The sequence below is a fragment of the Dendropsophus ebraccatus genome, chromosome 10, assembly GCF_027789765.1.
Source record: "Dendropsophus ebraccatus isolate aDenEbr1 chromosome 10, aDenEbr1.pat, whole genome shotgun sequence".
In the NCBI taxonomy this organism is placed as follows: domain Eukaryota; kingdom Metazoa; phylum Chordata; class Amphibia; order Anura; family Hylidae; genus Dendropsophus; species Dendropsophus ebraccatus.
In genome coordinates this window covers 46,764,623-46,836,711 of record NC_091463.1, presented here as the reverse complement: position 1 = coordinate 46,836,711, position 72,089 = coordinate 46,764,623, and the positions used below count along the sequence as shown (strand labels likewise).

The window sequence follows — 72,089 nt, the reverse complement described above, 5'->3', positions numbered from 1 at the left end:
CTGGTGCACACATTGATAAATCTCCCATTTATATAGATAGAATAAAAATATACAGTACTTGCATAAGTAAATGTAAAAGAACTAGCTTTATTTCTGGGAAAGCTGGAATAATCTACTTATAATGGGTGTATTTTAATCTGCACTTTTCATCTGTATTTGTATGGGAGAACTAGCAGAGGAACAAAAACTCCAAAGTAGTGTTAATATTCCATTGTAGTTTTTTCTATACAAGTCACTTTCTTACAAATTCTGATCCAAAATACTACAGTGTGATGGTGGCCTAAGTAGCACCTCACAAACAGTTTTTCCGTTAGCACTTCATTTTTTTAGACTCCTGAGAAGTGATGACCGAATAGTATTTGATCAAATAGCTATTTGATTGAATAGTACGCTATTCGACTGCGTTCAAATATTCGAATGAAAACGCAGTAAAAAATTCTATTGGCTGGATAAACTACGTCACCTCCTGAATCTTGATTAGTGATTTCAGATTCGTGTCACTTGCTGGTTGGAGCTAGAGAGGGACAGACTGTATACCAGGGAGAGAAAGCTTTTAGGTGAAGTTAGGTAGGAAGGGACCCCCAAAGTATAAAAACCATATATTTAGAAGCTATTGTGAAACAGCCAGTGTGTTCAGACATCTACTGATGTCTAACTGACTGTATGTTGCTACTACTGATTTGCGCAGTCTGCGTCCTGTAAAGGCGTTGACCAGCCCTTTAATTTTATTGTTGTAAAAACAATTATATATCCAGTATATGGCTGTATACTGTGCGTGTGGGATAATACCTGCTATCTTGCTACTACTGATCTGTAGTTATCGTTAATTTTCGTTATTACGTATTTTCCACTGCACCTGACCTAACACGTACACAAGTGCGTACTGCTAGACCGAAACGTACGCTTCTACTTTACATACATAATTTGTTTGTGAATCTTCAGCGTACACTTTGGAAAATTGGGATGTTGGCTCATGACTAGTTTTAGATGCAGCCAGGCATGCTTCCCCTGCTGTCCTATATGCATCTAGAGGTGTTGGCATCATTTCCTGAGGTGTCAAAGTATTTTTCTCCCATAGACTGTAATTGGATTCGATATTCGTTCGATTATATGAATATCGTGAGCTATATAAATCGAATATTTCACTATTCATTCATCTCTACTCCTAATTAGTAAAGCTGTCTATCTATATATAATATTGATGATATGTAGCAGTACCTTTTAACCCCTTAACGACACAGGGCTTATATTTACACCCTGTGGCCGCCTCGGGGAGTTCAGAGGGGCGCCGCGCGGTGACCCCACTCTGAACCGCCGCGGTCCCGGGTGCAGCATGTAGCCCGGGACCGCGGCTATTAGTGGGCACAGTCCGATCACTGTGCACGCTAATAAAGTAATCAGATGCAGCTGTCAAAGTTGTCAGCTGCATCTGATTACTTATGCAGCCCGATCCCTGGTGGTCTAGTGGCGGAGGTCGCCCCCCCGGGACGTCGTCCGGGAGGAGTGATCTCCGTGTCTGCTGCTGGCCGGGGTCCGCGCCGTAATGGCGCTGATCCCGGCTTGTCACTCGGTTGCTTCCGGCTGCAGCAGAGGAAAGCAATCGAGTACCTATCTCATTGGTCTATGCTGTATTACTATACACAGCATAAATCAATGAGAGATCAGAGTGCATATACTAGAAGTCCCCCAGAAAGTGTAAAAGAAAAAAAAGTGTAAATATTAGTAAAAAAAAAACCCTCCCTTAATAAAAGTTATTCCCATTTCTCATGTTATAAATAAAAATAAATAAACATGTTTGGTATTGCAGCGTGCGTAATCGCCCGAACTATTAATTTATCACATTCCTGATCTCGCACATTAAAGAGGACCTTTCACCCCCCGTGCCGGGGTGACAGGCTCCCGACCCCCCATTACAGCCCCCTATATTAACCTGATCCCGCCGGGTCCCGCTTCCTGATCCCGCCGGGTCACGGAGATATGAGCGCCCGAAGCCCGACGCGCGCGCTCACAGGAGAGTCCGCTGCCCATAGAGAATGACGGAGTATCGGACATAAGCGCAAAAAAAATCCCAAAGTGCAAATTTGTGCATTTTTTGGTCGCATCAAATCGAGAAAAATTGTAATAAAAAGCGATCAAAAAGTCCCATATGCGCAATTAAAAAGAACACATCATGGCGCAAAAAATGACACCTCAAACTGCCCCATAGACCAAAGGATAAAAGCGCTATAAGCCTGGGAATAGAGCGATTTTAAGGAACATATATTTAACAATGGTTTGAATTTTTTCACAAACCATCACATAATATAAAAGTTATACATGTTACATATCATTTTAATCATATCGACTTGAGGAACATATATAACAAGTCAGTTTTACCCAAGGGCCAACGGCGCAAAAACACATACCCCCCAAATAAACAAAATGTGTTGTTGTTTTTTTCAATTTCACCACACATTGAATTTTTTGGGGGGGTTTTGCAGTGTACTTTATGAAAATTTTCAGTCTGTCATTGCAAAGTACAATTAGTGGCACAAAAAATAAAAGCTCATGTGTGTCTCTAGGTGAAAAAATGCAAGTGCTATGGCCTTTTAAGCACAAGAGGAAAAAAACTGAAGTGCAAAAATGCAAGTTGGCCCGGTCCTTAAGGGGTTGAAGATTTATAAACAAAACACACTGATTGGCAAAGTGCCCACACCCAGCATAGGCAGCGATCAGCTGTTCGGTGCCTCTACTGCACAGACAACAGAGTTTGCCTCCATTCACTCTGTAGTGGTGACAATGTGCAAATGCAGCTTAGCTCGAGTCCATTTTGTCCAGCAAAAAATGTTTGTTTTTTTTCTTTTCTCAAATCAACTGGTTTTAGAAAGTTATATAGATTTAAAATTTGCTTCTATTTTAAAATCTCGAGTCTTCCCATACTTATCAGCTGCTGTATGTCCTGTCAGAAGTGGTGTTTTCTTTGCAGTCTGACACAGTGCTCTCTGCTGACATCTCTGTTCGAGACAGGAACTGTCCAGAGCTGTACCAAATCCCCATAGAAAACCTTTCCTGCTCTGGACAGTTCCTGTCTCAGACAGAGATGTCAGCAGAGAGCACTGTGTCAGACTGAAAAGAAAACACCAGTTCATGTAAGTATGGAAAGACTTAACATTTTTTATTAAAAGTCTATATACTGTAGCTTTCTCAAATCAGTGGATTTTGAAGAAAAAGATTTTCGCTAGATAACCCCTTTAAGTTGACCTGTTCGTTCTGCCACACGAACGGTTAGTAATTACTGTGTTGTACTGTATATGGAATATCCTGATGTGAATATTTTCTGGTATTTGGGACTTCTAGGCCCCTTCATAGAAATGCTAATTGTCTGGACGAGCTATCTTCTTCACTGTGATTGCTGTGGTTATACAGTGTGTATATCATATCTCTTTTGTAATTGATCATATATGAAGTCAATTTTTTCTTTTAATTTCAGTGTGTGCTAAAATGGTTAGGCTGCAGTGATCAAGAAAAATGTTCAACCCATTTGGGAGCTATAAAGAAGGTTGAAAGCTTAATTAAAGTGACTCTGTACCCACAATCTGACCCCCCAAACCGCTTGTACCTTCAGATAGCTGCTTTTAATCCAAGATCTGTCCTGGGGTCCGTTCGGCAGGTGATGCAGTTATTGTCCTAAAAACAACTTTTAACCCCTTAAGGTCAAAGCCAATTTTCGTTTTTGCACTTTTGCTTTTTCCACTTTATGTTTAAAAGTCCATAGCGCTTGCATTTTTTCACCTAGAGAGGTATATGAGCACCTATTTTTTGCGAAACCAATTGTACTTTGCAATGACAGGCATTATTTTTCCATAACATATGCTGCGAAACCGGAAAAAAATCATTGGCGCTGTCAAATTGAAAAAAAAAAGGAATTTGTTTTGATTTCGGGGCGTTTTGCATTTACGTCATTCGCTCTATGGTAAAACTGACTGGTTATACATATTCCTCAAGTTGTTACGATTACAACGATATATAACATGTATAACTTTTATATTATCTGATGGCTTGTAAAAAATTCAAACCATTGTTAACAAATATATGTTCCTTAAAATCGCTCTATTCCCAGGCTTATAGCGCTTTTATCCTTTAGTCTATGGGGCTGTGTGAGGTGTCATTTTTTGCGCCATGATGCTTTCTTTCTATCTGTACCTTAATTGCACATATACGACTTTTTGATCACTTTTTATTACATTTTTTCTGCAAATTTTGCACTTTGGAATTTTTTGGCGCTTACGCCGTTTACCTAGCGAGATCAGAAATGTGATAAATTTATACTTCGGGCGATTACGCGCGCGGCGATACCAAACATGTTTGTTTATTTGTTTATTTATATTTATAAAATGGGAAAAGGGGGGTGATTTGGGCTTTTAATAGGGGAGGGGATTTTTTATTAATAAAAAAACGTTTTTACTTTTTTTTTTACTGTAACTTGAAGTCCCCCTGGGGGACTTGTATATAAACAGCAATGATCTCTCATACAGATCAATGCTGTGTATATACACAGCAAAGATCGATGAGATCGGTCATAGATTGCTATGGCCTGCTGCAGGCCATAGCAATCTATTGCCGAGCCGGGATCAGCGTCATTCCGACGCTGAGGCCCGACACGGGCAGAAGAACTCGGGGGGGAGATCCGTCCCACTAGACACCAGGGACGTGAGGTCTGAAGCCTCTAAGTGCAGCTGTCAGGTTTGACAGCTGCACTTAGAGGCTTAATTAGCCGGCGAGGCAACGGGACCCGCGCCGGCTAATAGAGGCACTGCCTGGCTGCACATGTCAGCCGGGATCAGCGCCGTTCAGAGCGGGGTCCCGGCGGGACCCCGCTCTGAACACCCCCCACGGCACCATGACGTATCAGATACGTCATGGGTCGCTAAGGGGTTAATCCTGCAGCGCTGTGTCTAACGGCCGGGGCTTACATTTGTATATGTATTAGGCTGGCACAACCTCTCCTTTCCTCCTCCCCGCCCTCCTCAGCATTAGGAATGATCCAGGAACATTAACTGCTGTTTGAGCTTTGCACAGGTGTCTTAACGATCCAGCCCATGTTCATTATGCACACAGGTGGGGAATAGGAAGCAATCTGCCTGGAGCATTCCTAATCATGAGGAGAGCAGGGAGGAGGGACAGAGAGGTGGTGCCAGCCTAATGCATATACTAATGTAAGCCCCGGCCGTTAGACACAGCGCTGCCAGATTAAAAGTCATTTTTAAAACAATAACTGCATCACCTGCCGAACGGACCCCAGGACAGATCTTGGATTAAAAGCAGCTATCCGAAGGTACAAGTGGTTTGGGGGGACAGATTGTGGGTACAGAGTCGCTTTAACAATCATTGGTACAGTGGTACCTTTAAGAGTAACTTGGTTTAATAGCGTTTTGGTTTAAGAGCTCACAGTTTTCAAAATTGTGACTTGGTTTAAGAGAATTGCTTTGGTTTAAGAGCTCCCTGTACTGGGTGGGAGCGCGAGTGGGGGAAGGGCATGGTCTGCATAATGGGGTTTACAGCACTGTACTCTGACGCAAGAAGTGTCCCTTACCTTCCAAATTATGGCAGATCCCAGGCTGGGGCTTACATCAGGGGACAGGACTGTGGAGATAATCTCTTCATAGCTGTAACCCCCCTCTCTCCCCGGACAGAGAATGCTGCTATACTGTGCCCACATCTGCCCTGCTCATTCCTTCATGCTCCCTGCAGTCTCTGTCAGCCCTTGTGTTTCCCATCCTCTCCATAACTGTGCAGTAACTTTTTTTTTTATCCTCCCTTCCCCATCATCCAAGCAAACAAGCAGGGCTTACTTTGTAAAAAAAAAAAAAAAAGGTGCATTTTTCACAAAGTAAACCTGGGTGCTCATTAATTAATCCCCCTCAATGAGCAGATTTTGTGCAAATTCAAACCAATATGTCTATAACAGGTCTGTCTTATATGTATAAAAATAGTATAGGCTCTCTGACTTCTGCTAACTAGAATAGAGGAGGTTTAAGGGGTTATGTAGTTTTAAAATTTGATGGCCTATCTTTTCTTCAGGATAAGTCATCAAAAAGGGATGCAAAAGGGGTCATTTTTTTCTCTGCCCCTTTAAGAGATATGAGCGAAACTGAAGCTGATCCAAGATGCCCAGGGGGCATCTCATCCAACCCGCACTGAGTTTCATTCCTAGCACCTAGGGGCAAAAACGTCTTATTTCACTGCTCAGAGGAGATTTCTGCATTCCCATAGAAGATAACTAATATCTCAAGGCCCCCATGTGAGCACTGCAGTCTCTTCAATGTTACCAAGTGCTCATACTTGCAGTCATATAATTGGTAGAGATTGGTGTAGCATACTGCGGTGTTGTCCAGATCCCTTCTACATTGTGGTCTCTTAAAATGGTCGATTATGGTGGTTCTGGGATTTGGTTATGACAGTTATGATTATAGCCTGGCCTGGGTCACTAATTTATAAAGCCATAGATAACCCCTTTATGGCTCTCTTCTTAGCACTACGCCCTTTCAACTCACATTGGCTTAGCTTCCCAGACCCCTGTAGATATGGAGTGAGGGAGATATGGAGCGAATTATGCTCGTAATCCAAGGCACCACTGTATATCTGTGAGACAGTTAATTTTGTAGTGGGGGGCACCTTGAGCAATCTGTTAAGACTAGAGATGAGCGAACCTTGAGCATGCTCGAGTCGATCCGAACCCGAACTTTCAGCATTTGCTTAGTGGTGGCTGCTGAAGTTGGATAAAGCCCTAAGGCTATGTGGAAATCATGGATATAGTCATTGGCTCTATCCATGTTTTCCAGACAACCTTAGAGCTTTATCCAAGTCCAGCAGCCCCACCTAATCAAATACCGAACGTTCGGGGTCGGATCAACTCGAAGCTAAACCCTGTTTGCTCATCTCTAGTTAAGACACAACATTTATTATACCTTCCTTAAATGTATCATTATAATAGGTATTACATAATCTTTGCAGAATCTTACCTTGACGACTCTGCATTGTTTTGATGTTAGTAGTATATACTGTACATTTGACTAGCAATTTCTATAATTGTCTTGCCAAATCAAGCTTACATGTGAACATCATTGCTTCACTTCTCTCTTTTGACACTAGAGGGTGCTCAAGAAATATACAGTATTAACCCTTTTATATCGTCACAGGGAACAATGCAAAGGCTATATTTTAGCTATTTATCGATGTAGTAAAACTATTTGTCTTCTTTATTACTCACTATGTATTTGGTTTAAAAAAAAAAAAAATATATATATATATATATATATTTAAAAGAAATAATAGATGAAGAATTGTAATGCATAATGTACAAGAAATATATTAAAGGTTGTAATGAAGGTATAAAGAAGCCAATCTGTAAGTCAGCTGATCACCATAGATTTGACTTGAGTATGCTAGAGTATTGTATGGCTTATAAAATCTCAAAAGATTTCAATAAAACTAAATGTTCTTAAAACTTTTATCCTTTGGTCTATGGGGCTGTGTGAGGTGTAATTTTTTGCGCCATGATTTGTACTTTCTATCGGTACCTTACTTGCATAAATGCGATTTTTTTGTTCGCTTTTATCACAATTTTTCTGAATATGATTCAACCAAAAATGAACAAATTTGCACTTTGGGATTTTTTTGCGCTTACGCCGTTTACCGAGCGAGATCAGGAATGTGAAAATTTAATATTTCGGGCGATTACTAGAGATGAGCGAACCTGCCGGAGTTCTGGTTCGTACGAACCAGAAATCTCGGCATCTGACTCCCACTGTCCGCCAGCTCCGTGCAGCGGGTGGATACAGCATAAGGACAGCCTAAAAAACTGGGGTACAGCCTATGGCATAGGCTGTATCCCAGTTTTCCAGGCGTTCCTTAGGCTGCACGGAGCCGGCAGACAGCGGGAGTCAGATGCTGAGATTTTTGGTTCGTACAAACCAGAAATCCGCCAGGTTCGCTCATCTCTAGCGATTACGCACGCGGCGATGTCAAATATGTTTGATTATTTATTTATTTATATTTATTAAATGGCAAAAGGGGGGTGATTTAAACTTTTAGTAGGTGAGGGGATTTTTTTATTATTAAAAACACTTTTTTTTTTACTAGCAGTAATTAGAAGCCCCCTGTGGAACTTCTATATACACAGCACTGATCTCCCATTGAGATCAATGCTGTGTATATAATAGACCATCTAAATGGATTGCCAAGCCGGGATCAGCGTCATTCCGACGCTGAGCCCCGGTCGGCTCAGTACACCGGATCTCTCCCCTGTGATCCGGCCACTAGACACCAGGGAGAGGGGCATACAGGACTGTTAGAGGCAGCTGTCATATTTGACAGCTGCATCTAACTGGCCTAATTAGCAGGTGCGGCCAATCCGTGGCACCCGCTAAAAGCCTCGGTCCCGTGATATAGTAAGCAGCCGGATCGCGGCTCTGAGCGGGGCTGCGGCGCGGCCCCTCTCTGAACCTTCCCACCCCCCGCAGGACGTGACGCTACGTCCTGCGGAGGGAAGAGGTTAATGAGGACCCTACACAACCACTGAACTGGAGACAAATAGAGCGATAACTCAGGGGTGCTAGGTGCTATTTGCAAGGGTATTTGCAGTACTGCCCAGACAGTGCATTTTGCTCTTGAGAGACCCTTTTTGTCAGCGTTTCCCTTTAAAGGACAACTCCAGTCAAAACATACTTTTTAATATGTTATTACTTATGGAAAGTTAGACAAATTACTAATGTACATCAGTTATGGGAAATGCACACGTATCGCTATTTCCCTTAATTTCGTAGATCAGGCAGGGTTTAGATTCTGTAAAAAAAAACGTGACTTCACAAATGAGTTGTAATTCCTAAGAAGTGTCCAGCAGGGGGCACACTATCTATTAAAGTCTATAGCACTCTATTGTGTCTATGGAAGTGTATGTAAAGTAAAGTAATGTAATGTACACTAAGCTTTATTGATTGAATGCATTTATGGAATACTTAGGGGAGCAAGTATTCCATAAATGTATTCAATCAATACATTTGGAAAACATCAAGCAAGGAGGGAGAGAGGTGCCTGTGCATCTAACTAACTACCCCCTCCCTCCCTGCTCGGTGCTGGACACATATACAATGTACTAGTACCAGGGCCATATCCAACACCATATCCCAAATGTCACCCGAGCTGCCGGCAAGATGCAGGGGTGGCGGTGAGTTTGGCAGTCCACGGCAGGGGATGTGAACTGCAGTGCATTAGCAGCACCAGCAGTGGTGGCGGTAGCAGGGGTTGCTGGTCATGGGGATATCCCTGGTACTACTCCCCCATCATCTGCTCGTACTATGAGCAGATGATGGGAGTAGTAGTGCCATGCATACGTGGCGGCAGCGGGAGAGGGGGTTGTTGATGGGGATGGCTCTTATTACTCCCCCATCATCTGCTCATGCTATGAGCAGATGATGGGAGTAGTAGTACAGTGTGTCCAGTAGTACATATGTGTCCAGCACCGAGCAGTGAGGGAGGGGGGAGGTAGTTAAATGCACAGGCACCTCTCTTCCTCCCTGCTCAGTGCCCTCCAAATGTATTGATTGAATACATTTATGGAATACTTTGGGGAGCAAGGACACAACCATTGCTCAGGAGCACTGTTCTGCAAGATTTGCTACATCAGCACTGTGGCCGCTTAACTCACTAGACTGGTGGGGATAATGCACAGATCAGAAAATCATGCTATTTCTTAGAAATATACCATTACTTTCTAAGATGATTAAAAAATAATTACTTTCTGTGTCTATTCCTCAATGCAGGGGTGTAGCTAGGATTCACAGGGCCCCAACCCTACACGCAACACAAAGCATTGCATATATATATATATATATATATATATATACACACACACACTCTGTGATGTGGCCAAAAAATTAATTCTCTTGTGGCCAGAGGCAGAATCCTGGCTGCAGCCACAAGAGTGACTGGCAGAGCAGAGAGCCAATAGCTGCTTGCTCTTTCAGTCCCCTGTTTTTAACATTAGGAGCCCTTATGGTTAAATACATGGTGCAGGAGCAGACTACATTTTGCTTAACCCCTTATTTTACTTCAGTGTGTAAGTGACCCCATGTTCAGAAGACAAGGAGACATCTGCTTTACTGCTGGTGCACTGATGACCCCTGACCTCTGCATGGAGTTTTGCACATTTTCTGGAGAACAGAGGTCAGAGTTTATCAGAGCACTGAAGCAGAGATCTCTTTGTCTTTTGCTTGTTAACCCTTTTTTGTGTTGTAAGTAAACATTGGGTCAATTACACACTGGAGTACATAAGGGGTTAAGCAAAAGGACACAGGACATCTGCTGCCTACCCTGCCTCTATGGTAGTTACGCCACTGTCTCAATGAATGAAGCAGTGCTATTCTTCATCCTATATGGTTAGTTCATTATGGGAACATTTATCAAGGGCTTTGCGCCTCTTTTAGGTAAATAGTTGGATTTTTCACCCATTTTGGTCTAATTTCTATTTGTTTTATAGATGCAACTTTTTTTCCCCCAAAAATCTGCATAATCCGCTGGGATTTTCACCAAATTTATTATTCGTGACTTTTTAAAAAGTCCAGGCCTTAGTCTGCTCAGTACCAGGTAAACTTTTTTGCACAATTTTTCGAGAATTCTCTTAGAATATTCTATTCACAAATTTATAGTTTATTAAATAAGTCCTATCTGTCTGGGTAAAAAACAGACAAATACTCTGTAGAAAGATTGCACGTTTTGGACTCATTAGTAAATGTCCCCCTTAGTGTTCATGTTATCACCATTGTATTGCAATTTTGTCTCCCAAGAATGCATAAACATTCATTGGTATTCTCTAGAGTGATCATTTCATCAGCCGTTGCTCATAGTTGTATAAAATACCACCACATGAAAAATAGCATTGCTAAAGTGCTTTTAGGATTCTTTCAAAATTCCAGGTGTCAAAAAAGAACTGATACATTCTGGACGGGTAGAACTTTGGCAAGTTATCTTATAAACAGCAGATAAGAAACACAATGAAATTGTTCTCAATGAGCAACAAAATATCATTTTCAAGCAAGGTCTCTGCAAGTAGAATATTTCTGTGTGCAAATCAGATGTCAGATAAAGAAACATTAACTCAAACTAACAGGTTACCATAGGACTGATATAAACTAAACAATACATTGGCTTTACTCAGATATTTGAAATTTTTATTTGATAATTAGAGATGAGTGAACAGTGAAATATTCAATAATTCGAAATTCGATTCGAATAGCTCCCGATATTCAACTATTCCAACGAATACCGAATCCCAAAAATACTTGAGACCTTGAAATCAATATTCTACCACTAGGAGGTCACCAAGTGCACAATGAAACCTCAGGAAATGATGCTAACACCTCTGGATGCATATGGGACAGCAGGGGAAGCATGCCTGCGTACATGAACGTAAAGTAGAAGTGTACCTTTTGGTCTAGCGGTACATGCGTACGTATTAGGTGGTGCGTAATATTATCGTATATATTACGTGCGGTACTTGCGTACATATTATGTGGTGCGTATATATTACACGCTCGTGCGTATGTATGACGCAATACACATGACGAATGCCAGGCCCCCGCATATTTGCAGAGCTGAAAAGAAAACATTGGCCAAAGACCCCCCCCCCCCATTCGATCTTTTTTTTTTTTTTTTGGTAACTTATGCATTTGCGTGTGTTAACAATGTCCCATGTTTAAATCCTATTCACACCCACAGTGCGCTTTTTCACCACTTCCAACTATGCTAATCACAAGTCCCACTTTTTATATATTGCACTTAAGTTATTTTACATATATTGCACATATGTTTGTTTTTTTGTTTCTTCAGTACACTTGCGAAATACAATTGTTTGCAGAGACTCCAAACACAATTTAACTGCTTTGTATAATGGAAAAAATACTCGGACAACTTATTTCCTCTACATTTGCATGGTCAGAAAGCCAAATATTGAGCAAAAGAAAATTTATCATGCAGCTATTTAAATCACAAAAAGCAAAGTTGGTTTGGGAATTACTTCAAACGGCAATAGAGTCGCTCTCCCCATGCTGTTTAGCCAAACAGCAGTCCTTTTATTTTTTGAGGCAATAGAAAAGGCTGGAATACGTGGGAGCAGTCATCCCACCTATCTCTTTGACTGCTACAATAAAGCCAGACCCGGATCCGCTGTGGAAACAACTGATGCATTTAATAAAAGTGTCAATAACCTACTACGTAGACCTACTGTCTAAAGCTACTGGTTCACTTCACCAAGGCCAGGCACCTCAGTGACACGTATCTGTCCTCTAAAATGACAAATAGTATCTTCTCACAAGGCCCATGAGGTGAGCCCTTGAAAAATTAGCTTGAGGCCCATGAGGTTAACCCTCAAAAAAATTATAAGAAGGCCCATGAGGTGAGCCCTCAAAAAAATTGTATAGAGGCCTATGAGCTTAGGCCCATGAGGTGAGCACTCAAAAAAATTGTATAGAGGCCTATGAACTTAGGCCCATGAGGTGAGCCCTTAAAGAAATTGTATGGAGGCCTATGAACTTAGGCCCATTAGGTGAGCCCTCCAAAAAATTGTATAGAGGCCTATGAACTTAGGCCCATGAGGTGAGTCCTCAAAAAAATTGTATAGAGGCTTATGAAATTAGGCCCAGGAGGTGAGTCCTTAAAAAAATTGTGAACATGGACCTTCAGGCGAGCCTTGACAATTTTTTTTTTTTAATGGCCCATTTCTATGGTAGTGGAGGAGGAGGAGAAGGAGGAAATGACCTAAAGATGAAACATACGACTTCACTTCTCAAGGCTTTCAACTGGTGGAGAAGCAAAGTCTGGGTCGATCCATTGGGCGTTCATTTTGATGAGCGTCAGCCGGTCAGCACTGTCAGTTGACAGTCGGCTGCGCTTATTTTTGATGATACCCCCAGCTGCACTAAAGACTCTATGCCTACGCCAGTGCTGCAGCGTTTCCAGCTTAACGCTGAGTAGGATTTTACAGAGGTGGAGGAGAGGGAGGGGTTGTCAGAGCCCATGCTGGCAATCTTAGGTGGGGGGAGGAGGGAGGCTGTTTGAGATCCAGTACCCACCTCCACAACATTCACCCAGTGTGCCGTCAGTGAGATATAGAATCCCTGGCCGCAAGCACATTTCCACGTGTCGGTGGTTAAATGGACCTTCGCGCTAACCGTGTAACTCAGGGCCTGCCCAATGTTACGGGACACGTGCTGGTGCAAGGCGGGGACGGCACACCTGGAAAAGTTGTGGCGGCTAGGGACGGAATACCGAGGTGTGGCAGCTGCCATCAGGTCTCGGAAGGCTTGCGTCTCGACAAGCCTAAACGGCAACATCTCCATGGCCAGCAATTTGGAGATGTGGCAGTTTAAAGCTTTGACAGAGGGATGAGTAGAGGCAGAGGCGAAGGGGAAGCTGAAGAAGGTCCCAAAGTGGCTGAAGCACAGGCAGATAGCGAGGTGTCCTGGCTGGTGGTCTGGACTGTAGCTGTAGCAGAAAGAACAGGGGAAGAGTCAGCAGCTGCAATGCCGGGGGCAGGTTCTCCTGCGTTTGCTCTTTTCCACTGAGCCCAGTGCTTTGCTTCCAGGTGACGCCTCCATAGTTTGGAGTGACATAGCATGCACACCGCGCTCAGTTTGTCATCCGCGCAATAAACCTAAAACTTAAAAAACCTCCACACCAAAGAACTGTGTGACCTCAAGGGGGGAGCTTGGCGTGGCTAGCTGCTTCGGGGAAAAGCTTCGGCCCTGGCGACTCTGGCCTGCCTTCGATGACTTGTCTGTCCTCTGCCTCTGGACATCTCTCTGCCTCTTTGCGTCTTTTTTGGTGCTGCGCGGACCTCCACACCTCCACTACTTTGCCCACTGGACATCACCCCTTGCCAGGTCAGGTTGTTCACTTCATCAGCCAGCCCCTCCTCTTCCATCTCCTCACTCTGCTGCTCCTGCTGCACACTGGACATGTCAACTGTTTGGCTTTACGGCAAGTGGGTCTCCTCATCGTCAGTCATCACGACTTCAGGTTGCCGGTCCATAACAGCAAAATCAACTGGACATGGCGAATGCTCCAGATTTTTTTCGCTACAGATAAAATCCTCAGGTAGCTCCTGGGATTCATCAAGTATTTAAACACTGTCCAATTGGGGAAAAGGACCCAAAAAGAGCTCCTGGGAGTGGGCAAGGGTGGAATGACTATGATAGACTAATTGTGCAGGTTTGGAGACATGAGTGTCAGACTCTTGGCTAGCCTCGAGACTGGAGTGAGTGAATAACTGGTAAGTGGATAAATGACTGGAAGCACTCTCCACCATCCATCGTAACACTTGGTCACGCTGGTCAGGGATGGTGGATGCGTGCGATACTGGATGTCCCTCTGAAGCACGCGTTGTAGCCCTAATCACTTGACTGCTGCTTTAAACCCCAGCAGCATTTCCACATCCCTGTCCTCTTTGCTTTGCGCTACGCATTGTAGTAGCAGTTTGACTTTTTTCAATACAGTTTAGCTGTACAAGATTATTATCCCACACTAATAGTATGCAGCAGTGGGTGTCTGAACACACTGCCTGTCTCACAACAGCTTCTAAATCTCAGTTTTTTATAGTTTTAGCCCTAACAAGAGCTTTTGGTGGTCCCTTCCTACCTAACTTCACCTAAAAGCTTTCTCTCCCTGGTATACAGTCTGTCCCTCTCTAGCTTCAAACAGCAACTGACACGAATCTGAAATGACTATTCTAATATTCAGGAAGTCACATGATTTAGCCAACCAATCACAGTTAGAGGTTTTATTTTTAAAGTCCTGCCTATTCCTAGTGCCTGTCCCTCCCCCCTGCATGTTTATTGGCTGGAAAAAAGCACCAGGGGATGAGAGAGGGCAAATTGAATTTTTGGAATATTCTAATACGATCGAATAGTTTGAATAGCGTACTACTCGATCGAATACTATTCGCTCATCACTAGTGATAATGCATTATGCTAATGTAAAGGTAGGAAAATATAACACATTTTTATGATCTGAATGTTAGCAGTAAAAAATTTTATTGGAATCCATTCATTCTTTAGACAATAAAGCTTTTTTCATTAGAAGCTCTTTGCCTCTTCAACTGTAGATAGCATCAGGAAATTGCCAACATAGTCCAGAGTCCAAGAGTATGAATGGGACCTGGAAAGTGGTCACAGTACTAAAACCTAATCATAGGACTAAAATGTATTCTCTGTACAGGAGTATGGTTACAGGACGGGAACATGGTAACAGCACAAAGATTTGGTCAGCTCTAGTGGGTACCTATCCTACACTGCCTTGGTTAGTATAAAACTTCAAGATTTACTATGATTAAAAATCTTCACTACAGCCAAAAACCAAATGAAGCGGATACATTTCAAACTATTAAATTACTATTGCAACTATTACTTTTTAACTATTTTTTATGTCCAGTCCTGTAAATGGCATATTAGGAGGAGTGTCTTCTGTGTGTGGCATGAATTCATATTGTCCTTAAATTGGCTGGTATGGATATTATGGTTGTGTCACACTACTGATTTATCTCAGAGTTTATTCAATATCTGAGCATTAATGACTTTAATCTGAAGTTCACAGTTCATCATGATTTAACATCTGTATTCTCTTTAGACAGGAAATGACTGGAGATTCTACTGCTGGCACAGTTAGTATTTGCCTATAACTTAAGCCCACTTCTGGCAACAATATGTTGTATGCATGTATCCTATTGTTATCCCATTCATACCATTTGTAATTTGGGATGTAACATGTGTAAGTATTAGTGATGAGCGAGCATGCTCGTCCGAGCTTGGTACTCGATCGAGTATTAGGGTACTCGATTGTACTCGTTACTCGGACGAGCATCTCGCGATACTCAAGAAAATCTCATCATCCGTTTCCTGTAAGTTTGGGCGCTATTTCTCAGCCAATAAACATGCAGGAGACTCTTTGGTACATCCTGCGATCACGTGGGACCCATACATGTCGATAGCAGCGATTGGTTGGCCAGATCAGAAGACCCTGCCATATAAAACGCGCAGCCGGCAGTACTCGCTTCAGACGCATGCTGTGAGAGATTAGGGACGGAGCTGCTGCTTCTCAGGGAGAGCGTCAGTGTAGGACAGTGCTTCTCAAACTTTTTCTACTGGAGCCTCACCCAACAGACCAAGGCAATGCCCGCTCCTCACCAGACTGACCAAGAGGGCGCCTGGGCCTCATCATCTGTGGTGAAAGTCCATTTAAAAGCTGAAAATAATGCTAGAGCTACCTTTCATCCATCTCCCAATCTCTAAATACTAATAAAGCAAGTACAAAATAAATTAATAATGTTGCTAAAATGGAGATTTTTGCAAACTATAAAAGGACTGTGCAGATTATAGTTACTTTGTGAAAACTGTCTCCCCAGCTGGGCCTCACCAACAACTAGGGGGAGCCTCACTGGTAAGGCCCGCCTCACAGTTTGAGAACCACTGGTGTAGGAATTAGCTTTCCAGTAGGCAGGGAATACTAGCAATACAAATGAACAGCCCTTTTCAGGGCTTCAAATCGTTTTTAATAGTATTACTACAGACTGCTGGCTGGGACTTGCAGTGCTGCTACCACGATTTAACCAGCACACTGTGGTGATTGGCTGCTGGCAGAAAGGGGACATTAGGTGCTGCATACAGACCCCTAAGAAGTGCTCTGTTTACTTTTTTTTATTTTGGGGCTGGTGGTCCTGCTGTACTACATTGGATTGCTGGGATTTGTAGTACACCCGCATAGAACTTTACTGCTCATTGGACGGGGGTGTCAGACAGTGTGTCTAGGTCCAGCCGCTACCGGATTGTACCATATAGCCCCCCCATAAACTAGTGGGTACTACACTGTATTGCTGGGATTTGTAATACACCTGCATAAAACTTCACTGCTCATTGTAAGGGAGTATCCCAGCGTGTGTCTAGTTCCAGCCACTACCAGACTGTACCGTACAGCCCCCCCCCCCAAAAAAAAAAATATTTCATACACAAGGCCTATCTAATTTCAATCACATCACAACTGCTTTCACAGAGTAAAGGGTGTGTCAGAGAGTGTGTCTACAGTAGGTCCAGCCACTACCAGATTGTACCGTACAGCCCCCAAAACTTGTGGGAGCACAAGTATTTTTCCTGATTTCGGTATTTTATACGCAAGGCCTATCTAAATTCAATCACATCACAACTGCTTTCACAGAGTAAAGGGTGTGTCAGAGAGTGTGTCTAGGTCCAGCCAGGGCCGTATTTGCCACTAGGCACCCGTGGTCCGCTGACGTCCGCGCCCGGGCGGTGCGGGGGGGGGGGGGGATTGATGGGTTGGTCAGGGAGGCAGCCAGGTGACAGGGATGGAGGTAGGCTTGGAAGTTCCTCTCTAATGCAGCGCCGGGGTGAGCTTCCGGCACAGGCAGCCTCTGTATCACACACACCGGAAGCTCAAAGCTGCAGAACCGCGCTGCCCAAACTCCTGCTCGGCAGCGGCGCGATGACGTCACATCATGTACGCTGCCGAGCAGGGGAGTTCGGGCGCCGCTGAGCCGCAACTGTGAGCTTCCGGCGTGTGTGATACAGAGGCTGACTCTGCCGGAAGCTCACCCCGGCGCTGCATTGGAGAGGAACTTCCAATACTGCCCCCGTCCCTGTCGCCCGGCTGATCCCCCTACCCCCCGGCTGATCCCCCTACCCCCCTGCCTGTCACCTCAGCTGCCCCCCATATTCTCCCCGCCACCCTCCCATCTTCCCCCCTCCTGCCCCCCCAGCTGCCCCCTCATCTTCTCCCTCCTGGCCCCCCATATTCTCCCCCTGCCACCCTCCCATCTTCCCCTCCCTCCTGCCCCCCCAGCTGCCCCCTCATCTTCTCCCTCCTGGCCTGCCCGCCTGCCAGCTGTGCCAGGGTATACACCTTGCATGTAACCTGCCAGTGCCGAGGGGGAGGGTGCACGGGGGGGGGCGGTCTCAGCATGCAAAGTGCCTAGGGCAGCATGAACTCTAAATACAGGCCTGGGTCCAGCCACTACCAGATTGTACCGTACAGCCCCCCTAAACTAGTGGGTACTACACTGTATTGCTGGGATTTTTAGTACACCTGCATAAAACTTCACTGCTCATTGTAAGGGGGTATCCCAGCGTGTGTCTAAGTCCAGCCACTACTGCTGTGCCTGCCCTTGCCTCCATGTTGGCTACTTTTGGGCCTTAACTGGCATCCATGTTGACTACTGCTGGGCCTTTACTGGCATTCATGTTGACTACTGCTGGGCCTTTACTGGCATCCATGTTGACTACTGGTGTGCTTGCCCTTGCCTCCATGTTGGCTACTGCTGGGCCTTCACTGGCATCCATGTTGACTACTGCTGGGCCTGCCCTTACCTTCCTTGTCTTGTCCATTTCAAACCATATTATCAGTGGATGTCATCTTATCTTACGGGTGTCCTATGCCATTCTTTCACCATTACCTTCTACCTTTTTTCAATGTTGTAGCCATTTTTAATGCAGGATTGACCACAGCAGTAATGGCGATCCATGTTGACTACTGCTGTGCCTGCCCTTGCCTCCATGTCGGCTATTGCTGGGCCTTCACTGGCATTCATGTTGACTACTGCTGGGCCTTTACTGGCATCCATGTTGACTACTGGTGTGCCTGCCCTTGACTCCATGTTGACTACTGCTGGGCCTTAACTGGCATCCCGGGTTTGTGTGTAATTAGCAGTGAGCTTGGTTGCGTGTGACAAGTGGGGGAACCTGGTGGCGGCTCTGCAACTCGGCCCCTCACACATGTACCATGCCTGGCCCACGTCTTCAACCTAGTGTTGCTGCGGTTCCTTAAAACTTACCCCAATGTGGCTCACTTGTTCACCAAGGTGCACCGCATCTGTGCGCATTTCCGCCAGTCAACCAGTTAAACTAACCCCAACTTCTACAGTCAAATTCAAACTCAAAACAATGGTGGGGGGAGAAGTGGGGAGTCACATGATGCAAGGAATGTTACCCCAACTGAGTCAAATTCATAGTCAAATTCAATTTACCTTCCTTGTCTTGTCCATTTCAAACCATATTATCTGTGGGTGTCCTCTGCCATCCTTTCACCAGTACCTTCTACCTTTTTTCGATGTTGTAGCCGTTTTGAAAGCAGGATTGACCAGGCTTTTCACCAGTACTGTCTACCTTCCTTGGATGTTGTAGCTTTTTCGAAGGCAGGATTGACCAGGTCTTTTTAAAAGACACTTGCCCTCTCTTAGAGACTCTTTAAAGGATTGAAAGTGTATTCATTCATTGAAATCAAATTTCGGGGCTTCTTAAGAAGACTGTATTGTTATTCTTCGTCCCTACCTCCAAAGATATGCCTCTCACGCACAACTGCATGTGGGTGTAAGGCTAAATCTAGCCATAATTGTATTGTCCATCTGTGGTGTCAGGCTAAGTTTTTGGCTGGTCCATATGCTACCGGTGTTTGAATGGTTCCATGTGTTCTAACTGCCATGCTCTGTCAAGCTAAATTTTGGGTTGGTTCAAATGCTAACTCTAATGAGCTTTAATGAAACTCTGTGTCCTCACCACCATGCTGTGTCAGGCCTAATTTTTGGGAGGCTCACTTGCTACCTTACTTTTAATGGTTCTCTGTGTCCTCACTGCCATGCTCTGACGTCACACTACGTCTGCGGAGGAGCGGGACTGGTTGCCAGGGGCCCGCCGATCGCGCCCCCGCCAACCAGCCAGCCAGATGTCCTTACCGCCATGCTGTCTCAGGCTAAATTTTGGGGGGCGTTCATCATGTGCTACCTCTGTTTTAATGGTTCCCTGTGTTCTCACTGCCATGCTGTGTCAGGCTGAGTTTTTGAGTGGTCCATATGCCTACCTCTGTTTTAACCAGGCTGTTGCACAGAATTAGGCATAATGGTGCCATTAGGCAGCCTCAGAGGCATGCATACATGCTGCCCCTGCTGTTTCCTGTCCATTTCCATTGTGTTTCCATCAATTTCTGAGGTTGACAGGTTTTCACACGACCTTCCCTCTACCGAACTTGAGTCTCCTGCAAAAATGCTCGAGTCTCCCATTGACTTCAATGGGGTGCATAACTCGAAACGAGCACTCGAGTATCAGTAAATACTCGTCTCGAGTAACGAGCACCCAAGCATTTTAGTACTCGCTCATCACTATTAAGTATATGACATACAATACAAACTTTATCTCTAGTACTACAGGACAATGTTTCTCTGAAATATAAAATATTGCAATATGTGATTCATTTGGCTTTTTGTACTTTGTTTGGCTACGTTCACACAACAGTTTTCAGCTCCGTTTAAAATTACGACTGTCATTTTGAGTCTAAAATAACGGACGTCATTTAGCAGGCTGGCCTCCCCTGAGTGCAATGACGGCTGTTGGTACATTATTCTAGTTTGGGATGAATAATTGGATTTTGGGTGTGGCTTAAGTGAAAAGTCCATTGAATTTCAAAGTAAAAATGGAGAAAGAAAGGTGAGAAAAGCAAAACAACTAATAAAAAAACATCCGCTGTTTGAAAATAATGGTCATGTTCATTATTTTGACGTCCGCGGTAAAAACGTCCGTTATTAAATAGATTGTGTGAATTGGACGTCCGTCATCCAATTAACTTCGGTGCTTTGCCATTGCAGTCAGTTAATTTGCGGCAAAAACAGATGTTATTTTAAATATGAAAATCGGCCGCCTTTTCAATATTTCTGACATTGTGTGAACATAGCCTATGTGTGCAGTATATTGGCCGCACTACCCTCAAAGTTATAGTCTGTATAGCTTAACATACTTTGTCTTCTTCTCTAGTAGACCCACTGAGTGCACATCTATTTCTGCTCTATTAAATGTTTGGGGATGCACATACATCTACCCTGTAAGTGGCCAGCATAAAATCGGTGCACCCACCTAAATGTGACAGGAATTGGATTTACATAGTGTTTGTGTATTCATTTGGCCCAATTGGTGTCCCTCATTTTCCAAAGCTGAGCTTCGATTTTTTCATAATTCTGCATATAATATTTGGGGAGGGGTTATAGTCAAGAAAGTGTAGTGGAAAGGTAATAGAGTCAGCTAAATTTCCAGCTAGAGTGTCCTGTACACAGGAACAAGAAGTCCATTGTGGGATATACACTAGACAGGACATTGGTATGAAGACACCAGAGCAGAAAGTTTGCAGCAAAAGCAGAAGAAAAGCTTGAAGGACCACAGAAAGGTAGTAGTAACTTTATTTACCAGTGAGTACTGGTATAAGAGACAGAGACAGAGCAGGGAACTTAAAGCAGCCGTGCCTATACGGTCCACAATAGTCTTCAACCGGTGACTTTAACACTACAGATGGGGGGTGTGGTCACAGAAATGCAGACCCCACCCTTAAAGACTGACAAGTGTTGTGCTAAAAATAGGCTGTGGCTTTTTAATAAGGGTAATCAGGAATACACTGTTAAGCACCAACTTATAAATAATTAAATAAACAAATATCACCAACTAGAGATGAGCCGAAGAGCTCATCATGCAAAGCGAATCGCTTTGTTTGATCAGCGCTCAGCTTATCAAGCCGCCGGGCTTCCCGCACTGCACCCCACCCTGCCGCACCACTCCGGGTGCCAGGGAAAAGCTTGATCCAATCCTGGGAAACTAGGAGAAGTTTCCCAGGATAAAATCCAGCTTTTCCCCGCATCCTGGGAGGACTAACAGGGAGCGGAGCAGTGCGGGAAGCCCGGCGGCATGATCAGCAGAGCGTTGATCAAACGAAGCAACTCACTTCGCTTGATGAGCGCTTCAACTGATCTCTATCACCAACCAACTTAACAGTTCAGGACCATGTCCGTGACAGGGCGACAATACCCCACTGCCATGACATAGCGAAAGGAGGGTGCAGAGCTTCTTTCTTCTTCTGTAGGTCCCGCATACTGAGCACAGAGCTGTGTTTGCACCCCAATATATACAGCTCAAATCCTCCTGCTTTACAGGCGCTGGCGAATCAAAATCAGCTTCGGGTGTTGTTGCTGCCCAGATACCAGCTATTCTATTTTAAGTCATCTGAAATAGACCAAAAGGGGGGAGGGACAGGAGAATACACACCACTAGAACCTACCACTATAATCCACTCATATATACCTAGCACTCAGAGGGGGGGGGGCTTCCAGAAGCTTAGCCAGCATTCATAGCCATGGAGTCTGATTATATTTCTATCTTTGTAAAGATTTCTATGGTAATATAAATAGCTACTGATTTTCATTGAAAAAAAAATGCTGACATTTACACTGTCAGTTTTTACATTAGTGAATGTGACATTTTGCGTATTTCAGATTGGTTATGGGACACATTAAGTAAATACTCCATACCTCAGTGTTCTGGGAAAAAGAGAGGGAACGCCTGTCTGAAACAAGCCTCGTCACGTTAACCTTGCCCAGTTAATTCGTACCGTATGTACCATGGGACTGTTAGCAGATTGCAGGGAATTGGTCACCCGAGATATCTTCAATAGAAATTGTGGTCTGTTTTGCGGTTGAGAAGTTTAAGCAGCCTTTCCTCTCACTCTGTAAGTACTATGTAATGACACCCAATACTGTTATATCCCTACAAACTGTTATAAGGTCTGATTAACCTAATGTTTAATCATTGAAACCTACAGAATTTAGCTTGCTAAATAACAATTTTGAAAGTTAAATCTTCCGCAACCCCCATCCTCTTCTGCTTAGTAAAATAATTAGGAAGAATGCACTTTACAAAGCTTGCTCTTGGTACAAACACTGTTCAATTTACCAACTGTAATTGTTATGACTGTAAAATTATATGCCAAAAAGTAGCTTGATAAGTACATAATTATTATAGAATGTAAACATCCCAAAAATGTCTCATTTGTAAACGTGTTTTGGGGCTATAGCTTTTGGTGTAGTACAAAAATACAGCTGAAAATGGCAACAACAAAAAAACACAGCCCAAACGCAAAAAAAGCCAAACATTTTCAGACATTATTAAGGCTGAAAAGGCAATTTTTTAAGTTCAAAATGAGTCTGAAAAAAAGGCGTGGAAAAATAACCAGAGGTCCTACATTGTTTGAAGGTCTTGTGGCATTTGTGCCACCACTGCAGTGGGATAAAAGTGCAGTTCCTTGCACAACTAATGCTAAAAGTGCAGTTATGCAAGAATTGATACAAGTAAACAGGAGAGGCCATGGGAATTCCTTAGGAATTTAAATATCTGATCAGAGGGGGTGCCAGAAACTGGAAGATAGACCATCGAAAGTTAAAGACATTGGGGGAGATTTATTAAACATGGTGTAAAGTGAAGCTGGCTCAGTTGCCCCTAGCAACCAATCAGATTCCACCTTTCATTCCTCACAGACTCTTTGGAAAATGAAAGGTGGAATCTGATTGGTTGCTATGGGCAACTGAGACAGTTTCACTTTACACCATGTTTGATAAATCTCCCCCATTGTTACTATTATACAAAATAGGTTTTTAGCAGTTGCAGATTAACTGGTTTTCAGAAAAGATGGCTTCTAGCTGTGGAGGAGCAGTGGAGGACTGCGGCTAGTTAAAGGGAATCTAGCATCAAACATCAGACAGCATCAGTAATTAATTAAATCTTTACCACTCCTTGATTGGCACCGCCATGCTGAAGTTGTAAACTGTGTACCGGGGTGGGCTCCCCAGGATACAGCAAAGTCATGAACAAGGAAAGCGACTCCAACACCAGGTTAAAAAAAATTGCACTTTACTGAAACATGCAAAGGTAATAAAGGTAATAACAACTCAAATATCCCAAAATTATATACAATCAGGCTTAAGCCGAGACCCCTGTGCTACATAACATGCCCCCCCGGAAATATGTTGTTTAAATACAAATATACTAACTTTACCTACTAGTTAGCTTGGATAGGCTGGCCGCCATATACTTATTAATACCCTAAATAAACAGGAACAATTATATGGGGGTGCGTCTCATGGGCGTTTGCAGTGTAGCACAGCAGCTTACAATCTTATTAACTATTTACAATGATCCCCAAACAACAAATAACAGTATAACAAAACAAATGGCTGAGTATGGTGAAAGCTGGTATTTTAGGCCAAGAATTTCTTCCAATGTCCCATAGCTGAGATGTCTCTTACACAATATATTGCAGCCTGTCACAGACAATAGTCCTAACTATACTAACTACAGGCCTGATGGTGGTCCTAGAAAATTTTGCATGCATGCTTACTTACCCGGGTCTTCTTTAGATAGATGGCCAATCACAGTTGATAGGGGGCCTCTCCTGCCAAAGTTCTGTACCAATGATGGTGGTCTCTCCTCTTTACAACTGGATTTAACACAGCTACTATGCTGTCTTAGCAAATCCCTCCTCTCTCAATGGGACTCAGTCACAGACTAGTATAGCTGCTCTCTACAGCAGTTGAGGAATCCCAGAAGAAAGATACTTCACGTAGATGGCATCAGGTCCCTCAATCTGCATCTATTACAGCCAGCCCTCTCATCAAAGGGGCTGCTCCGGACTTTCCTCAACTGCTCCTTCTTTTTCCCTCAGGTCACATCTTCCAATCGTCAGGTTCATCTCCCTTGACAACAGCATAGCCTTAACAACACAGGCTGTGTACTCCAAAACAGCGACATCTTGTGGCCAAATGCAGAATGTCAGTTTAAAACCATATTATACATACAATATAACTATACACAGTGACATCTCTCTGAGTGTTTCACGATCTCACACTAAATCCAACAGTACCCTTTATTACCAAATCTGCCACACCATTACCGGGACTATCCAGCTTTTTTTAATATGCTAATAAGTAAGTCTGGCTCACTGATTTCCTCACACATTAAGGATGTGTCTAATTATTATTCATCTATCCAAAGCACGATTCAGTGCTAAAAAAAAAAAAAAAAAAAAAAAAAAAAAGCATCCTGCAGATTTACAAATCAATTCTTATTAAAGTGAAACTCTTCTTGTAACAACCAAGAGTTATAGTGTAACAGTTGGTGTAGTGCAGGGCTAGCTGGGTATTGTAGTGCTATGTTTATGTTATTTCCCAATGCCCCTGGTATTTCCATGATGCAATGTGCAGGCAGATTATTTCTGACACAGAGATTCCGGGAAACAACCTGCAGTATTTTTCTTGCACTTATTGAGCAAAATCTACAGGAAATATAGGCACACGGATGTTACACTGCTGTCACATTTGAGGATGGATTTCCCTGTACCGTATCCCTTTAATCACAGCTGAGATAGCAGGTATACTGAATTAGGGATGAAACTTTTTCTAGCTACTTCTAGCAAGATGCAGATGCTTTAAATTTACATTAAAGGGATATCTCCATCTTAAAGGGGTAGTGCGGCGCTAAAAAATTATTCACAGAATAACACACATTACAAAGTTATACAACTTTGTAATGTATGTTGTAATTTATGTTATGTCTGTGAATCAACCCCTTCCCCGTGTCCCACCACCCCCGCCCGTGTACCCGGAAGTGTGTGGTGCATTATACATTACCTGATCCGTGTCGAGCCCGTCCGCCATCTTGTGCCAAACGTCATCTTCTGACGGACAGCCAAATCACTGCCGCCGTCCCCCCTCCACCGCGTCATAACTGTGCTCAGCCGCGATTGACTGAGCACAGTTATGCTCAGCCAATCGCGGCTGAGCGGCTGATGACGCGGCCGATCGACATGGATCAGGTAATGTATAATGCACCACACACTTCAGGGTACCCGGGCGGGGGTGGTGGGACACGGGGAAGGGGGCGATTCACAGACATAACATACATTACAAAGTTGTATAACTTTGTAATGTGTGTTATTCTGTGAATAATTTAGTTAAATTTGTAGGGCTTGTCAAGTTAAATATTTTTGCAAATACATTTATTTAGCAAATTTTTCTCTTTTTCCTGATATTCTTGCTCCTTGGGGAGCAGAATGATGGTAGGGAACCTAGACAATGAGCTGTAAACAATGGAAGGGAAAGAGCAGATATATCTGGAAAAAGAGACAAGTTTGCTAAATGAATGTATGAAAAGACCTAGATGTGGGTGATGTGGTTGAACCAAGGCAAAAATGGGGTGAAAAAACTGTAATTCTATGGAGAAAAATAGACATGGCCACTGGGTATTGTAGGGTATTGTATCAATATGCTATACTCTTATCCATTGCTTCTCAGCAAAATTAAGGGTATTTCTCAATGTAATTTTGCAAGGTTTGAAATATATGGCATGAAATATGAACCCTACTCCAAAAATGAGCCCTAGTTGCAGTCAGCGCCCCTTAGTGGATGATGCCTAGTCACATGATGTCACATAGATTGTCACATAGGCCCCCAGTATTAAAGGGGAATGCATATTTTAGTGTCCTTTTTATTTGCATTTCACCCTGAAACTAATGGCCACATAGAACAATTAAATTTGTCATTGGAACAATATCTGCAGTGTTTTGTCTCAGATTTCTAGTCTTTGTTTCACCCTGCCTTTGCTGTGTACTTATCCCAATGTGGAGATCATTGCCTACTTGGGAACAACCATTTAGAGTGGATAGTTTCAAGCAGTGATGCACTAATCGCTACCTATATAGCAGTTTCAATCCTGAGGAAGCTGTGGTCAACAGTGATGCATGTAGGGACCTATCCCCACTGGAAAATGAATAGTAGATAGTGTAGGAACCTTGCCCAGTAGGCTATATCCAGTAGACCCAAACAAGGATCATTAAGAAAAAGTTACCATGGGTATAGGTTTTAAATATTTGAATGTTTTTAGACTAATCTATTTGTATGTGTAGGTGTTTAGGTGATCATGAGGTGTTTAGAAAACACATAGTTGGATCCTATTAAACCAAGTTGGAAAAAACTAGAATCAATTAATTATGATAAAAAGAGCGGCAGTCTGTTATGCTCGTTTCTTCTTTTGATGCATTTTTGATGCATTTGACCAGTGCCAAGGGCCCCTGTAACAATGATATCTTTTGTTTGTTGACAGATTTCCTTTAAAAGATACCTCTCACTTGGCGACAGTGGCCGGATCCTCCAAAAAAATCTGCAGGTGGATGGTCCTCTTTTGACTCGAGCACAGTATGGACCTATCGGTAAGCTGTATAGACTACATTGTAATACACTTACAATGAAGCCTATGGAGCACCTGGCAGGTCTGTAATCCATTTGCTTTTTGCTTTAGAGCTGAACGCAGAGCCACAGGAGTTGTGAATAGAGATCCTTCCACGTGCACGAAATGGTAGGTACACTTTAAGCTACTCTTGGTATATTTTTATATTATTTCAATGTCTCTGCATAGAGAAAAATGCTCAGATTGCTAGAAATGAATGAATGAACTTGAGATGCAAAAATTCTATTTAAAATACCTGTCACTTCACAATAGGATTCCACATAGACAATATTATCTCTTGTCATGGAAAGTATTTTCCATTCATGGATGAAAGCAAACATACCTTTGCCAGAATGTCTGCCTAATAAGAAAATTTCAATATTAAATGATGTGTGAAGCTTCCAGTCTCACACATATCTATGGAAAAAATAGGCTTTTTTCAAAATCACACAGAATGATGCAAAATATTAAATAAAAAAATTATCTTACCATTTAACACCCAATCAGGGCCGTATATAGAAATCATGGGGCCCTATAGAAGAGCTGGCCTTCCCCCTGCATACACAGACCTTACTTTTCCTATGAACATATTAGCTCACTACATGCTACAATGCTTTACTTTCAAATAACCCTTCCCCACCTTATACCTCCCTTTAGGGTGCTCTTATATGCTATGGTACCAGCTGCGGCTAACACAAGCAATCGTTAATGGCAGATGGAATCTTGGCAAGCACAGATCCTTCCTGCAAGGATCATGTAAAGTACCCACAGCAGTACATCTAAGACCGCCCTGAAAGGTATCTAAAAAATGGGTACAAATTTTGCAACAGTTCTGCCAGTCACTAGTAATAACTATAGATGAGCAAAGCGAATTCAGCGAATCAAAAAGTGAGAGAGACAGCCAGGGAACTAAGGAGGAACATTCATCTATGGGGAAGCGAACATACAGTGGTAGTGGGAAGACATAACAGTTAGGGGCAACCGTTAGGGGGAGTCAACACTGCCACTAGTCCGGCAGCATCTGTAGTGTGACAGGTATGCTTTCACTACTATATGAATTCACAGAGGGTATATTCCTTCTTTATTAGGGACAAAGAGAGGGGTCCCCCTAATAAATGGATACATAGAGAGGGCCAAATTACTATATGGGGGCACAGAGGGGACCTAGGTACTCAATGGGATAAAGAGAGACCGAACTACTATTTGGGGGCTCAGAGAAGCCTGTTATATGGGAACACAGAGGGGGCTTAACAACTACATGGGGCATAGAGGAGGCATAATACTATAGATGCTGGAGCAAGGAAACTAATATATTTTTCGGGACAAACTGAACCTCTGCCCCGGTTGGAGGAAAAGCTAGCTACACCTCTGCCCTAGCGCCCGTCCAATCGGCTGCAGGACCCTCTGTGATGTCAGCACCTCCCACTCACAAAGAAGCTGTGCTTTCCTTCTCGCCTTGTAAGAGCCATAATGGTTTATTTTTCCACCTACAGAGCTGGTTTGGGGTAATTTTTTGCACCATGATGTCTAGTTTTCATTGGTATTAAATGGGTGTAAAAGAAAAATTTTATTATGTTTTTTGTTAATTTTTTTCTGAATATAATTTTTTTTTCTCCCTCTTTTTGTGTACGCCTTTCATCACACGGGGACAATTTAGTTATAGATTGGATAATTCCACATGCTACGATATAATATATATTTTATTTTTTTCCCATTTTTTTTATTCATTTTTTTTTTTTTACTTTTATTAACAGAAAGGAAAATAACATTTACACAATTCAGTACAATGAAACCAGGAACCATATTGCGGAAAATGGTTTGTCATCCCAAAGGGAATAAAACACACACTTTACATAACATCATCATTGCATGTATAATTAAGGTCTTCAACAGGACTCCCTTCCCGTACAAATATCCTAATACCTATACCCGTACAACCCCAAACCCCTACACACTCCACCCCCACTCCCATTTATTTATTTTTTTACATTTACATTTTTTTTTATTTTTTTTTTACATTTTTTACATTTTTATTTTTATAATAGGAAAGGAAAATCATTAAGGACTGAACTAATGGACGTTATTTTACTAAAAAAAGACTTTTTTAGTAAAGAATGGATGCCGATTGCAATGAAATCAACGTCCATTCTGTACTGCAGGTTACTGCTGTGTTTACACATTTATTTTAACGCCTGTTCTCTAGAATGGGCGTTAAAATAATGTACCTGCCTACTTTTTTCAGATGCTGTTTAATAAACAGCGTCTGGAAATATCAGCTGTTCACACAATGTAAAGTCGGCCGGCGGCCGTACTTTACATTGAAGTGAATGGCTAAATGATTTGCGGGCACACCCGAAGATACCTGCAGGTCAATTGTAATAAAAGAATGTTCCTGCAGCTGATACGGAGGTATCGGCTGCAGGAACATCCTGAATGCAGCTCGGCAGACGGCAGTTTAACAGCATACATTGCTTCTTCTATTGAGCTTTTATGGCCATGGTCCATGTAGTTATAGCAGAATCTGTAGTAGGCATAGGTATATAACAGTAGACAGACCAGACAAAAAGGTAATTGAACGATCTTCCAGGGGCATAGAGAATCTTAACTATGATTATGGTTCTGTTCATTTCAGAGCTGTAATATGGCCATCCTTTCAGAACCAAAAAATTTCCCTTTTGTCATTTTATCTTTAGTGAAATAAAAATGCAGAATTAATTACATTACATTACACAGAGGGAAGGTTAGTGAAGCCTTTGCATACAATAGGCATGGTTTAATACTACTTGTGTAACAAATACAATTAAACACTACGTCTAAGAAAGGGCAATCTGCATGCCAGATGTTTTATTTTAGACAAGTGAAGAAAGTGTGAGATGAAGTAAGCTTTTGACAAGAATACTCAGGGAGCAGATTAATCATCATATTACTGCATCCACTACAGTCGTGCCTCTGCTTGAGGTTATGTTCCTTGTTACAGATTTAGACCTGAGAGCAACCAAAAACAATGTAATCTCTCCATTACCAGTGGAACATTAAATTATAGGGCATAGTTGGGGCTATGGTGCTGCTGAGTACAATTGATTATGTGATTGGCTTTGACATTCTTCTAGAATACTATGACATTTAATTAAAAAATGTACATGTAATGCCACTCTAAACAAAACATTTTCAAACATAAAATATGAGGGCACACCCCAATCTTTGTAATGTCAAAGAAAATAGCATTACAAAGCTAGCAAAATAAACTAATCAACCAGGAAAGTAGGACTGGGCATGGTGCAGGAAGTTAATATTGAGTCTCCAGTGTCCCCCACTTATCACCACCTTCAGCCTGCTCAGCCAATCACGGACGGAGACAGGACAGCACTGCGGCCAGTGATTGACTGAGGAGGTTCTCACTCTGTCACAAAAGTGACAGCCCACTAAGCCAATCACTGACTGACACGGGACAGAACTGCAGCTAGTGATTGGCTGAGCGGGCTATCGCTCTCATCTCAGTCAGGAAGTGGAGGTGGCTGAGATCATCGGGGAGCGCAGACAGGTAAATTTTGATGAGCTCACTTGCTGACCTGCATAGGCTGACCCACCTGCAATCTTTTAGCTGTTTTAGTTTGATACGTTTAAGGCTCAGTTCAGAGGAACCCAAACTGTGCTTCAAAGTTTGCCGAACATGCCGAACAAAACGTTTGAAAAGTTTGCTGAACTCACAACCCTTTCCTCCTGCCTTAGGGCTGATCTCCTGTATTTATTTATAGAGCAGAATTAATCTTTTTCACATCATTGACATCATATACTACCTAAATACTAAAATACTACAAATACTTAAATACTACAAAGGTCATGAATGTTCTGCTTAACATATGGGTAAGAAATCTAGAGTTTTGCTGGAATTTTTTTTACCCAAATTATTTTGGTCATTCTTGTTCATTCTTAAACCAACTATGTGTTAGGACTCGGACCATGCCTCTGGCCCGGCGTCCATAGCAGCCAGACTGCTTCTCAGGTTTTGCTCTGCTCTGCTATTCCATGTGGTAGCAGAGCCCAGTGTTTCACTCTCTGGCTGATCAGCATAGGTGTTTTGAGTGTTCACTGATTATTGACTGACAGCTGACTTACCAGTTAGCTGTCTGTATCTGGGCAGGACCTGGAGCATCAGCCCCAATCATGTCAGGGGCTGGGACTACAGGGTGCATAAGTATCCTCACTTGTCTCATGTTCCTTGCCTGAGATAGAGCCTATTTCATAGTGTTCCTTGATCTAGCTGTTTTCCCTGCATTGTATTTTTGGTTACCAGACCTTTGGCTTTTGGACTTGACTATTCTCCTGGATTACGTTTTGTACTGCACAGCCCTCCTGTTGCTGACTTGGACCTCTGACCTTTCTGTATTGTGTTGCGTTTGTCCTGTCTGTTGTTTTGTGTTCACACTATATAGGGTAGGGACCGCCGACAAGTTTTCCGCTGTCGCTAGGACTGCTGTGGCAAGTAGGCAGATGCAGCGGGGCGGGTGCCAGTGTTAGGGCTGCACCTGTCCTTTGTCTTGCTGGTCCTATATATCCTGACACTATGTTTACTCTTGCACTTTGTTACTTTCTTTATTCTACTTGCACTTACAGTGAAACCTATTCTGTTATACTCAAATCATCTAAATGAACAGGAGCTGAGATGCAATAACCAGGGCCAGCCATTATGCAATGTACAGAGCCAACTGCTTCCGGCTTCCATTTGGATTTAAATTAGCAGCTTTCAAGTTTGACATTTATTGACAACCTTGGAAGTCAGCACTTCCTGGAGGGGGGTTAGTAGCATGGAGGAGAGGAAAGTAAGGTGCTTAGCTGGGTGACAGGTGGTAGCGTAGAGTGAAGAGCACCAGAAAAGTAAGTCCTAATATGGTACACTTCAACAAGTTTGGTAGAATATGTTAGTTGAGAAATGGCACTGCCTCTGGCAGCAGGAGGCTGTCTGCTCCATTAAGGTGGAAAATAGCAGGGCAGGCGAGACAGGTGCAGGGAAATTTAGGTGTAAGGGGGACAGGCTGGGTGGTCGTCACAAAAGCAGAATCGTTATTCAGTAGAAATAAGCGAATTAAACTTCCTAAACTGAGATAAACCGAACTTTGCAAAAAATTTTATTTAGGAACTGACCAAACTTTTTGAACGTTTGCACTGAAGTTCATCCAAAATGGCGGCCACACATTAACAGCATGTGGACTCATTGTCCAATAGGGTACAGAGTACATCTTTAATTTTTAAAAGTCATTTGACGTGGTGATGATAACATGAGATAACATAAGACTTCTGCCACTGTAAATCTGTATCTTTTCAATTAGAGGTCCCTTTTTGTAGATAGAGATCCTCTAGCACTTAGCAAGTAGTGTCCATTACAGCCTCCTTATAAAAATAGTCACCAAACATCTTCATTTATTAAAGATGGCAGTAGCAACTGTAGTAGTGTGTTTTTAACACACTAAACCCCGTAAAAGGTACCTCACCCCATAACAATAGACAGTTTTTCTACCACAGATGTGGTGTAAGGACCTGGCACTTTGTTTAAATGTAACATCTTGCCAACATGGCGCAACTTAAATATTCTACGTAACTGAGCATATATAACAGAAACAATGACTGCCCAAAGAGTGCTTAACCTAGGCTCTTTAACTGACCCTACTTTGCAAGCCGCTGATGCTGGGACAAGATATAGTAGGACTTAGGATAGCTAGACACGTCAGTGGGACTGCTGCACACTCAGAAAAGTCAGTGGGATTGCTGCACCCTAGTTTTATGGGGCGTCACTTACATTAGTGTTTGTGCTCTATGTTTACTCCCAGTATTTTGGTGGTGGTGGATCACGTGGAACTGTTTTCACATCCCAGCTGGACATGATAGCCTCCCAGTAGCTGATTGGTGGTGGAAAGGGCTATCGTGGCAAATCCTCCTTCTCCTCTGGCCTTTCCTTAAAGGAAGCCCCGTAATGTCCCACAGGGTTAATGGAGGGAGCTCATGACAAGGGGAGGATGCAGGAGTACTGGTTAGGAATTTAAAGGGTTAAGGTTTAGGAAGAGGGAGGGGGTGGAGTAGGTTCAGTGTGGGGTTACATAGAGGGGGAGGGGCAGCTCATGCTCAGTCAGTTCAGCTTGGGCGCAGAAGAGTCCTGCGCACCCGCCCTTGAGTTTTGCAGTTTCTGGTCCAGAATGTGCTGTTTTTTCTTTCTTTTACAGGACCTTCGGGAGCTGGTTTTGCTGTCGCAGTGGCCGAAGTGGGAGGGGCTTTTGAAGGCTTTGGTTATTCTGCAATTTCTGTGGATTGAGGAAGAAGCATAGTTCCTCCTCATATAGACACCTGACATGGTAAACAGTTTGGGGCTGGGCGTTACCCAGTTATAATTCGTCCTCATGGGCAGGGTCCCCGGAGAGGGCTGATGATCTCTCAGTGGGTGCCTTTGGGTCAGGTGCAGACGGCTAAAGGTAAATAGGAGATCTGTTATGGTGTCATAAGGTTGACAGTGAAAATTATTGGGATGCCTTCAAGAACCCCTCTCACCTTTAATGTTATGAAGATGTTGAAAGTATTTATGCAATACAGAGAATTAGTTATATACTTTTGTTAAATAAATGGGGCTACTGTGGCCTTTCCTTCCAACGAGGTGTTGTGTCATTATTGGAAAAAGGGGATGGGGAAGGTATATCGGGGGTTAAGTACGGATAGCTAGACTATCCCTTAGTCAAGACTTGTGGACGACCATACTCTGAGTAAGAACCTTGCTCATGAACACCTCCACCACACTGTCAACCTGCTGCCTTACTTTCCTATACTGTAGTTTTACTTTCCTACAGGGGAAGAAACACAGGCACAGTGATGCATCTCCCTATTGGTGTTCACCATGCTTTTCTTAAATGGGTTTTGATGTGTTTTTTGTGCTGCCTTGCCACAAGAATGCAAGCAGAAACACTCAAAAGAGTGATATATAGCTGATATAGTTAAGCTATTTTGTTATTGCATTTTACACCAAAATTCTGCGAGCCTGCCGAACCGATCATTTGAAAAGTTTGCTCATCTCTAACTGAACACTGTATTATCTTAAAGGAGAAGTCCGGTGAAAATTTTTATTAATGTGTTGTATTGCCCCCCAAAAGTTACAGTATACAAATTACCGATATACACTTATTATAGGAAATGCACATAAATTGCATTTTCTCCCTACACTTACTACTGCATCAAGGCTTCACTTTGTGGATAACATGGTGATGTCACGACCCGACTCCCAAAACTGTGTGGCTGTGGCTGCTGGAGAGGATGATGGCAGAGGGACATTGTGGGACACAGGGCACTGGAGGGACATTGAGCATCCCTCTGCCATCATCCTCTCCAGCAGCCACAGACCACACAGCTCTGAGAGTCAGAACATAACATCACCATGTTATCCAGGAAGTGAAGCCTTGATGCAGTAGTAAGTGCAGGGGGAAAAGCACTTTATAAGCATTTCCCGCAATAAGTGTATATTGGTGATTTGTATAACTTTTGGGGGGAAATACAATGCTTTAATAAAAATTTTCTACGGACTTCTCCTTTAAGTTTGACACATCATGGTCTGGGTTGACAGATTACTAGGAGGGCTGGTGCACATTGGCAAAAATGACAAACGGAGGGGTAGGTGGAGGGTCCATTAAAATTTTTTCACCAATGAGACAGCGAGAGATTAGGGAGGTAAGCAAGTGGCTAAAGAACAGGTATAGGAAGAAGGGGGTTGGGTTTATAGAGAATTGGGCAGACTTGTCTGTTGACTACATGCTTTATGTATGGGGTAATGGGTTATGCAGTAAGGGTTATGGGGTAAAGATAGGTAGAAGGTTGGGAGAGAGTTTAAACTAGAGACTGTGTGTGTGTGTTGGGGGGGGGGGGGGGGGTAACTATAACATAGAAGGTAAGGACAATGTAATCTTTGAATTCCAAAAATTTACAGTGATCATATTTAATGGGATGTTTCTCTACATAAATCAAAAATCACAAGTCTCAGTGTTGGGGACCCATAAAATCATAAACAGTGATTCATCATCACATATATGTGCACCCCTCATTCTACACAAAGACTTTTTGTAGCATGACCATTGTAGTTCTAAGATTTGTTCTACAACAGCAACTTCCTCATTAACTTTAAACCCTTGTCTCCAGTTGAGGTGTAGTTTGCTATGAAGCTCCATTCACTTCAATGGAACTGAGTTACAAAACCTCCCATCAACTGAAGACAACAGTCGTACTGTCTCTGCAAGAACATTGCCATGTTTTTCTAATGCAGAATAACCCCTCTAATTATTAATCATAAAGTAAGCATCCAAAAAAGTCAAGATGTGTGAAGCCCCTAAAATGCCAGGACCAAATTTACACCTCAGAAGCCTGTAGGCACAGAATATCTCACTGCTCACCTGTCAGTGAAGTAGATCACAGGAGAGGATGTCTTATCACAACCTGGCTTGTTTTTACAAATGAGTTTTGTTTGTGAGACATCAGAAGTTTTGTACATTGAATCTATATGTGATACTCCTGTACTGACGGGGGCTCGGTTCACACGTTGTAACAGTGCGGCTGTATTTGCGGCTGTAATTGTGCGGCGGTATTTTTGGTGGTTCGTGTGTATGCTTGGAAGTATAGGATATGCGGCTGCACAGTGCACACTATGTCTGAATCTACGGCCCTATCGTAAACGGACCCGTAAAAAATGAACAAGACCATTGTTTGCGGCTGAACATGCGGTCGAGGATTGACAGGCGGTCCGTACGGAGTACTTCAAAAATAGCCGGCAATGATGCTGAATGCCGATGCCTCTAATAGTTAATATATTAAATTACTAAAACACATTTTCTTTGTAATCAAGACACTTTCGTTGGTCAATAATTTATTTCTAACGAATCCATCATTTTGCAATTAAATATACTGTTAAAAAAAATAGATATATAAATAAATGTATATTTATCTATATATTTATTTTTTGACAGTATATTGAATTGCACAATGATGGATTCGTTAGAATTAAATTATTGACCAACGAAACAGAATTTATTTCCACGAAAATGTGTTTTATTCATTAAATATTAATTAGTACAGGAAGCTCCATAAGCCGTTAATTCATATTCCCGGCAATAGAGCATTCTGTACTAATCATCACTTTACTTTAATTAAAACATCAAATGTTTCTTCTAATTATGTTGTGACAATAGCATTATTAGAAGAAACATTTAGAATTATATGTGCGCTCAGCTGATTGGCTGTTCGGCTGAGCGCACATATAATGAGCCGGTCCGCAGCACAGTGACTTCATTGTGCTGCGGACCAGCGAAGAGACAACATAGGGACATCGGATGGTGAGTATAGAGCTCTCCCCACCCCCTCCCCGGCACTGCACCCCTCCCAGCAAGGAAGGGGGGGTCAGTTAACCCCTTCCTTGCTGGGATGGGTGCAGTCTGACATCAGTCTGGCCCCCAGGGGGTTAAGGGGGATGCAATACATCCTCCCTTAACCCCTTGGGGGTCAGACTGTAAGCAGCGATCTGTAAAGATGCTGCATACTGTAAGGAGCACAACACCGCTCACAATGATGGGTGTTGTGCTCCTGTTTGTGTGTTTTTTGTGTGTTTCTCCCTTTTTGTTTTTCAGATATCGGTATCCTGGGGAGTACGTCGGATTCCATGGACTACGTCGATGACCAGCGGTTGTTCTTTGAATTTTTTTAATAAAATGGTCAATGAGGGGTGTGGGGGTGTTTTTATTTGAATAAAAAATATTTTAAACTTGTGTCTTGTCTTTATTTCTTTACTTTATAGACTTAGTAGTGGAAGCCGTCTAATAGACGGAATCCATTACTAAGTTGGGGCCTAGTGTTAGCCGGTATAAAATGGCTAACACTAACCCCCTATTATTACCCCAGTACCCAATGCCACCAGGGGTACTGGGAAGAGCCGGGTGCCAGTGGTCCCGGAGCGTCAATATTGGCGCTCCTGGACCGGGCGGCAGCAGGCTGGTAAGATTTAGGCTGGGGAGGGCCTAAACCAATGGCTCTTCCCACCCTGGTGTTACCAGGCTGCTGTCGTTTGGTTTTTAACCCGGCTGGTTATAAAAATAGGGGGGACCCTATGCAGGGTTTTTTTTAAATAAATAAATAATAAAAAAAAAACGCATAGGGTCCCCCCTATTTTTATAACCAGCCGGGTTAAAAACCAAACGACAGCAGCCTGGTAACACCAGGGTGGGAAGAGCCATTGGTTTAGGCCCTCCCCAGCCTAAATCTTACCAGCCTGCTGCCGCCCGGTCCAGGAGCGCCAATATTGACACTCCGGGACCACTGGCACCCGGCTCTTCCCAGTACCCCTGGTGGCATTGGGTACTGGGGTAATAATAGGGGGTTAGTGTTAGCCATTTTATACCGGCTAACACTAGGCCCCAACTTAGTAATGGATTCCGTCTATTAGACGGCTTCCACTACTAAGTCTATAAAGTAAAGAAATAAAGACAAGACACAAGTTTAAAATATTTTTTATTCAAATAAAAACACCCCCACACCCCTCATTGACCATTTTATTAAAAAAATTCAAAGAACAACCGCTGGTCATCGACGTAGTCCATGGAATCCGACGTAATCTCCAGGATACCGATATCTGAAAAACAAAAAGGGAGAAACACACAAAAAACACACAAACAGGAGCACAACACCCATCATTGTGAGCGGTGTTGTGCTCCTTACAGTATGCAGCATCTTTACAGATCGCTGCTTACAGTCTGACCCCCAAGGGGTTAAGGGAGCATGTATTGCATCCCCCTTAACCCCCTGGGGGCCAGACTGATGTCAGACTGCACCCATCCCAGCAAGGAAGGGGTTAAGTGACCCCCCTTCCTTGCTGAAAGGGGTGCAGTGCCAGGGAGGGGGTGGGGAGAGCTCTATACTCACCATCCGATGTCCCGATGTGTCCTCTTCGCTGGTCCGCAGCACAATGAAGTCACTGTACTGCGGACCGGCTCATTATATGTGCGCTCAGCCGAACAGCCAATCAGCTGAGCGCACATATAATTCTAAATGTTTCTTCTAATAATGCTATTGTCACAACATAATTAGAAGAAACATTTGATGTTTTCATTAAAGTAAAGTGATGATTAGTACAGAATGCTCTATTGCCGGCATATGAATTAACGGCTTATAGAGCTTCCTGTACTAAATATTTAATTAATAAAACACATTTTCGTTGAAATAAATACAGTTTCTTTGTTCAATAATTTAATTCTAACGAATCCATCATTGTGCAATTAAATATACTGTCAAAAAATAAATATATATATAAATATACATTTATTTATATATATATTTATTTTACCAGTATATTTAATTGCAAAATGATGGAATCGTTTACATTTAATTATTGAACAATAAAAGGGACTTTATTAGACAGAAAATGTGTTTTATTAATTCAATATATTAACCATGAGAGACATCGGCTATAGTGCAGAGGATCGCAAACCCCGGTAATAGCGATTCATGTAAACTGTGTTCCCTGCTTTCCCAGATGCATCCAGAGGTGTTTGCATCACTTTCTTAAGATTTTATTTGTTATTTTTAGTTGAACCAGATTTCCAAGTAAATGACCGTATGTTTTGAGCCGCATGTCTATTTTTTCCCACGGCCGCAGTTTCACCCGCACATTTACAGCCGCATAAAAAATACAGCCGCACAGTTACAGCGTGTGAACCCAGCCTAAAAGTGGATTTCAAAATTTCAAATCTCTCTTTTTGCTTTCGATATCCTCTGTACCTCGTATCATATGGAGATGAGTGAATATTGAAATATTCAATAATTCGAAATTCAATCCGAATAGCTTCCGATATTCAATGTATCAAACAAATATCGAATCCCATTATAGTCTAAGGGAGAAAAATACTCGGGACCTAGAAATTAATATTCAACCACTAGGAGGTCACCAAGTGCACAATGACACCTCATGAAATTACGCCAACACCTTTGGAATGCATATAGGACAGCAAGGAAAGCATGTCTGGCTCCATCTAACACTAGTGATCAGGGCCGTCTTAACAGCATTATGGGCCCCTGGGCAGAGGTGCGAATTGACCCCCTACCCCCCACCCCCCACCGCCCCTGCGGCCGCCGCCATTAACCCCCCCCCCATCTTTGCATATAGTGCCCCACATAGTAGCCAAACCCCCATATAGTGCCCCCCATAGTAGCCAATCCCCCCATATAGTGCCCCCCATTGTAGCCAATACCCCATAGTAGCCAGTGCCCCCCATAGTAGCCAGTGCCCCCACATAGTAGCCAGTGCCCCCATAGTTCCCAGTGCCCCCCATAGTAGCTAGTGCCCCCATAGTAGCCAGTGCCCCCATAGTAGCCAGTGCCCCCCCATAGTAGCCAGTGCACCCACATAGTAGCCAGTGCCCCCATAGTAGACAGTGCCCCCCATAGAAGACAGTGCCCCCCATAGTAGCCAGTGCCCCCATAGTAGCCAGTGCCCCCACATAGTAGCCAGTGCCCCCCATAGTAGCCAATCCCCCCTGCCGAAGAGAAAAACAACAAACCAGTTACTCACCCGTAAGCCGGCCCCAGCAGCTGATGTCTCCCGGCAGCGCGCACTCCCGTCATCCTCCGGGCGCAGGCAGAGGGGTACAGAGAGACTGCCTGTGCCAGAAGTGTCCTGCAGCCTCTATCATGAATGATAGAGGCTGCACGACACATCCGGGACACAGGCAGCGTCTCTGTACCGCGCTGCCTGTGCTCGGAGGATGACGCTCTGCCGGGAGACATCAGCTGCTGGGGCGGGTGAGTTCCGGAACCGCCCGCCCAGCCCGCCCCTTCTATCGCCGCTTAGCTGAGATGATCAGAAGCCCAGGAAAGTGCTGCTCATTGCACTTTCCTGGGTTTCTGATCGGCTCAGCTGAGCGGCGGTAGAAAGGGCGGGCTGGGCGGGCGGAGGGGGTCGCTCAGGGCCGCTCATTATGCATATGCATAGCAATAGAGGGGGCGGGACGGCTTCCTTGCGGTGCTCGGCACTGCTTGGGAGCCGTCTTCGCTTTATAGGACGCACTTAGTTTTTCCTCCCACTTTGGCAAGAAAAAAAGTGCGTCTTATAAAGTGAAAAATACGGGTTAGTCACAGCGGGCAGGAGCCCCCCAGGATGCAAGGGCCCCCGGGCAGCCGCCTACCATGCCTAATGGGTAAGACGGCCCTGCTAGTGATGAGCGAACATCCCAATTTTCCCAAGTGTACTCCGAAGATTTACGAACATTATGAACGTAAAGTAGAAGCGTACGTTTCGGTCTAGCTGTACGCACTTGCGTACGTATCAGGTCAGGTGCAGTGTAAAATACGTAATTGTTTTTTACAATAATAAAATGAAAGAGCCCTTCAACTCCTTTATAGGATGCAGATTGCACAAATCAGTAGTCACAGTAGTCATCAGTAATCACAGTATACAGCCGTATACCGGATATATAATTTTTTCACAACAATAAAATTAAAGGGCTGGCCTTTACAGGATGCAGACTGCGCAAATCAGTAGTAGCAAGTAGTATCCATCAGTAGATGTCTGAACACACTGCCTGTCTCACAACAGCTTCTAAATATATGGTTTTTATACTTTTATCCCTAACAAGGGCTTTTAGGGGGTCTCTTCCTACCTAACTTCACCTAAAAGCTCTCTCTCCCTGGTATACAGTCTGTCCCTCTCTAGCTCCAACCAGCAAGTGACACGAATCTGAAATCCCCTATTCGTATATTCAGGAGGTGACATAGTTGAGCCAGACAGTTAGAGATTTTTTTTTAAAGTCCTGCCTATTCCTAGTGCCTGTCCCTCCCCCTGCATGTTTATTGACTGGAAAAAAGTGCTAAGGGGGTGGGAGGGCGAATCGAATCTTTACTGCGTTTTCGTTCAAATATTAGAACGAAAACGAATAGTTCGAATAGACCAGTATTTGATTGAATACTATTCGCCCTTGAGAAAGTCTCGTGGTTGAGATGGAATGCGTGGGGCTCATTGGACCCCGACATGGACTCCCTTCTATGGTGATATCTATCCTTTATGCTTGGGCCCTATTTGGCCACATTTATTTTCTGTCACTTCTTGTTTTGCATTTATTGGTTACAGGTTCACATATACATTTACTACACACCTTATGTTAGGTTTTGGTATAGCAGCCTGTAACATCATATAAGCCATTGAAGGGGTCGGTACACTTGTAGATGTAGGGGTACCTGTTGGGTCTGTGCTTACTCTGCACAGTTCCATGTGTGTGTTTTGTGTGTTTTAAATGATTTTATCTTGTATGTCTTGCACCTGTAGCCTTATACATTGATAAAGATTTCTATATTGTTTATGTTTTGAGGACACAGTTCATGATTTCATATTTATTTTATTTGTGGATGTGCCACCCTTTTTTTTGTGGCATAGCTTTTCTTTTGTCTTTTAGTGTTATACTCATTCTTTATGCCATGCTGGGTAGAGCACCCCGTATTAGTTATTTATTTATTTGAGTAGTGGCTTGTTCTTCTTGTTTGATTAGAATACTATTCGCTCATCACTAGTATACACTTATTTACAAGTACTACTACACCGTTGACCCACCGTTGACCTAACTGGTTTGGCATTTGACTACTCACAAGGGCATTGTCTAACCAGACCTCTGATTTTTTTTCTTTAACACTCTTCTATAATGAAATACGTATACCTGATATATAAACTGATATTAGTGATGCCGAGCAGGGATAGGCCTGGGTGGTAGAAGGAAGCCCATTGTGGACCATGTACACAACAGGTAACCCAGTGATTATGTCTGCCTGGAGGTGCCACATGCCACCAGTGATGAGCCACTGGCTTTATGGTACAACACCCCTTAAATCATCTCTTCTTTGGTCTATAAGAATGGCACGGGACACGGGAAGGGGGGGAGGTAAGCAAGTAACCAAACACCTAGGATAGTTGTGCTAAACAATAGACACAACACTATCATGCACATAAAATAGGAAGGTCACCGCTGCAGCTCTGGGGACACCACATGCCTTGTGGTGCATACAAATAACATACAGCCTTATGCACCTTATGCAGTCACAAGTGCAACCAGGCAATAGGGAAAACAAATGGTATGCTGGGCTGTATAGCTCGAGGTATAATCAGAAGGAAGAGGGGGATTGTGATCCTCCTGTATAGAGCTCTAGTAAAACCACATCTGGAATACTGTGTCAAGTTCTGGAGACCTCACTTAAAAAAGATATTGATAAAATAGAATGGGTCCAAAGACGGGCTACAAAAGTGGTGGAGGGTGTCAGGCATAAACATATCAGGAAAGCATTTAAGCATTTGAATCTGAAGAAAGGAAAGGAAAGAAGAAAAAGAGGGATATGATTGAAACCTTTAAGTATTATAAAGAACTAAATAAGGTTCAGGAGGGAAATGTTTTTGGGAAAAAAAAACTGAACTGAAGAACAAGATGACACAGTGAGAGGTTAGTTGGCGGAAAGCTCAGAAGCAAGGTGAAAACATTACTTTACTGAAAGAGTAGTAGATGCTTCGAACAAACTTCCAGCTGATGTGGTTGGTAAATCAACAATAACTGAATTTAAACCTGCCTGAGATACACATATACTGTATCTATCGTAAGATATTAAGAAGAAAAATACTAAAGGGCAGACCAGATTAACCAAGTGGTCTTTTTTCTGCCGACAATCTTCTAGGTTTCTAAGTCCCAGCAGGGCAGTCCTGACTTGTAGCCAGGGGCGTAGCTAGGATTCATAGGGCCCCATTGCAAAAAATTGTATAGGGCCCCCCTCAACTACACACTAATTATATATATATATATATATATATATATATATATATATACATATTCGGTGATGTGGCCAAAAAAAAATTCTCTTGTGTTCTCTTACATGCTGTACCACAAAAAAGGGTTAATACAGAAGACAATTAGCTCTCTCCTTTGCTACTCCTGCACTAATAACCCCTGACCTCTGCAGGAACTCAGAAAACAGAGGTCAGAGGTTATCAGAATAGTCAGGCAGAGAGCTAATTGTCTTCTGTATTAACCTTTTTTGTTTTGCAGCATGTTAGAGAACACTGGGTCACTTACACACTGCAGTAAATAAGGGGTTAAGCAAAAGGACACAGAAGGCTCTTATCTTCCCTGGGCCCCCTCCCTCCACGGGCCCCATAGCAACTGCCTTCCCTGCCTCTATGGTGCCACTGCTTGTAGCTTTGCTTAGGCCATGTTAACACAGTGTATTTTTGCATTTATAAAATTTTACAGGTGAAAAATGAACGGAAAAATCCCCAGGCTGCCCTTTTAAAATATTCAAGTTCTATTGAGTTTATATGTACTATATTTGTGCTTATTTTCCTTTATTTAATGAATGCTTACTTTGGAGTGACAATTTTTTCATAGATTTATGGGCTCGACATACAATGGTCCTCCCAGAACTAAACCCTTCACATCCACAATAGGTATATATATATGTTCCTTCTGCAGATGTCCAGTGCAGCAGGAACGTATATATACGTTCCTGACAGTGAGGCGTTTTTGATGTGTGTGGGACTGCTGCAGTGTGAGCGTTTCCACACACATGAGTGTGGCTGGGGCAGGACATAATGACAGGCAGCTGCGATCCCTTAAATGCCATGGTCACTTATAGTTTAAGGAAGTCAGTGACAGGTTAAGCACCTTTCACTGACTGATTGGGTCCCGAACGCTTGTACCGACAGGCAGGGGTAAGCCACTTACTGTACCTCCGTCCTGTCGGATGGGCCATCTGTGTATAGAGTCTGCTCTCAGGCAGGCTCTATGCACATATTGCGATAACATTGATCTATGCTATGCTATGGCATAGATCAGTATATGCAATCTAATGATCACATGTTTAGCAGTAAAATGTAAGTGTAAAAAAAAGTATAATTAAAAAAAATAAGTTTTTAAAAGTATTTAAAAAAAACCTTATAAAACCCACCCAATAAAAGTTTAAAAAACTTCCGTGCCCATTATAAAAATGAAAATATATAAAAAATAAATAAACATATTACATATTGTAGCATGCAGAATTGTCAGCTCTATTAAAATATAACATTATTGTTCCCGCACGGTGAATGGGGGGAAAAAACACCAGGGTTGCTTTTTTTTTTATTATTATATATCAGGAAAAAATTTATAAACAGCAATCCCAACTTTTCTTTTTCACCAATATAATACTAATAAAAACTAGAGATTATGGTGTAAAAAAATGACACCCCAACCAGCCCTGTAGGAGGAAAAATAAAAGTGTTAGGGCTCTTAGAAGGCATCGAGGAACATTGCATTAATTTGACCCAGAAATCCTGGCACCAATGACCTTGGTCAGGAAGGAGTTAATATTATAGGTTGAGGGACCACTTTGTGTATATATAAGCATGTTTAGATTTTGTAATTGTCCATGACAATGACAATTTTTAGATGAACAGCTAGACTTAAATTTGTTAATTTAAGTTGTCGATATAGAATATTAATATTTAACTTGTATTGAAAAAGTAACACATCTGGTATATAAATGCTATATGAGTTTAATTATAAGTGTAACATTTAGTAAATGTATACATGAAAAAGGCAATTGGCTAAATGTGTAGTGATTCAGTCATTCCACCATGTAGTGATTAAAGAAGAGGGAAGCATTATCTAACCCTTTAGGAGGAGGTTAGGGCCACTTGTTTTTAACTTTGATACATAAAGTTTATTTAGTTTAAAGTCCCTCATGGGAAGGGCAAACAGACAATAATGTAATATGCTTTTTTTCTGTGGGAACTTTCCTCACTATAACAACAGCACGTGAGATTACATACAATGTGATATTATCCAGATACAAGAAAAGCAAACACTCTCAGATGATCTGCGTCTTCTGATTACAAGTTACTGACATGAGAGTCATGTATGTAAGAATCTATGCGTATTTCCAACGTCACTATAAATTTTCTGTGACGTGTGTATGGATATATAGCTGATCATAACATGACATCTTAATCTACTTCAGCAGGTTACACATTCCAGGCTCCTCTAATTTATAAAGAGTTAAAGTCTTATTTAGGGTATATATCTTCACTATTATTTTAGCAAGATGAATACCGTTTGTAAGTGCAAAAAAAAGCATAAAATGTGTATAAATGCGTAAAAAGGGCTTAACAATGCAAATTATGCTACAACTGAGCACTAAATTTTCTAGTGTATATAAGAGCTATAGACTGGTGGGATTTTAAGTGTCCGTGACAAAATACCAGAATGTGTCTTTTTACTGAATACCTATATATAGAATAGCATAGTCAACTACACTATTCTATGTAGCAGAAAAAAAAAAAGGTTTAAATGTAATTTGTATAACATTTTTGGGCTATATTCACACATAGAAAGGCTATGTTCCACACTCTTGAAATGTAGTGGAATGCTGTTATTTAATTGCAGACGTTGTTTTAATACATAGCCTTTCTGTGTTTTCAATCCATTCCTGGTTTTGGTTAAAAAATACTGACAAAATACTGAGCAAGAATACTGTGTGGGAAGATAGCCTTAGGGGCCTATTCCACGGAGCGATAATCGGCCGAATCGGCCCGATTCGGCCGATTATCGCTCCGTGGAATAGAGAGAACGATCAGCCGATGATAGTGTCATCGGCTGATCGTTCATTTAGGTTCAGACCTAAAATCATCGCCACCAGCGCATCACTACGGTGGAATAGCGGTGCGCTGCGGTGACCGATGATTTCAGCAGCATCATACATTACCTGTCCGGGCTGCAGGTCTTCTCCTTCTTCCTCCCAGGCCCGCGCCGCAACAGACCATTTAGCCAATCACTGTCAGGAACCGGGGAGGAAGAAGAAGACCTGTAGCCTGGACAGGTAATGTATGAAACAAGGGCTGCAAGGACATCGGTAATGATGTCCCTCCAGCCCTCGCTTAACGGTCATCGGGGCCGTGGAATAGGCCCAGTAAACATTGTTTACATTGTTGATCGGGCCCTGCTCGGCCCGTGGAATAGGACCCTTAGACTGCTGTGTTCTTCCATGCAGTGGAGGAGAGGTCCTCCTGGGTTGTTCAGGACTTAAATGTAAGACCTACTCGAAGGAAGACAGAAACATGAATAGTGAGCTACAGCCTGTCATCCATGGTTATCTCAGCTTAAAGGGAATCTGTCAGCTCCCGGGCCCTACCTAAGGTGGTGACAGTGTGCTGTAGCTGGCAGTCCCCTACTGAGCATGGTGACTTTTGATAATTTTCTGTGCAGTAGATTATGCACAATCTCACGTCTCCTACTGTACTGAAGGGGCAAAGAGGAGTTGTCTGTGCCAAATTCTGGCACACCTCTCCACCCCTTCCTCCTCCCTCTTCTTCATGAATAGTCAATACTGCCTGGCCTCCTGCTCATTCAGCTGTCAGCCAGTGTCTCTGATTGCAGATCAGTCCTCTGTAGGCAGTTTATGTCTAAAAGAATCACAATATTGTTGAATCTATGACCCCAAATGTGTTGGAGCTGTGGTCATGTGGTAACTCACCTGTCTAGAGACCTGCCAGCAGTTCATTCTCTGGTTCAAATCCCCTGATGGAAATGAAATAGAGGTCTTTATTATATTTTTTATTTTCCTCATTATTGTATCATTTTTAAGGCTATGTTCACGCTCAGTATTTTAGTCAGTATCTTGCAACCAAAACCAGGAGTGGATTGAAAACATGGAAAGGCTTTTGAAACACTGTTGAAATTGAGCGGATGGACGTAATTTAATGACAAATATCAGCCGTTGTTTTAAAAAAACAGTAATTATTTGCCATTAAGTGGCTGCCATCCACTTAATTTCAACAGTGCTTGAACATAACCTTTCTGTGTTTTCAATCCTTTCCTGGTTTTGGTTGCAAAATACTGAGCAAAAAAAAACTGTGTGAACATAGCTTTAACAATGATACAATAATGAGAAGACAGGTGAGTTACGCCTAGACCACAGCCCCTACACATTTGGGCTCGGAGATTTAACTATATCTGAATGTTTCTTTCAGACATAAACTGTCAACAGAGGGCTGATCTGCAATCACAGACACTGGCTGACAGCTGAGCGATCAGGAGGCCAGGCAACATCGATTATTCATGAAGAAGTGGCAGGAGGAAGGAGTGGTGAGGTGTGCCAGAGTCTCGCACAAACAACAACTCTTTGACTCTTCATTACAGCAGGAGACCTGAGATTGTACATAATCCACTGCACGGAAAATTACCAAAAGTCACCATGCTCAGAAGGGGACTGCCAGCTACAGCACATTGTCAGCACCCTGTGTAGGGCCCGGGAGCTGACAGATTCTCTTTAAACATAATGACGTTTTTATTCTTTACAGGCATAATATACAAATATATATTTCTGAATGCCAGCACATAAAGGTAGAAAAAACCCCACTGATTTTAACAGTAAAGATGTTAAAAAAAAGAATAATAATATTATAAACATACATAATAAAAAAAAGTGATATAATTGATTAAGCCTTTCGAGAGTAAGCAAATATGGGCCTTATTGGCAAAACAATTTTGCTGTTATTTGTATTAAGCCATTCCAAGAGTTACAACATAATGGGGAAAAATTGATTTTGTCTTTTTGCTTTTTTTTCCCATATAAAACGTATCCTGTTCCTGTTCTTTATGCAGTAAAAGGCTATGTTCACACAACGTTTTTTCAGCTCCATTTAAAATTATGTCCGTTATTTTGAGTCTAAAATAACGGACGTTTTTAGAAGCCTGGCATCCCCTGATGGGTGTTTGCACATTATTTTAGTTTGGGGTTACTAATTGCCCTTTGGTTGTGGCTTAATTGAAAAATCCATTGAATTTAATAGTAAAAACGGAGAAAGAACGGTGACAAAAGAAGAACTGTGTGTGAACAACTAATAAAAAAACATCCGCTATTTGCAAAAAACGTCCGAGAATAATGTTCATGTTCATTATTTTGACGTCCGCTGCAAAAACGTCCGTTTTTCAATGCATTGTGTGCATTGGACGTCCATCTTCCCATTGACTTCAATGCAATGGCATTGCAGTCAGTTAAATTGCGGCAAAAACTGACGTTTTTTAAATAGCGAAATCGGACGTTTTTTCTCCATTATTGACGTTGTGTGAACATAGCCAAAAGGTAAAAATAACATAACTTTATTCTCTGGGTCCGTATAGTTAAAGCCACACCAGATATATACAGTATAGTTTTACATATTAGGAACAACACAAACACTTTTTTATATAAATAATAATAATAATAATAATTTAAAAAAAAAAGCAGTTGTGGTTTTTTTTGTTTTTTTTAAGTAAAGTTTGAAATCAACTAATTAGTCTAATTTTTCCACATATGACTTTTTCATTTCTTTCTTTTTCATTTCTTGGGAGCAATTCTGTCAATTCTGCCACTTTTTATTTTTCTTTTCAGGGCTCGTGGTGTGGAATTTGCAAAATGTTATACTTTGGGATGTTACAGATGTGCCAATATCAAATATGTGTAGGTAGTGGGGGTGATAGCAATTTCAATATTCTATATTATATTCAATATTCTAATATTAATATATTTTATATTCTTTTAAACTTTATTTTTACTTTTTACTAGTCCCACAGGGGAACTTTACATGTCATCAAAAGGTGCAAGAGCAAAGGGACGGTATGATGTGTATTCAGAAGCTTACATTTATAGTCAGCAGAGAGCACTATGAATGACATTAGCAAACACACTGATGTCAGTAGTTTAACCATTAAAAGGGCTTATTCAGATGTAGAAAAACATACTCACTTTCTTCCAGAAATAGTATTCCTTTTGTCCTTTTGGTGTGGTCTTGCAGCTTATTACTATTGTAATCCCACAATCAAAACTGAGATCAGGTGTAATTTGGTGAGCTTGGTGTAATTTTTGCAAGAAAGTAGCTGTTCTTTTCTAGTCTTGGATAACCCCTTTAAATGCTGTGATCAATTGACCTTTTAGAAATTGGCCTGGTGCCTGGTGGCCTGAAAATGTAGATTGTCAATTGATTACTATGGCAGTCAAAGGCCTTGTGTCATAGAATAGCATTGATCAGTAACCTAAAAATTGCTTATTGGCCTTGGGGGCCCTAAAGAGAATCTGTAGCCAATTCCCAAAGTCAGTACATAGTTTAGGGTGTCCTGATTACACAACTTTTTACAGTTTTTTTTTAAATAGTTTCCCATTCCCAATATATGTGGGCTTATAATTTGTATGACAATTTAGTCAGATAGGCATGAACTTAATTTTATTATTGGAAGTAAATATAAGGTCATGGGTGTGATTAAACAGTCAGGGGGTATAAATGTTTTACTTTGTCTTACTCATGTCAATCACACAGAAGGGTGTATCAAGAAATTGTAAAATGGTGTGTAATCAGGGATCCCTATGGTATTGAATGATAGTAACATTGCATTTTTGGAAGTTACATGACCTTAAAAAATTGTAAAATAATAATAATAAGCTTTTATTCCCATGTTATCTCCTACCCCTAGATGAGGGAATAGCAAGCTGCCTTCTGGGGACTGGAACCCGATGATTCCAAGAATCGTAATGCAATCTCCCACTAAGGGCTGCACATTATTCATTAACTATGAAACCCCTGAATGCTTCTAAAGACTCAACAGGCAACAGTTTTTCTGGATTGGAGGAAGGAGTCTCTATTAGGCTATGTTCACACAACGTCAAAAATAGAGAAAAAGCGGACGCTTTTGAAAATTAAAATAACGCCTGTTTCTGATTTAACTGACTGCAATGGCAATGCCTTGAAGTCAATGGAAAGATGGACGTCCAATGCACACAATGTATTAAATAACAGACATTATCACCGTGGACGTCAAAATAATGATCATTATTTTCGGACGTCTTTCGCAAACACATTTTTTATTAGTTGTTCACACACAGTTTTTCTCTTGTCATCGTTCTTTCTCTGTTTTTACTATTAAATTCAATGGAATTTTAAATTAAATCACACCCAACTGGAGGCTCCTGCATACATCTTTTTTAAGGCTATATCCCGACATAGTATTTCTGTCAGTCTTTTGGACAGTCTTTTATTTTTTAAACCAAAACCCAGGATTGGGTTGAAACCACAGAAACCATGCAAATCTTTCCATGATAATTTTGCCCTGTCAATTCCACTCTTGATTTTGATTGAAAAAAGACAGATGGAAATACTATGGTGGCTTTGTGCATTGCTGTTCTGTCCCCACAGTAGGAGTAACAGCCAGCCTTCTGGAAAAATTCCTAGCAAATGATTTGACCAATGCAGCACTGGCAGGCGCTATGAGCTATAAGTTTCCTGCCCTGCTGCTCTGTGTGTGCCCTGCCTGTTTCCACCACTACATCACACTGCCACCATCATTATGGTTCTTCTCCTATGCATGGTCCTACAACAGGACAAATTTGACTTACCTAGGGGATCTCTGTATTGGTACCTACAGTTACGCCATGAGTTTAGGGCCCAATTAACTTGCCCTTTTCCCACTATCCCCTTATAGGTGTGTTTAAATCCCAGGGCCTGTGTCTGGATATCTCTGGTTTTTGGTCAGATTACACTGGTCAGCTCACTCAGATGTTAGGGATCCCGTTCCCATGGGCTCCTAAAATATGCCTTCTAGGTTTGTTAGGCGAAGAATCGTGGCCTCATTATCACAGGATATGCCAGGATATGGCATAAAAGGCTGTCGTGATGAGATGGATGGGTATCAGAGCCCCCACAATAAGTAAATGGAAAAAACTCACAAATTCCATCCTGTCTTAGGCCATGTTCACATGGCATATGAGACCGGCCATTCCATGACCCAGCCAGGTCACGGAACGGCCGGTCTCTGCAAAGATCATCCTGGCCAGTATTGCAGTACCGGCTGGATGATCTTTCCGGCCGCAGTGTTCTGATGCGGGCACATCAGTGCGCGTCCGCATCAGAACTCCTCATAGCACACAATGAAGCAAGCAGCTCGCTTTATTGTGTGAACTGACAGGGTTTCCTACGACCACAATTCACTGAATTGAGTCCGCAGAAAACTGACATGTCAGTTCTTTGGGGCACCGCAAAGGAACCCGACCAAAGCGTATATCATGTGTATATGCTCCGGCCGGGATCCCATAGGAGAGGCAATTTGTATATACGTGCAAAGTATGGCGGTTGTTGCCGTACTTTTACAGAGTGTGAACATAGCCTTATGAGTATATAGTTTACAAACATAGAGCCGTGCAGAGAAGCTCAATAAGGTGTGTGTGGTGGGGGGTGATTCACCTTTATATGGGTTATTCAGCACTATAAAAACATGGCCATTTTTGACCCGACTCTTGTCTCTAGTTCAGGTGTGGTTTGCAATTAAAGCGACTCTGTACCCACAATCTGTCCCCCCCAAACCACTCGTACCTTCGAATAGCAGCTTTTAATCCAAGATCTGTCCTGGGGTCTGTTTGACAGGGGATGCAGTTATTGTCCTAAAAAACATTTTTTAAACTGTGTCAAACTGCTGTGACCTAGAGTATCTGTGCCCTAACTTTGCACCACCCCTCTGTCCCTCCTCCCGGCCCTCTTTATCATTAGGAATGCCACTGGCAGGATCTTTCCTATTCCTCTGTAGTGAACACTGCACAGTTACAGTAACGATCCAACCCATGTGCCATGTTCTCACAGCTGATGAATAGGAGAATACCTGCCTGAGGCATTTCTAATGATGAAGAGGGCAGGGAGAAGGGACAGAGAGGTTGTGCCAGCCTAATGCACAGACACTCTAGGCCACGCCAGTTTGACACAGGGCTGCAAGTAAAAAAATAGTTTTTTTAGCACAATAACTGCATCACCTTCCGAACGGACCCCAGGACAGATCTTGGATTAAAAGCAGCTATCCGAAGGTACAAGCGGTTTAGGGTGGGCAGATTGTGGGTACAGAGTCTGGAGACAAGAGTGATGCAAAAGTGGCCATGTTTTTGTAGTGCTGGGGGGGACCTGTGAGGGTCAGTCTGAGTAGAGAAATAGAGTATTACCATCCTGTGATGTGTTCTATGACCTTTTATTTAACTGGAGGTTACTAGTCACTGCTTGTTAGACAATTGTTTCAGCTGTTTTCAGAGCTTATTGTATACTATGCATTGCACGTTTGTTTATACATCTCCTTTGTTACATTGCGTATATTGTATGTATATCATGCATATCCTTCAATAAACTGAGTTTAACCCCTAGACGACCCTGGACGTAGGGTTACGTCATGGAAGTCTGTCCCCAGACGACCCATGACGTAACTCTACGTCCTGGGTGTTTCTCCCGCTATGAAGCGAGCGGAGCGCGCTTCATAGGAGGTGGGGGCCGGCTGCAGTGAGCAGCCGGGACCTCACCGGTAATGACACGCTGGAGCGATCGCGCTGCCGCGTGTCATTAACCCCTTAAACGCCGCGATCGCAGCGCGACCGCGGCGTTTAAGTGTAAGTGACAGGGAGAGTCCCCTGTCACTTACCGATTGGGACCCCCGCAGTGTGACTGCGGGGGTCCCGATCGTTGAAACGGACCGCCGGAGGTCTCTCACCTGCCTCCATGCGGTCCGATCGGCGATCTGCTACACTGAGCCTGCACAGGCAGGCTCAATGAGCAGAGTGCCGATAACACTGATCAATGCTATGCCTATGGCATAGCAATGATCAGTGTATAAATCAGAGTAGTGTATGTAAAAGTCCCCCAAAGGGACTTCAAATGTGTAAAAAAAAAAAAGTTCAAAACACTATTACACTACCACCAAAACCCCTCCCCCAATAAAAGTTTAAATCACCCCCCTTTCCCATTATATAAATAAAACATATAAAAATAAATAAATAGATAAACATATAATATACCGTAGCGTGCGTAATTGTCCGATCTATTAAAATATAACAAGCGCCATTGTGATCGGTGAACGGCGTACACGAAAAGAGGGAAAAAGTGCGCGGATTACCGATTTTATGTTACATTATATATTTAAAAAAATCAATAAAAAGTGATCAAAACGTCCGACCTTCACAAATATGGTATAAATAAAAACTAGAGATCATGGCGGAAAAAATTACACCCCATACAGCCCCGTAGGTGAAAAAATAAAACCGTTATCAGCGTCACAATAGGCCCATTTTATTAATATTTAATTGCCAAAAAAAAGGATTTCATAAAAAAAATATATATATTACATTAGAGAATCTGTGTAGCCTGCATATGGTTGTGTTCGGGCTGACCTATAGAATAGTGGTATCATGTCTCTTTTACCATATAGTGCATTATGTAGACACAGGAACCCCCCAAACGTTACCATATTGCATTCTTTTGTAACGCCTGGAGTAGTGGATCCACTGGGCCGTCACCAGCGATGGCACTAACCTCACCAGGGAGCGGAGTCTAAGGGGCCGCTGGTTTTCACCAGAGCCCGCCGCAAGGCGGGATGGACTTGCTGCGGCAGGCGACCCCCAGGTCGCTACCCCTGGCTTGGTTGCTAGTGACGGCAGGCGAGGCGTGGCAGGAGCAGTAGGCAGGAGATAGTGCAGGCAGAGGATAGTATACGTGCTCGCAGGTGGCGGACAGGACTCAGGACAATGGGAAGGCAGCGGGCAAGGACTAGGGACAAGGACTGAAGACAGGAACAAGGGACAAGGACTAAGGTCAGGAACAACAGGGAGCTGGGCCAAACGCTATGGGAAGCATATAGAGGCTCCAACAACCTGTAGTGGGGCAGGGCTGGAATATATAGGGAGTGATTGGTGCAACTAACCAATTAGGGGTGGACTGGCCCTTTAAATCTGAGACAGCCGGCGCGCGCGCGCCCTAGGAGGCGGGGACGCGCGCGCCGGCCGACACAGACGGAGACAGGAGCGGAGTAGAGGTGAGGCGCTCCCAGGGGCTGAACTAGCAGCAGCGCCGGGTCCCTGCACAAGGACCCCGGCGGCTGCATGGGGCAGGAGGAGGTCGCGGCGGCGGCCCGGAACACGGGCCGCCGCCGCGGCCGTGACATCTTTTTTACGATTTCACCTATTTATATCTTCATAAATAATATATTTGGAATTCCATCATACATGTTATGGTAAAATGAAAGACGCCATTACAAAGTACAACTATTCCTGTCAAAAACAAGCACTTACATGGCCTGTAGATAGAAAACTGAGAGTGCTAGAGCTCTTAGAAGGGGAGGAGGGAAAAACGGAAACCCTAAGATCAAAATTTGCGCGGTCCACTGGGTCATTTTGGGCCTGGTCCTCAAAGGGTTAAAAAAAAGTAGTCTGTGTGTATATATATATATATATATATATATATATATATATATATATATGGTGGTCTTTATACAAGAGTGCTCAGGTGTGTCTATACTTTGGGTCTGGTCTAGTCTGATTAAAGATAATTCTGATATGCTAGATGATAATCTAATTAATCATACTGACAGCCAAAATGCCAGGACTATATGTACGGGAGCTGCTACTAACGACAAACTAGCCTGCCAGGATATTTTAGGAGCATACAATCTTTAATTTAAAATAATTTGCAGATTGCCAGTTCAGGCAGTCTTTTATATAACACTATTATACAGGTTCCATCCTTATTGAGGATTGTTCGCATTAACATATGTGTAGCTATTATCTCTTAATTATTTTTTCTTACTAACTTAGTATACTATAATTCTGCATTTTTTGTGATAGATATTGCAATTTCAGTCATTATTCCTGTAGTATGGAGAATGGTGACAGATAATCCTCAGTCACAATTATAACTGGACAAATACAGTCAACTAATTCCAGGAACATGAACAGATTGTGATTATCATCCAAATATGATTTTACGGCTGTGGATAAATTTTTTTTTTCTATTACATTGTATGTGTTATTTTGGGTAAAACATTTTTGCAATTGTCTGAATTGTTATTACTTTTTTATTCTACAGTTGGCATTTATTTGTGTAAAATAAACTACAAATTGGTCGACTTCATTTTAGTGTTCCAAAGTCATCTTAGTCTCCAGCCCTTTCAATTACTATAAATGCACATTAAATTTTAATACAGAATTAAATCATATTTGAGCTTAGATGCACATTCACAAGAGAAGAAGGAAGTGCTGAGGACCCACCTGTTGTGGAGATGATAGAGGGGATTGAGCCTGAATGGAATGAAGCAGCAGTAGTGCATTAGAAGAAAAAACGGAAAACCCAACTACATAAATATTTTACTGTATCACATGATAAATATATTGCCCCACAAATGGACCGAGCAAACATGTGACATCTATGCAGACCAGCCATTTCATATGGGAACAGGACATGACTGGATGAAAATGCTTTCAGTAGCGGAGAGTGGGTGACCCAGAAACTGATAGCTGCGGAGAAGCAGGAAAGTTAAAGGGGTACTCCGGCAATGATAAAAAAAACAATCAATCAATCATAAAAATAGTGTTTACACTTACCATCCCTCCGGAGTCTGTCTCCATTTGAATTTCCCGCTGTTTGCAGGTCCCTAAAGCTCCAGTTGGTGCCTTCATTTTTTCTTTACTTCCTGGTGTGGGCTTTTCCATGATGCACTTTGTCTCCTGTGATGTCTGACTCTGCATTACTGTTAGATGGCGTACATCTTGTTCAGCCAATCAGAGCTAAGCAACCTGAGTCATCTGACTGAGATAGGTTGGCTTAACAGGGCTTAGACCCGCCTCCTTCTTGATGATGCCATTGTCACAAAATGGCTGCCACAGAAAAGCCTAGGGTCAACAGTCATTAGATAAGACTGAGTTTACTTTACTTCCTGGTGGGGGATTGAGGGGGGAAAAGGTAGGGAAGGGGGTGATTGAAGCATATTACAGTTATATAACTTTGCAATGTGTTTCAATTACAGGGAAACAGCTTTTCGCTGGAGTACCCTTTTAATTAAACATTACTGACATGTCCCCCAGCAGCCCTGGCATAATGAATAAGTCTGAAATTTTCCTGGACTGCCCCTTTAATAGTAGTTTGGGGAATGTTCACCAATGCTGAATGCACATGGGCATGCAAATGGTCAAGTGGTAAAACTGGCCTGTCCATATTTGATGCACATTTTCACTGACATCTGCAATAAACATGGATCCCCAGACTTCTATTGGCTAATCCATAAAGCAATTGCAACCACACATCGCAATTGCTGATCCGTTAAAAAGCAGAATGTGTAAATAGCACAATAGAAATCAATGGCCAATAAGTTGATACGTGATTGCGGATCCACGATCACCGGCAAACTTTGCGGGATGTGTGAAAAAGGCCTTACACTGCACCTTACTACTAGTCCTTATTGGTGTAAGTGAGTGTAATATGATCAGGCAGCAAACTTCCCATAAATTATAACGTTCACACGAGAATTGTAAATTTGTGACATACATTTGCCTTTGTCTGACACTTTTTGGTGAATGTTTTTTTATTCTTATACATCTCAATAACACATAAAACAGGATTTATATTTTGCTGCTGTTCTACGTTGTATCATCATTGCTACTACTGGAGACCTCTGTGCTTTGTAGAAAGTAAACAGTTTGTAGCAGGAGGCTCAGGTTCCCACCCATGTGCATTGGAGTTCTACGGATATAATTTATATTGCCAGACATAAATCGGAGAAGCAGCCTTCCTGACATTTTGCAGAGAGTAGATGTTATGGTTTTACAGATGAAAGAAAGGAGTTTGTTTGAGTTTTGCCAATGGAAAGTAAAGTTTCTCATATAATGCATTCTACATTCCATGCCTGTCCTAGACAGATTTGCCTTTTTTAACTCTTCTGCTGCCAAGGTGGGTTTGGATAAAGCTTAGTGAAACAACACAAGCCAATCCAAGCTATTTTATTTTTATCACCAACTTTCCAATTGTTTGCTCAAATAAAACATTGAGTTATTTCTTAAGACAATGAAAAAATATTTAAAGTAAAATGTAAAAGTCATGATGAAGACATGGGTTTTTTTAAATAGATAGAGAGATAGATAGATAGATAGATAGATAGATGTAATATTTTAATACACATTGGTTTCTTATTGTTATTTTAAGTTTGTTTTTTTTTACTTGATGCGAATTAGTCACTGCAGTATATTAAAGGGGTTGGCCACTTTATAGTAAAATTGTTTAGTGTACAGAATTAGTAAGTGTGTCTACTGACTGTATATACTGATGGCAGCTCCCTGTGTACATGATCAGACACTCTTTCTCCAGCGCATCCTGCTCTGTATGCTGAACAGTAATCCTGTCCATAAGATAGCCAAGCATGGAGGAACATGTGACCATGCCCCTTCCTCTCTGTCCTCAATAGGCACATAAAGCCTGAGTGGAGGACACAGAGGGAGGGGCATAGTCCCATATTTCTCCATGCTCAGGCATCTTATTGTCAAAATCACCAATCATTCAGTATACAGAGCAGAACAGCACAGCCTTGAGGTGGGGTGTCTGAAATCAGCACTGCGACACACTCATTAAGATGTTGTCAGTAATACTAATACTGTACACTGTACAGTTTTACTATAAAGTGGCCAGCCCCTTTAACAATAGGAGGTGCAAAGGTGTCACACTTTGGCCCTGAAAGTCCACAATGACACCTCTGCCATATAAAGACACTAGTATGGTAATGCTACATGGTAAGGAGGCAGTTAAAGGTTTTGCAATGGGCTAGGAGCAGAGATGAATGAACTTTTAAAAGTCTGCATCAGCCGGGTGCGCCATGCAAACAGCTAAGCGATCACAGGTGTTTTAGAGCAATTCAGCAAGTTTACTCATCAATACTTGGTGTCCCCTGCTGATCACAGCCACCTCCACTTCCTGAATAAGACTAGAGTGACAGCCCGCTCAGCCAATTACTAGCCCCAACGCTGTCCTATCTCAGTCAGTCAGCAATTGGCTGAGTGGGCTGTCACTCCAGAGATGAGAGTGACAGACAGACTGTGCCCTGGCCAGTGATTTGGCTGAGCGGGCTGAGACTCTCTTGACAGCCCACTCAGCCAATCACTGACTGAGACAGTGCTTCTTCCAGTCATTGGCTGAGTGGGTTGTTACTCTCATCTTGGGAGTGAAAGCCCATTCATCCAATTACTGTCCCATCTCAGTGATTGGCTGAGCAGGCTGTAGGCAGCTGTGACCCGTGGGAGGACACAGAGGAAGTGCAGACTGGTATGCATGGGCGCTTTTTTGTTTTCTATGTGTATTAAAATGTACAGCTAACATCTTTACAAACTGAGTTTGCAACAAATCTAAGTTCCTGATGTTCGGTTCGCTCATCTCTAGCTAGGAACTTAAAGTTCTGCGTTATTTCCATGGACACCTGCAGAGTTTCAGAGCCAAAAACTTCACTTGATTTGGTTCACAGCTCTGGTCAATAAAAGTCTAGTCTAAGACATGGTATATTAAAGGGTTTATCCAGGCTGATAAAAACATGTCCGCTGTATTCTAGAAACAGCACCCTTCCCTGTCCTCAGTTTGAATGTGATTTTGGAGCTCAGTTCCATTGGCGTGAATGGAGCTGAGTTATAATACCGCACGCTCAGCTGGTGGCCCACATTTCTGACCCCATTATTAAAGCTAAGCTTTTAGCAATATAGATTCAGTAAAATTAGCATTTCTATATTTATAATATACATGTAGTTTTGAGGTTCAGTCATGGCAGGAAAATGTCTGTGCATACATAAGCTATTCATGGACAATGAACTCACAGGTCAGCTACAACTTTCCATAACCATGTCAGCACTATCTAGACACCCAGAAATACATTCTGGATCACATATGTTTATAGAAATGCTAGCACCTGCACCACAGCAGTGCATAACTTTCTTAGAAGAAATGTGTGTTATGTTGGACCAAAATTCTTCTCATGGGTACCATCTTATGTGTTTTTTTCCTATACTTCCTTATGTCTGCTACAGGGTGGCGTGCAATGGGCAAAAAGAGAAAATCTGGCACTTAGCTACACACTGAGAATTCTATGAAAACCTGTGGAAGAATGTCAAGGTGAGGCGTAATGTTTGAGGCATTTCCTCTAGAAGATTGGGTGACTGCAGAGAGAAAACAAATAGAGAGTATCAAGCTTCCAGAGAACAACCTGACGTTTTTATCTAAAAATGTTAACATGGGGTGGAATTCTTTAGATGCTTTTCAGTACCTTACTGAAGGTAAGTATCCTACTTTGGGAAAACCAATCTATCTTAAAAGCAGAAAAAAGTTCACCCTTGTCTAGCTAGTCTAAATAAAATGATCACTTGCATCACCCTGGCTTGAACTTTCCACCACAATTAGCTAAAGTATCTCAATTTATCTTTCCCTGACAGTTTATGATTTTAAGGAAATTTGAGATGTTTTCTTTAAAAAAAAGAAATGGACTTCACAGCACCATCTGCTGGTGTGAAAATTAGCTGTGAAACACTAGCCACTCGATCTATGTTCAGTAGTAGGGTTGTAATTGTAGGTGAGTTTGTACGAATGACCTAATTCTTAATGGACTCTCTTTATGTATCAATATATTTCTAAAATAAGTAGAAAAAAAGCAAATATATTTCTGAAAGAAGTAGTAGAAAAGCAAATATTATAGGTCTTCAGTAACAGGCAGTCCATTCAATTCGACATTAAAGAGGTTATCTAGTGCTACAAAAGACATGGCCACTTTCTTCCAGAGACAGCCCCACTTTTGTCTTCAGCTTGGGCAGGGTTTTGCTGCTCAGTTCCATTGAAGTGAATGGAGCTTAATTGAAAACTGCACCTGAACTGGAGACAAGACTGGTGTTGTTTCTGAAAGAAAGTGGCCATGTTTTTGTAGCTCTGGATAACCCCTTTAAGGGTAAATTCATACGGGCGGATCCGCTGGGAGTCTCAAGCACGAAATCCGCAGCTAAACCACAGCTAATCCGCAATACAAGTATTAATAATAAGAAGAAGAATACGTGTATTGCAGATTAGCTGCGTATTTCGTTCTTGAGACTCCCGGCGGATCCGCCCGTGTGAATTTACCCTAAGGGTATGTTAGCACAACATTTTGAGGAGAAAATATGTTTGTTGATTATGATGATTATTATTTTTGACAGTAATTATCAAAATACGAACATATTTTCACCTTAAAAAACGTTGTGTCAACATACCCTTCATATTTCTCACTATTTAAAATGGTGAGTCTGCTACACTAAGGGCAGAGATACACCGCTGACAAGACACCACTTATTTCCATGGACACCTGCAGTCCTTTTACAGGGTACTCTGGAAACATTGAATTCGAATTTTCCTACGTTTAAAATGATACCCTGCTGTAGGTCCCAGAGCTTCACTGTGCATGAGCCTCGTCCCCAGCAGCGCCCTGCAGCATCCTGCATCCTCATCAGTATAGTCAGGTACGGCAGGAGACAGCAGGGGACACTACATTCTTGTCTCATTGGCCAAAGGTCTGACTTACAGCTCACTTACACAGCTGAGGTGTTGTTACTAGAGATGAGCCAACCTTGAGCATGCTCGAATGTTCGGCAGTGTCTGAAGAAGTTGGATGTAGCCCTAGGGAGTCCTGGAAAACATGCATACAGCCAAAAGGCTTGTTTCTAGTTGTTACAATTGTGTGCAGTCATTTTCGTTTATGCATGGCCAAATATCGGCCTGTGTAAAAGGACCCCCAGTCAGTAGATGTGTTTATTAGTGGTATTTTTTTTCTATTAGCTTTTATTAGTTTGTTGTCATATGAATTCAGTCTAGTAGCCCACCACAATTTTGACCCTTAATTGTTATTAATGCTGCAATATCTGCCACCAAAGAAGACATTGTTATTATAAATGATACATGTTAGGTATTAGAAATGTTACCTGCTGGATATTGTGACATGTTACAGATGCATGTTCATTGTAGTTTAGGAGTATCAATTATTTCTCTTTGTGGAAAATGCTTTTTCCTGTTTTATACTATTGACTTATACTATTGATGATAAGGCTGCAGTTACTTGTTCCGTGTTCTGTTCGTGAAACACGGTCGACACAGACAGTGAATGCCTGACCTGGAATGTTTCCCCACCCGGCATGATGTATCAATACAACGCCAGCAGCGGGGAAACTCGTTGAATCACTGCGGCACTATAATGGAGTACCCACGAGGCTCTGTACTTATAATGCAGCAGCCATTCAAAGAGTTTCCCTGATGCCGGCATGATAATGATACATCATGCCGGGCGGGGAAACACTCCAAGTCAGGCATTCACCATCTGTATTGTCCGTGTTTCATGGACAAAATATGGAACATGTGAATGCTCCGTTTGAAATGACGTCCGTCATTTTGAGTTTAAAATAACCAACATGATTTAGCTGTCTGGCCTCCCCTTAGTGCAGTGACGTTGGTACATTATTCTAGTTTGGGTTACTTATTGGCCTTTGGGTGTGGCTTAATTGAAAAGTCCATTGAATTTAATAGTAAAAACGGAGAAAGAAGGCTGAGAAAAGAAAAACTGTGTGTGAACAACTAATAAAAACGTCCGCTGTTTGCAAAAGATAATGAACACGAACATTATTTTGACATGCCCGGCAATAACGTCTGTTATTCAACACATTGTGTGCATTGGACATCCGTCTTTCCATTAACTTCAATGCATTGCCATTGCAGTCAGTTAAATCGCAAAAACGGACATTATTTTAAATTGCAAAAGTGTCCACCTTTTCTCTATTTTTGACATTGTGTAAACATAGCCTTACTCTTCCCTCTGGTGTATATCTAGAATGGTAAAGCAGCTCAGTTGTAAATCTTAGTGGATGGCTACTGTTTTAGCAAGCATTAAAGGTTTGCATGCAATACTTGCCAAATGTTTCTTCAGTCAATAGCTCTCTCTCCTGATCCCTACATATACCTATACTAGAACCCTAAGCTCAGCCATACATTCACACATTCTGAAGAGAGAGAGGCCAGACAGCTCTTGTGGTCGAATATTCCCCAGGACCAGGAAGTTGCAATTAAACATACGGTACTCAGTCATGCTCTCAGAAATCACCGAGTTCTAATGACTTTTTTTATGTATATAAGGGTCTTTACACTGCAGTTTTCTTGCGATCAGCTGCTGGTGTTCTGTGCACTGAAAAGCATATAAAAAGACACCCTGGATGGTCCGGGGCTGCTGAATAAAATTAGCACTGGGTAAACAACTGGATAGCACTAAACGTAATAAACCGTAACAGAACTGTGACTGTTGATTATCCCTAGAAATGCTCAATTTAGCTTTGACCCTGTGGATATATATATAGCCTGTACATATAGTTAAATATTGGGGTATGTCAAGGTTCCCTGTCTGCATGTGATTCCCAGAAACAACAGGGGATAGTTCTCAGTATCACAATTTTAAAAGAAATCCATTGAGCACCAGGCATGGTGTTTTATGCACATCTGAACCTCCTTCAAGTAAAAACACTTCATATTAAGTACCAAGAAAAACGATAACATGTCACTCCACATTAAACAGAGCTTTTTGATAGAAGACCTACAAGACATTGGAAAGTAATACAATGCTAGCCACTTCGGCACCCTGGGGGGTATAATGACATACTGTATTCTAATAAGGAAATATTCACAACCACTGGCAAAAATAAATTAAATTCTTCATATCACTGAACCTCCACAAAGCTAATGCCAAGTGTAATATAATATGATAAAGAGATTGAGGGATCGCACACAGACAGGCAATAAACCAGGGTGTACTTCAGTACACCTGGGACTTGGAGTTTATACAAAAAAAAATTGCATGCAATATCATAATACCCCAAAGAAAATCTGTGATGTCAAATGATGGGTTAGACAGTAATTGAATAAATCTGGCAGGGATAAGACATCACCTAGATATGGAGAAAAGATTTCAGGGAAGTTTATGAGAAACATCTGAGGAAACTGACTTCATATCTGCACGTCTGATATACATCACACAAACCTGTTCTCATCAACCAGGCCTTGGATTACTAAATAAATACAATCATTTTATGAATACCATTTAGATGTTAAATGCTACTTCTAGGTGGAATCTGAGATGTATAGCTATGGATTCACTCAACTCTTCTTCCCACCCAAGTCCCTTTTCCCACTCCTGCATTGTGTACGCTCACCCATGCAAACCATACAGATCTCCAAACCCTGCATTCTGCCATAATTTGACACTCTTAGCCCACAATGAAATGCTTGTAGCAGAGCCTCACACTTGTCATGTGCCATTTATAGTACTGCAGAGGGGTATTTGAACTGCCACCTCTGTACCCCTACACCTTTGTATCCTCCTTCAAAAACCTAAATGTGCCCAACTATTGTGGACAAAAACCACTGCTTCTAGGTCTACAATGTGTTGGTAGAGAAAAGAAAAGAGAAATAGTCAACATATAATACAGTCCCTTCAAAAGAGTGTTCAAATGTTTTTTATTAGAAACTATAAAACACAGTCTATGATAAGTTATTTGTATCTGCTGCCATTTTACTTATCATATTGCCAAAAACTGCTCAATAGCATACAATGAGTATAACTATATATGAGGCCCTATTGTATTAAATCCATATGCATAAACAACTAAATCATAAACCTACAAGGGGTTAAATCCAAAATTATACAAAAATGTGTACATCTATGATAAAAAAAAAAAATCACACAATAAGGAGCTGAAACAATGTATAGACCCCCAAGGCATAGGTAAATTAAAGGTATACAAGGGATTCTCTAAAAACTAGATGCATGTAACAGAAGCACTCAATGGTAAAGGGCACTGGACATACTACACATGTATACACATATATATGCTATTAGGAATAGTAGATAATACATCACTACAATCACCAAGCAAAAGACATATACATACTTTACCCATATACTGTATCCTTAGTTTAATAACCACCGCACTACTCACTCGACAAAGGTAGGTAGGTAGATTAAGATAGAGAGGTAGATTAGGGGCCCTATTACACCAACAGATATCTGACAGATTATCTGACAAATTTTTCAACCAAAGCCAGAAATGGATTTCAAAAGAGTAGAAATGTCAAGCTTTGCTTTATGACCTGTTCACTGTTTTTAGTCTGTTCCTGGTTTTGGCTGCAAAAATATGTCTATGATAATTGTTGGTGTAATAGGACCCTAAGAGTGCAAAGGATTAAACTGTTGTACAGTATATTTGCCACACCCAGTTTTTGAAGTTTTTGCCCAAGACTGCCTACAGTAAGTGCTAAGAAGAAAGTTGCACTGCTTAGTTTAGACAGGATAAATTGGCAAAGTCAGGAGCTGTATCAATTCCTCAATGACTCTTTAAAACACTAATTGTCAGTTTACATTGAAGTTTGCGCTCAGTGGCTACACATCATAAGCATATTACCTGTGTTTGTCTATATGTGGGACTTTGCCACTAAATAACTGTGAGTAAAGTCTTCTTTAGTACACTACACTGTGTAAATCTGTGGAACTCCTCTAGATTCCTAACTAATTGAAGGACATACTTCAACCCCAATACTTAAATGTAGGGATGAGCGAACTTTAGAAAAGTTCGGTTCGATCCGGCAAACTTTCGTGAAGTTCAGATTTGTAAGAACCGAACCTAAAACGAACCTTGCTATAACGGCTGAATAATTGCAGCTACAATAGTGGGAGTCTGATAGGGTATACAGTTTCGTTTAGTTGCAGTTGCTATTACAAAGAAAAAAGTGGAAAAAAATCAGTGCAAAAATAGTGAACAAAAATTAGCCAAGGTATAAGTGATTACACGGGACATAGGGCACAAAGTTCTTGGACCCAGTAGGGTGGAAAACAGACATTTGACAGTGGAATCAGCAGCAGTAATAGTATTGTATTGGACCCAGTATGGTTGAGAACAGACAATTGACGGAGGAGGAGGAGGAGGCAGCAGCACTTGATTGCACCCAGCCCAGTATGATTGAAAAGAGACTATTGGAGGAGGAGGCACCACTTGATTGCACCCAGGCCAGTATGGTTGAGATCAGACTATTTGAGGAGGAGGAGGAGGCAGTACTTGAGGAGGAGGAGGATGTTCAGCCTTGGAGTGGTGGCCTGGGAATCCTCGCTGATGATGTTGTTCAACGCACTTTCCAGAACACAGACCAGTGGGATAATGTCGTTGATCCCATAGTCATGCATGCTCACAAACAGAGTTGTGTCCTCAAAAGGGATCAACAGTTGGCAGGACATATTTGAAGAAATCTGGGCACTATGAGGTTTATCACATGTGCTATACAAGGTGTATGACTCAGCCCTCCCTGCTGCACTGCAGAGACAATGTTCCTCCCTTTGTGGGCTACAACACTTCCCACCGTTAGTTGACCTGGGGTCAGCCATTCATATATCTCCTCCCTGATGGTCCAGAGGAGCTCCTGCCCACTGTGGATCCGTTCACCCAGGCTCACAAAATGGAGGACAGCCTGAGAGCGGCGGGCAGGTTGGACTGCAGTCAAAGCGGCAGATGCTTGCAAGGTGGTGGAGGCAGAACTGGCCCCCTAAAGCCCCGTGGAGGTGACAGTAGCAAGAATGGGCTAACTTTCTGATTGTCTTCTGGGAGGATTTTGACCCAATGGGCAGTAACAGACATGTACTGCCCTTGCCCATAATTAACCCCTTAGCGACCCATGACGTATCTAATACGTCATGGCGCCGCGGGGGGTGTTCAGATCGGGGTCCCGCCGGGACCCCGCTCTGAACGGCGCTGATCCCGGCTGACATGTGCAGCCGGGCAGTGCCTCTGTTAGCCGGCGCGGGTCCCGTTGCCGCGCCGGCTAATTAAGCACTTCAATGCAGCTGTCAAACCTGACAGCTGCATTGAAGTGCTTTATGCACACTATCCCTGGTGTCTAGTGGGTCGGATCTCCCCCCCGCGATGCGATCACGGGGGGGAGATCCGTTCTTCTGCCCGTGCCGGGCCTCAGCGTCGGAATGACGCTGATCCCGGCTCAGCAGTAGATTGCTATGGCCTGCAGCAGGCCATAGCAATCTATGACCAATCTCATGGATCTTTGCTGTGTATATACACAGCAATGATCTCTATGAGAGATCATTGCTGTGTATATACAAGCCCCCCAGGGGGGCTTCTAGTGTATGTAAAAAAAAAAGTAAAAAAGTGTTTTTATTAATAAAAAATCCCCTCCCCTAATAAAAGTCCAAATCACCCCCCTTTTCCCATTTTATAAATATAAATTAATAAATAAATAAATAAATAAACATATTTAGTATCGCCGCGCGCGTAATCGCCCGAACTATTAATTAATCACATTCCTGATCTCGCACGGTAAACGGCGTCAGCGCAAAAAAATCCCAAAGTGCAAAATTGCGCATTTTTGGTCGCATCAAATCCAGAAAAAATGTAATAAAAAGCGATCAAAAAGTCGTATATGCGCAATCAAGGTACCGGTAGAAAGAACGCATCATGGCACAAAAACTGACACCTCACACAGCCCCATAGACCAAAGGATAAAAGCGCTATAAGCCTGGGAATGGAGCGATTTTAAGTGACATATATTTGTTAACAATGGTTTGAATTTTTTACAGGCCATCCGATACAATATAAGTTATACATGTTATATATCATAGTAATCGTAACGACTTGAGGAACATGCATAACAAGTCAGTTTTACCATAGGGCGAACGGCGTAAATGCAAAACTCCCCGAAATCAAAACAAATTAGTTTTTTTTTTCAATTTGACAGCGCAAATGATTTTTTTCCGGTTTCACAACATATTTTATGGAAAAATTATGCCTGTAATTGCAAAGTACAATTGGTTTCGCAAAAAATAAGCGCTCATATACGTCTCTAGGTGAAAAAATGCAAGCGCTATGGACTTTTAAACATAAAATGGAAAAAGCAAAAGCGCAAAAACGAAAATTGGCTTGGACCTTAAGGGGTTAAAGGACCAGACATCAGCACTGGGGTGTACGGTCTTGGACACCAAGAATCCCAATGAGTTGCCAACATTTTTCTACACAACTGTGCAGTGATGGGACTTCTTTTTTTTTTCTGGGACACTGATGGGACTTTTTTTGGACTGTTTTTTTTTTTTTTACTTTTGTGGTTGTGGCTAAACAGGGTTCTCCTATTATTTTTTTGAAGCTTTACTGTAAAGGTATAAACTGAGATTTTCACATAAAGTAGATCAGCTTGAACACTGAAGTTGCTTTTATGTGTCTTGGTTGATACTCACAGAGAGCTGTCACATTACATTTTTGATTAGGCAGCACCCAGTTATATCTGAGGAGACTAATTTAAGGTCTCACCTTTTAACTAGATTCGTTACGAACTTTCTCAAAGTTCGGATTGGTGACAAACCAAACTTTTTGTAAAGTTCGTAACGTATCTGGTTCGAAACGGTTCGGTTCACCCATCCCTACTTAAATGCTTCAAAACATGTTGACATTGTATTCTAGTAAATCTTCCTCAAGAGCAACTTGAGACCAAGTTCAAGAGGAACTGGTACCAAATCTTTATATAAGAAGTGTTTGCCTGAATTGTTGCACATAGACTGTCAGTAAAGAGTTAAAGTCCTTTTTATGGAATCCTAGTATCCAGAAGTCTCACTTTTTACTTTGCATCACTGGAACACCTACATTGAGAAAATGCTTGTTGAGCACCACCAATACTAATCCCAACTAGCCTGCAACGTAACACTCAACATCCCCAGTAAGTATGACCTATAGATGTGAGTGCCAACCCATAGGAATATCTTATTATTCAGAGTAAGACAGGCTGCACTAAACTGAAGTGGTTTCCTAGATGTGAACTGTTGACCACAACCTTGCATTACCATGAAGGTACATTTATGAAGCAAATCTGCTAGTCCAGTATGGCAATTGCATGTGGTAGATTGTCCATTAACTTGATTTATTTCTATTGTGAATTTTATTTTACCATATCAGTCACCACAGATCTGCTTTTTTTACACCAAATATAACATTAACCCCTTCAAGACCAAGCCTATTTGCACCTAAAAGACCAGGCTCATTTTTCAAAATCTGACCTGTCTCACTTTATGTGCTTATAGCTCAGTGATGCTTTAACGTATGCTAGCAATTCTGAGATAGTTTCTTCGTCACATATGGCACTTTAAATAAGTGGCAAAATTTGGTCACTACTTTGTGTGTTTTTTGTGAAAAACATCAAAATATCATAAAAAATTTAAAAAACTTGCATTTTATGAACTTTGAAATTCTCTGCTTCTAAAAAAAGAAAGTCGTATCACATAAATTAGTTACTAAGTCACATTACCGATATATCCTCTTTATTCTGGCTTCATTTCATAAACATATTTTACTTTTTTGGGTGTTACAGTACTGGGGTGGTTAGAGGCAACCTGGGGTGTTAAGAGGCAACCTGGGGTGGTTACAAGAAACTTGGGTTAGTTACAGGCAACCTGGGGTGGTTAGAGGAAACCTGGGCTGGTTACGAGCAACGTGGGGTGGATACGGACAACCTGCTGTGGTTACAGACAATCTAGGGTGGTTACAGGCAACCTGCTGTGGTTACGGGAAACATGGGGTGGTTACGGGCAACGTGGGGTGGTTACGGACAATCTGGGGTGGTTACAGACAATCTGGGGTAGTTACGGACAATATGGGGTGGTTACGGACAACCTGGGTTGGTTACAAGAAACTTGGGTTAGTTACAGGCAACCTGGGGTGGTTAGAGGCAACCTGGGCTGGTTACGGGCAACGTGGGGTGGATACGGACAACCTGTTGTGGTTACAAACAATCTAGGGTGGTTACAGGCAACCTGCTGTGGTTATGGGAAACATGGGGTGGTTACGGGCAACGTGGGGTGGATACGGACAACCCGCTGTGGTTACAGACAATCTGGGGTGGTTACGGACAATCTGGGGTGGTTACGGACAATCTGGGGTGGTTACGGATAAACTGAAGTCCTTATATGTAATCTGCGGTGGGTACCTGTAATCTGGCATGGTTACGGGCAATTTAGAGGGGATCATTGGCAATTTGGGGTGGTTAGAGGCAAGGTGCGGTTGTCAGTGGCAAGGTGCAGTGGTCAGTGGCAAGGTGCGGTGGTCAGTGGCAAGGTGCGGTGGTCAGAGGCAACGTGCGGTGGTCAGAGGCAACGTGCGGTGGTCAGAGGCGATGTGCGGTGGTCAGAGGCAACCTGCGGTGGTCAGAGGCAACCTGCAGTGGTTGCGTGCAATCTGGGGGGTTACATGTAATCTGGCATGATGACAGGCAAGCTGGGGTGGTTATGCGCAACCTTCGGTGGTTACGGGCAACCTGGGGGGGTTACAGACAATCTAGGATTGTTACGGATAAACTGAAGTGCTTATAGGTAATCTGGGGTGGGTACATGTAATTTGTGGTGGTTACAGGCAATTTGGAGGGGGTCACTGGCAATGTGCGATGGTTAGAGGCAACGTGCGGTGGTGAGAGGCAATGTGCGGTGGTTACGGGCAACGTGCGGTGGTTACAGTCAACGTGCGGTGGTTACGGTCAACGTGCGGTGGTTGCGGGCAACGTGCGGTGGTTACGTGTAATCTGGGGGGTTACGTGCAATCTGGCGTGATTACGGACAACCTGGGGTGGTTACGGGCAACCTGCGGTGGTTACGGCAACCTGGGGTAGTTACAGGCAACCTGGGGTGGTTAGAGGCAATCTGGGGTGGTTAGAGACAACCTGGGGTGGTTACAAGAAACTTGGGTTAGTTACAGGCAACCTGGGGTGGTTAGAGGCAACCTGGGGTGTTAAGAGGCAACCTGGGGTGGTTACAAGAAACTTGGGTTCGTTACAGGCAACCTGGGGTGGTTAGAGGAAACCTGGGCTGGTTACGGGCAACGTGGGGTGGATACGGACAACCTGCTGTGGTTACAGACAATCTAGGGTGGTTACGGACAATCTGGGGTGGTTACGGACAATCTGGGGTGGTTACGGATAAACTGAAGTCCTTATATGTAATCTGCGGTGGGTACCTGTAATCTGGCATGGTTACGGGCAATTTAGAGGGGATCATTGGCAATTTGGGGTGGTTAGAGGCAAGGTGCGGTTGTCAGTGGCAAGGTGCGGTGGTCAGTGGCAAGGTGCGGTTGTCAGTGGCAAGGTGCGGTGGTCAGAGGCAACGTGCGGTGGTCAGAGGCAACGTGCGGTGGTCAGAGGCAACGTGCGGTGGTCAGAGGCAACCTGCAGTGGTTGCGTGCAATCTGGGGGGTTACATGTAATCTGGCATGATGACAGGCAAGCTGGGGTGGTTATGCGCAAACTTCGGTGGTTACGGGCAACCTGGGGGGGTTACAGACAATCTAGGATTGTTACGGATAATCTGGGGGGGTTAGGGGTAATTTGGGAGTAAACTGCAATTATTACTATAATAAAAAGTGTGTGTTTTATTTTTTTGTATGTTTGTCACTTTTTGTACTTTGCACATTCATTTTCACTGTATTACTATGATTACTGTAATATTTTCTATCACAGTAAGGCTGCGTTCACACAACGTATATTTCAGTCAGTATATGTACATTTCAGTCAGTATATTTCAGTCAGTATTGCAACCAAAACCAGGAGTGGATTAAAAACACAGAAAGAATCTGTTCACACATATAATGGCAAATATTTGCTGTTATTTTAGAACAACGACTGTTATATTGAAATAATGGCAGTTATTTACTGTTATATGGCGGCCATCCACTCAATTTCAACATTGTGTGAACAGAGCCTTTCTGTGTTTTTAATCCACTCCTGGTTTTGGTTGCAATACTGACTTAAATATACTGACTGAAATATACGTAGTGTGAACGCCGCCCTTAATAATAGTTCAGTGACAGAGACCAAATTGGTCTCTGTCACTTAAAATTTTCAGAGTTGGCTGGTTGTGGAGCGCATGTGCACTTCATGACCAGCCAGGACGCAGAGGAGGAAGGAGCTCCAGGAGCAGGTGAGTATATGGGGTGGGGGGGGTGACTGGGGACGGGGTGACTGGGGGGGTGGGGGTGACTTGGGGGACAGACACATCACTTTTTATCTCCTGTCACCAATCATTTATGGTGACAGGGAATAAAAAGTGCCGGCGGCACATGGCACAAGCGGTCAGCGGTATATAGTATATACCCAGGGCTGTATTTACCACTAGGCACCCGTGGTCCGGTGCCTAGGGCAGCACCTTGCAGGGGGGCAGCACCAGGGAGCAGGGGGACAGAAAAAACTAATTTTTTTTATTTTATTTTTTTAGTTTCCCTCCTCCTATTCAGACTTGCCAGTAAATCTGGTGTCTTTTCCAGGGGGGTGGGGGTTTGGTGGTATTGGTCAGGTCTGGTATCGCCAATAGGTGCTTGAAGATGGGGCGTCTTCAGGTTTAGTGCCTAGGGCCCTGTATATACCGCTGATCACTGCCCCATGCTCTCCGCTACCTCCGGTGGCGGAGAGCATGGGGCTTTCATTCATTCTTTCTTTTTGATCACTGTGAACAGACTTAGGTCTGTTCACAGTGATGGCGGCGGCCATCTTGGATCTGATGGCCGCCGCGGGGAGGGGGGTTAGTGACTGGGGCACTAGGGGGGCTGATCTGGGGGCTGATTTTACTTATTTCATCTCCCCCCACCGTGGATTCACAGTGGGGGGAGATGAAATACAGCGGCGGCACCGGCCCATTAGTGACCGCCATATCGGCGGTCACTAAGGGGTTAATGAGGGTTGGCTGCGGGATCGCAGCTGATTCTCATTACCTCCGGTGCTGCAGTCAGATGAGAGCGGGATCGCTATCTCTGCAGCGATCCCGTTCTTATCATAAAACCCTGTCAGAGCAGGAACGTATATATACATTCCTATTGCACGGGGTATGTGCAATAGGAACGTATATATACATGTTACTGACGTGAAGGGGTTAATAACTACTTTTAATGAAAATAGAATTAGCTTAGGCCTGTACACTGACTTTTGCCACCATGTGGCAGGGCACAGCCAAAGAGCACTGTATTACACTAAAGGCATGGTAGTTGGTTTAAATGAACACGCCATGGCCATGGCCGTGACCTGAATTTCGT

The 72,089-nt window shown here is 42.6% G+C and overlaps 1 long non-coding RNA gene across 1 annotated transcript; it reads left to right on the top strand.

Moving 5' to 3' along the window:
• Positions 1-27,013: 27,013 nt before the first annotated feature.
• On the top strand, positions 27,014-59,182 carry LOC138766300 (uncharacterized). Its single transcript, XR_011358713.1, has 3 exons — positions 27,014-27,102; positions 27,192-27,248; positions 59,013-59,182. It is a non-coding gene; the product is annotated as an uncharacterized lncRNA (long non-coding RNA).
• The last annotated feature ends 12,907 nt before the right edge of the window (positions 59,183-72,089 follow it).